Source organism: Euphorbia lathyris, chromosome 8 (genome assembly GCF_963576675.1).
Source record: "Euphorbia lathyris chromosome 8, ddEupLath1.1, whole genome shotgun sequence".
Taxonomy (NCBI): Eukaryota; Viridiplantae; Streptophyta; class Magnoliopsida; order Malpighiales; family Euphorbiaceae; genus Euphorbia; species Euphorbia lathyris.
In genome coordinates this window covers 73,516,351-73,588,161 of record NC_088917.1, presented here as the reverse complement: position 1 = coordinate 73,588,161, position 71,811 = coordinate 73,516,351, and the positions used below count along the sequence as shown (strand labels likewise).

At 35.6% G+C, this 71,811-nt stretch overlaps 4 protein-coding genes across 8 annotated transcripts; 3 read left to right on the top strand and 1 right to left on the bottom strand.

The window, feature by feature from the left end:
- The first annotated feature begins 23,439 nt into the window (after positions 1-23,439).
- On the top strand, positions 23,440-32,774 carry LOC136202676 (probable serine/threonine-protein kinase SIS8). Of its 2 annotated transcripts, none has more exons than XM_065993443.1 (13): positions 23,440-24,549; positions 25,653-26,090; positions 26,999-27,102; positions 27,449-28,704; positions 28,797-28,837; positions 29,603-29,671; positions 30,150-30,250; positions 30,353-30,431; positions 30,525-30,623; positions 30,867-30,935; positions 31,050-31,099; positions 31,198-31,374; positions 31,850-32,774. In XM_065993443.1, the coding sequence occupies exons 1-13, from the start codon at positions 24,046-24,048 to the stop codon at positions 31,995-31,997; spliced, it is 3,135 nt and encodes a 1,044-aa protein (XP_065849515.1). In that variant the 5' UTR covers positions 23,440-24,045; the 3' UTR covers positions 31,998-32,774. The 2 variants fall into 2 exon arrangements, with proteins under 2 accessions (XP_065849515.1, XP_065849516.1); XM_065993444.1 differs by having other exon boundaries at positions 24,413-24,549; positions 25,634-26,090.
- A 569-nt stretch (positions 32,775-33,343) lies between these two features.
- Positions 33,344-36,494, top strand: LOC136202677 (peptidyl-prolyl cis-trans isomerase FKBP17-2, chloroplastic). Of its 2 annotated transcripts, XM_065993447.1 has the most exons (4): positions 33,344-33,767; positions 33,858-33,902; positions 36,002-36,276; positions 36,352-36,494. In XM_065993447.1, exons 1-4 carry the CDS (start codon positions 33,385-33,387, stop codon positions 36,354-36,356), a joined length of 708 nt encoding a protein of 235 aa, XP_065849519.1. In that variant the 5' UTR covers positions 33,344-33,384; the 3' UTR covers positions 36,357-36,494. The 2 variants fall into 2 exon arrangements, with proteins under 2 accessions (XP_065849519.1, XP_065849517.1); XM_065993445.1 differs by having other exon boundaries at positions 33,347-33,767; positions 36,002-36,494.
- A 5,437-nt stretch (positions 36,495-41,931) lies between these two features.
- Positions 41,932-52,588, top strand: LOC136203103 (uncharacterized). Of its 3 annotated transcripts, none has more exons than XM_065994160.1 (10): positions 41,932-42,032; positions 42,129-42,198; positions 43,340-43,407; positions 43,791-43,852; positions 44,214-44,295; positions 44,506-44,739; positions 50,771-50,899; positions 51,002-51,063; positions 51,228-51,344; positions 52,341-52,588. In XM_065994160.1, coding segments are annotated over exons 1-10 (876 nt in total). In that variant the 5' UTR covers positions 41,932-41,981; the 3' UTR covers positions 52,342-52,588. The 3 variants fall into 3 exon arrangements, with proteins under 3 accessions (XP_065850232.1, XP_065850230.1, XP_065850231.1); XM_065994158.1 differs by having other exon boundaries at positions 52,335-52,588; XM_065994159.1 differs by having other exon boundaries at positions 52,315-52,588.
- A 1,709-nt stretch (positions 52,589-54,297) lies between these two features.
- On the bottom strand, positions 54,298-63,358 carry LOC136202666 (golgin candidate 2). The gene is made up of 10 exons (XM_065993425.1): positions 63,070-63,358; positions 61,808-62,944; positions 60,156-60,266; positions 59,952-60,011; positions 59,242-59,299; positions 58,107-58,159; positions 57,844-57,936; positions 56,304-56,429; positions 54,950-54,997; positions 54,298-54,851 (listed from the first exon to the last, which is right to left on the bottom strand). The coding sequence occupies exons 1-10, from the start codon at positions 63,121-63,123 to the stop codon at positions 54,510-54,512; spliced, it is 2,082 nt and encodes a 693-aa protein (XP_065849497.1). The 5' UTR covers positions 63,124-63,358; the 3' UTR covers positions 54,298-54,509.
- Between the last annotated feature and the right edge of the window lie 8,453 nt (positions 63,359-71,811).

The window sequence follows — 71,811 nt, the reverse complement described above, 5'->3', positions numbered from 1 at the left end:
AATGTTTTAAAAAAATCAGTAGATATCTGGATCGTTTTTTCATTTGTTCTATAATATAATTTATAACTCATGTTCGAAAAAACATAACACATGTTCTAAAAAAACATGACGTATGTTCTAAAAAATATATCGTACGTTCTAAACTTTATAGTTCGTGTTTGTTCTATAATATAATTTATAACTCATGTTCGAAAAAACATAACGTATATTTTCTTATATAACATAAATTACAAAAATATAGAGGAATTAAATAAAAAATTATAGCATGTTCTTGTATTTTTTTCTATTAATAATTCATTATTATGCATATTTCTTTTTTTCCTATTAATAATTCATTATTATGCATATTTATTTTTTTTTCTATTAATAATTCATTATTATGCATATTTAATCGATATTAATAAGTGCATGCGTCAAATATTAAACAATATTTAGAACATCGTCCTTAACATTTTAAAACATAAATTACAAAAATATGGAGGAATTAAATAAATAAGAAATTAGAGCGTGTTCTTGGATTTTTTTCTATTAATAATTAATTATTATGCACGTTTCTTTTTTTTTCTATTAATAATTCATTATAATGCACATTTAATCGATATTAATAAGTGCATGAGTCAAATATTAAACAATAGAAGCTAGAAGTGTAGTGGTATATTAATCAGCGCGCGACATAACACATAAGAAAAGTAATTAGCTCAGTGGTAAGTAATAAGGAGTGTAAACTACGTAGTTTTAGGTGGTTCTCACCTAAGCAAGTGTCCTCACCTAAGAAAGGGTTCTCACAAGAGCCCTCCTATATATATATATATATCACTACAACAAATATCTAATATTGTGACAAAATTTCGTCTGACAAAATAATTTTTGTCACAATTAATGTACTTATTGTGATAAAAAAAATAATTAGTAAAAAAATATGAAAATTGCAAATAAAATTATGACAAAATAATGTTTCGTCCAAATATTTATCACAATAAAGCACCAGTCAATCAATATTATGACAAAAAAAAAAATTGTTACACATTTTTGTCATAAATACATAAGGTTGTGACAAAAATTCATACGTAAAAATAATTTTTTTATCACAACTAATGTATTTATTGTGATCAAATAATAATTAGTAAGAAAATGTAAAATAACCAAAAGAAATCGTGAGAAAAAAATATTTTGTCGAAATATTTATCACAAGAAAGTAGAACTTAATACGTATTATGATAAAAACAAATTACCATGTCATTTTTATCATAAATATATAAAGATGTAACGAAACATTCATACGATAAAATAACTGTTTTCGCAATTAATGTACTTATTATGACAAAATTACAATTAGTAAAAAAATGAAAAAACAAAACCAAATTATGATAGTAATATTTATCAAATTAGACTAATCTATTTCGGAAATCAATTTACAAATTTTCATATTTATTTGGGGATTAGAATGTGTCAGATATTAATATAAGATATACGATTAAGCTTTAATCATCTTGAGCTTTTAGTTCAAACGGTTCCATGACATGGTATTAGAGTTGCTTGGACCAAACGGTCGAGGGTTCGAGTCCTGGCAACCTCATAAATTTGTAGAATTAAAAACACATGGCGGGTTGGGCCTGTGTTGTACACGCTGCAAGCCCAATAGGCATTTGCATGTGGAGGTGTGTCAGAGATTAATATAAGATATACGATTTAGCGGGTTGGGCCTGTGTTGTACAAGCTGTAATATGTATAAATTATGTAGTCACAATAAATCATATTTCACGGTTATTTAAATTTTGTCATAATAGCTAGATTAATGACAAATTATAGTTGTAACAATAATTAAAAACTAATTATGAGGTAATACAATTTTATCACTAAAAACTTATTAAGACGGGCTTATTGTGACTAGGATGGTGACAGAATACTTTGTAATAAGAAGTTTCTTATGGCAAAAATATAACTTATTTTGACAAATTAAATTGTCGCAACAAGCTTGAATTCTTGTAGTGTATATATATATTCCAATTTTCTCGAAAGATTGCATCTCTACTTTTAATAGATTTAATCTTCTATATGAGTCTCTCAGTTTATACCTAAACTTTTAATCCCATATCCTAACTAAATATAGATGATTGATTTATCATCAAGCTTTGATTGTTCTCTTTGGGTACGTTTGGTAAGACGTAATAGACTTCGTAATGGAATGTCCACCACATCAAAAGTCCACTACTATGTTTGGATGCAATTTTTAATTTTATTGGAATTTAATGAGAAAAACATAGGTTACATTTTGTTTAATAAAGCTTGTAATCCCCATTACATAGAAAAAGGAGTTGAATTCTCATTACATCCAAAGCATGTAATCTCAATTGCTACTCTCAAAGCTTCTTTAACCTCTCATTTATCAAATCCCACACCTCAATCTAACCTCTTATCATTTTTAAAAACGCAAAAAGTAGAAAAAATTGAAAATTAAAAAACGAGGAAAAAGTAATTTTTTATATATATATGCACTAATTAAATTGATTTCATTTTGTATTTGATTTTGATTCTTTTTTTTTTTTTGCATTTTTTACATTTTTCGTGTTTTTCGTTTTTCGCTTCATCTCATTTTTCACATTATTATGTTTTTCGTTAATTTTAATTGTGCAAATAAAATTTTATGATTATATTTATTTAGGCAAACATAAATATGGTAATGGTAATTACATTTCTTCATTTTCTTTTTATTTAATAATCAAACATGGTAATGGAATCACCATTCCATTCTATTACATTACGGACTCGTTTGGTTCGAGGAATAGAGGGGGAATAGAATAGCCTATTCCTAAAGAATAGCTATTCCCACCTTTGGTTGATTTTTTTTATGGAATAGCTATTCCATGGAATCCCTATTCATTGATTTCATGGAATAGCTATTCTTCAATTTAGGTTAGGAATAGCCTATTCCTAATATTATATTTTTATAATTTACAAAATTATCCTCCATTAAATCCCCAATCTTCTCTCTAATCACTTTCCCAAATCTTATAAATTTTGGTCAATCCATAATTTATATCATATAAAACGTGAAAAATGGAAAAATGACGAAAACGTTAAAAAATGTAAAAATACGAAAAATATGAAACACGAAAAATATGAAAATGTTACAAACACGAGAATATGCAAAAAATAAAATACGCGAAAAACATGAAAACGTGAAAAAATTCGAAAAACACGAAGACGCAAAAAAAAAGCAAACACACGAAAAACACAAAATAGGAATAGCGCGAAAAAGTGACAAAACACGAAATATTAAAAAACGTGAAAAATAAAAACACGAAAATACGAAAAATGCTAAAACACAAAAACGTGACAATATGTGAAAAACATGAAAATGCGAAAAACGCAAACAAAACACGAAAACGTTAAAAACAAAAAAATATGAAAAAATACGAAAAACATGGAAAAACGTGAATAACACGAAAAAGTAACAAAATACGAAAAATACAAAAACGCGAATAAAAAACAAAAAGGGTAAAAATCGAAAAACTAAAATGTGAAAAATCGAAAAAATGCAAAATAAAACACAACAACATCACAAAACGTGAAAAATACGAAAACGTGAACAAACGGAAAAAACAAGAAAACTTGGGAAACACGGAAAAACATAAAAAAACGTTACAAACGCATTTTTCGTGTTTTTAACACTTTTTCATGTTTTCGTGTTTTTCGATTTTTTTCACGTTTTTCATTTTTTTTTTCACATTTTCGTGTTTTCCACTTTTTCATGTTTTTGTGTTTTTTACGGTTTGTACATTTTTTTGTGTTTTTTCATATTTTGCGTGTGTGTTTTTTTTTTTGTGTTAACACGTTTATATGTTTTCGCGTTTTCACCCTTTTCCACTTTTATCTCATTTTTTTCTTTTGTTTTTGTGTTTTTAATGTTTTTTTTTGCGCTTTTACATTTTGTTTTTTTACCTCTCTTTTTTCGTTTTTAATGTATTTTTCTTGTTTTTTTCGTCTTTCGTGTTTCCCATTTTTCTATTTTTTAAAATAATATATATTAAATATTTGAACATTTTATAGTAAAAAATTAAAATTTTAAAATAAATAAGAAATTACATTTGAGGATAATATTGTCTTTTTAATAAAAAATTTATCTATTCCATTCTACCTTATTCCACCAACCAAACATAGGAATAGTAATTCCTAAGAATTTCTATTCCATTTTTTGCTATTCTATTCCTTTGGAATAACCATTCTATTCCATTCTATTCTATTCCGCGAACCAAACGGCACCTACAAGTTTGATTACATTACAGGTTTGATTACATTACATTACGGCAAAACAGACCCTTTAGGTATATAAATATTTTTTTGTACCCAATCACCTTGAAATTGGAATATTGAATATCTTTGCCAATTCATACTTTTTCTAGAATATCAAAATTCCAAAGTAGTAGATGGAGTGCGCATTGGACATTGGTTTCACAGACCTAAAAATAGCTTTTCCAGCTAAAACAACGTTTGTTAAATGCAAAATTACTTTCCTTAAAACTGGGAAACAGTGAAAGTTTGGGTAGGAGGGTTCGCTGTTAATTTAGGTATTTGCAGTGTTGTGCTTGCGGAAGTGTCAAAGATTGTTAAGACAGGATTGGGAAGATGTTAGGTTGATTCATGTTCTCCGTGAAGGTAACCGTGTCGCGGACTGGATGGCGAATTACGCAGGAAGTTTACCCCTGGGTCTTCATGAGTGTGAGGTGCCCCCTGCAGGCATCCTGGATATCTTATTTTCTGATATTTGTGGTACTTGTCTTCCTAGGATGACTAGTATCACTTAACTTGTTTTTTGTTGTGCTCCGAGGTTTCGTCCCCTCCATTAAGATAAAAAAAAATATTAATTTTTTTTTAGACAAAAATAGCCCTAACTTTTAACTTAATTTCAAAATAACCTAATATATATTGATTATTTTTCTCTTCGACCATCTTTTTATGTCAAAACTTTTATTATGTATTTATCAAATACTTATCAACTTTTTTCCACAACATTTTTCCCAACAACATGTTATGTTGACCATAGCAATGTTAAACTGGCTAGGAAACTTGTAATGTTCAATCCTTAAAATTCAGTATTTATTTTTTCAGCACTCAATTTTCAGTTTTTCCAAACAACATCTTAGTTGATGATTTCAAATGTATAACTCATTATATGATTCGAGGATTGTTTAAATTACAAGCCCTTTTAACTGAGCGTGTAAAACATTAGTAAGGGGCTCAAACTTGAGTCGGGTGAGTTATAATTAGGTTTTTACCCAATCCATATAAGGATACTACTTGGTAGATAAGATGAGTTATGGTGGGTTATGTGGATTGCAATAATTTTCTATAAACAGATTGGGTGGGTTGGATTATATGGATTGGATGGGTTATAGTTGGTTGAAACTTATTTTGTTTACTTTACTATTTTTTTAATCTCAAATAGCATAGGTTAAATATTAAAAAAGTTGAATTGATATTATGTGGTTTAAGATATATTTTTGCTCCATTTACAAAAAAGTGTAGATTTGATTCTAATATGCGAAATAATACAAATTTATTTCTAATGATTCTAAGCAATATCAATTTTAATTTTACATTACTGAAAATTTGAAAATAGTGGTTTGACTGTTATTTAAATGTTACATCAAACCTTATAAACTTTAATTATGTGTAAGATATATAGTGTCAACATAGTTACAAAAAAACTCGTTAAAGTAATAACTAAGTTTGTTACATATAACCAATTAAGACTAATTTGAGTAGTTAAGGTCTCAAGTCGCTTAAACAACGAGATCTTGAGTTTGAGTCCTAGCATATAAGTTTGTTACATATCATATAAGTTAATCATAAAATTGATTTGTATTATTTCATTTTCTCAAATTTTCAATTTTTCTGTTTTAAAGTGATAACTTGCTGAATCCGATTTGATGATCTCCGCCGGAGTTACCTGCAAAACAGAACCGGAGACGGGATCTCCGGGAAAACTCTCCGACGATCTAGTCAGTTCTTTGTATGAAGGTTGGTAATAATAGCATTACGGGGAAAAATGTGAACGTACCTCTCCCCTTTGGCCTTATGGCTTTTTATAAGTGTTCTTAAGTAACCGCCGAGGGCGGTTACTCCTTCCAGGCCACGTTCCGATGGCGGTTACTCCTTTTTAGGCCATGTCCCTTTCGTGGCTTTCGTGGCAACAAACGTGGTATCGTTTGTTCTGAGTGGGAGTTTTGATGCTCCATTTAGGAATTCGGGGCAGTTACTTACTTCACCCGTTTCCTCTATTCGGGCTCTATTCGGGTCCCATCCGATCCTAGACCATGGGTCTAAGTATGGGTGGGCCCGTGTAATGAATTCGGCCCGGTTTGGCTTCGCGGGTCATCACATGCCTCCCCCTTAGTTTGGCAAGAGCCCTTTAGGGTCTTTTTATAGGGGACTCTTCGTTTTTGTCTGGATATTCAAAATTCAAAAATTGTGAATTTCCTTGTCCATCGTTTCTTTTCCGGCATCGTCGTTTCTTTTCCGGCATCAACCTCTTCGCGTTCATTCTTCTCTGTGTAGTCTTTCATATGTAAGTTTTCCTTTCCACAACTTGTACCTCGCTCGACTCTTTACTTCTGTTCATTTTTCTTCATCAATATGTCGAACCCTGACCTCGACTTCGCACCGTTCGACGAAAATTACGTCCGCGAGGTATCTCATGAGGTCGATGAGATGGTTGATGAAGCTTCAACCAGCTCTCCTGGGTCTGATTCTCATCCCGCCGACTTCCTCCACCTAGCGAATACATCCGATGAGGGTTTAGGTTTTGACCCTAAAAAGTTGATTCCGCCACCTGTCCCAACCCCTCGTTTGCTACCGAAGAAGGACAGATCGGGAAGCCTAGTTTGTCAGGAGACAATTGATGACTTGCGGGAGCAGTATTCTTGGCTTCAAGGTCTCGAAGCCCTCATTCTCGGGGAGGATAGAGGACCGGGCGACTACCCAAAGGGGTATTTCACCATTTTCGTCGCCCAGATTATCTGCGGTTTCACGTATCCGCTGGCGGATGAGATTGCCTCCGTCCTTGGCGGTTACGGAATCGCACCTGGTCAATTGCATCCCAACGGATGGGCCGACTTAACTCTGGACAAATTTCTGGCGGATTGTCTGGAGGTTCCCTTCTCGCTCAAAATTTTCTCCAAGCTTCATCATTTCAAAAGTTCGGCGGGGTATTTCACTTTCATCCGTCAGAGCAGTTACTATGGTTTCGACGAGAAGCTGAACAAGATCCGCGAGTGGGACCGATCTTACTTCTTTATCAAGTTTAATGAAGGGAATCCAAACTTCCTTCGCTGCTGGGGCCGGCCCAATGTAAAGAGTTTGAACTTCGGTTACCCCAGTGAGGAAGAATCCGCTGTTATAAAGTTCTTGAAGAGTACGCCTCCTTTCGTATGGACATATGATCAGGCCTTCCATATGCTAAGGAGCCGAGTAGCGATTGCCTACCGCGAGGGAGATCGCGTTGTCTATATCCCTTATCGCGTTTTTGTTCAAGGTATTTTTTTATTTCCAAGTTGATGATTTCTTTTAACCCTTTGCAGGGGTGATCCTTTATCTCAACTCGCTGCAGATCGGGAGGCGAAAGCCCTAGCGAGAAGGAAGAGGCGGATGGCGGGGACCACTTCCGTTGCAGGGGTGAATTCTCCTGGAGGGGCGATTACTTCTATTGAGGCGGCTTCTCCCGTAAGGGCCTCCGTTTCACAAGGTCCAGCTTCTGCTTCCAAGGACCTTCCCTTAACTAGGAAGCGGAAGCATAATGCGGATATAGAGTCTTCTCGTCCCAGAAAGAAAAACACCTCTGTGTCCCTCACTTTTGGCGGCACACCCGTATCCGCCCCGTCCAAAGGAAAGAGCAGTACTCCAATTCACGAGGTATCTCAATCCATTCCCCCCTTTTTTTATGTTGTTAACTTTTCCTAATGAGTTACCTGCTGTTCTCCTGATCTTTCTCCTTATGCATTCGCAGCCGATTCCCGACATCAGCGGGTGGTGGACTAGGACCTTTGGTATGGCCGTGAGCTTTTCTTGTAAGGACATTGTCTCTTCCATATGCAATGTCCTTGGGCGGCTCCCCTCTGCTTCCCGTGTGCGAGAACAAGTACCGCTTCCTACTGCAATGGAGGGGATTGAGAAGCGTGCCATAGAGGTATATTGTTGTTTTGGGGGTAGAGGCTTGTCATTCCCTTTCAAGGATCTTGTGTCCATAGTAATCGCATGTTTCTATTCGCCCTTTTTATTCACGAGCCGTCTTATATGCAGATTATCAATTTCGCGGAGGGCGCTCTCCAAAGGGATGCTGAACGAGCCAAAGAGTTGGAGAACCTTGGTACTGAATTGGCGACTCAGAAGTCGCTTTATGATGATGTCCAAGGGAAGGTAAAGGCTCTTGAAGGCGCTTGTCAGAAGGTTATGAGCGAGAAGGAGAAAGCTCTCAGATCCCTCCAGGCTAAGTCCGACGAGCTGCAAAAGGTCCTTGATGATCTAAATTCATCCAAGGAGGCTCTGGAGATGCAAAAGAAGAAAGCTGAGGAGATTCTAGCCGAAGATGGTGCTCGCATCTATTGGTATGGGGAGCGAATTCATGCCGCTTATGAGCATGGGCATCCAGATCGAGTACTTAGCTGCCCCAAGGTTCCCATCCCCGAAAAGGATCTAACTGAGAAGTGGGACAAGCTGGAAGCCGAGGATGCTGATATGGATGAGGTACTCTTCTTAGATTGGCAGAGTTTTCAGAACTCTCCAATTACCTGCGAGATCCCTACTCAGAACGCGGAAAAAGAGGCACCACAAGACCTTTCTCAGCCTGAGCAAGAGGTACCGCCCTCTGAAGCGGTTACTGATTCGAGGGTTGAGGATTCGCTTGAAGCAGATCCGCCCACTGGAGGAGATGAGGGAGCCGCTGAAGGCGAGGAGGGCCATAGGGGTGAAGGAGAGGAAGCTGTAGCATAGTTTGATTTATATCTGGACTGTTGTATGTAACAAACTGCCCGTATATATATATTTTCTTTTGCTTGCCGCTTTACCTATACGTGCGATTGTTGTTTTATTCCTTATTGCCCTTTGTTTTCATACGTGACCCTTGCCTTTTGCCGACTCCATATTTGTATTTCCTCGTAGTTTAGTTTCGTTTCCGCTAGGGTGGCCAGACCCTTTTTGCAATTTTTTGAGTACTCGTTAATTCGCTTAATTTTATGCCTTATCTTATAATTTTTCTTTCGAAAATAATATAATCATAAGGTTAATCATAAGGTTTTGCGAGTGATGCGTAATCATGCATCCGCCTTTCTTTAAAAGGCAACACATTTATGTGTTTTTAAGTTTAACCATAAGGTTTTTGCGGGTGATGCGTAATCATGCATCCGCCTTTCTTAATAGGCAACACATTTATGTGTTTTTAAGTTTAACCATAAGGTTTTTGCGCGATTTACCCGCCTTTTGTTTGTAGATAACACACTGAAGTGGTTGTCCTAAAAAGGATCCGTACTCAGACGCTGTATGCAACAATTGAATATCTTTATTGATAAAAGAAAAGACTTTTTGTTACATTGGTATATGAAATGTGTGGGATCAAAGTCTCATTAAAACCTTTTATCAGAAAACCCAGTGGGAAAAAACTCATAAAAGGAAAAAGAGTACTCGTCATTTCCCTGAACTACCCGGCCCGTTTATATAGGCGCAGATTTTCTAAATTCCAGGTGCGCGGGAGCTTTTTTCCGCTCATTTCTTCTATTTCAAAAGTTGATGGTCCCAGCTTCTTGGATACTCTGTATGGTCCGATCCAGTTGACGCCTAATTTGCCTTTGCCATCTTTGGATTGTATTTTATCCGCTTTTTTCAAGACCAAGTCATTCTCGTTGATTATCACTTTTCGCACCATTCTGTTATGATATTTCTTGACCCTATTGCGGTATACTGCCATTTGCATGTAAGCTTTTTCTCTTCGTTCTTCAACAGAATCCAATGCATCTCTAATGTTGATAGGATTTTGTGTGTCGCAATAATAAATTATTCGATCTGTAGGCGACTTGATTTCAACAGGTAGGACTGCTTCGACTCCATAAACCAGCGAGAAAGGTGTTTCGCCAGTTGCTGCTTTTACAAAAGTTCTGTATGCCCATAACATATGGGGTATCTCATCCGCCCAACCTATTTTTTTATCGCCTAGCCGCTTCTTGATCCCTTGAATCATGGCCCTGTTGGTAACCTCTGTCATACCATTCGATTGGGGATGGTTTACGGAAGAAAAATGATTCTTGATCCCCATGCTTTCGCAGTATGCTTTGAACTTGACACAGTTGAACTGGGTGCCGTTGTCAGTTATAAGCTTTTGCGGGATTCCAAATCGCATGATAATGTTCTCTCGTAAGAACTCGATCATTCGTTCAGGTGTTTGAGCGGTTACTGCCTCCGCTTCTACCCATTTGCTGAAGTGGTCAACTGCGACTACCAAGTACTTCCTTTTCTTTGTCGTTTCTGGGAATGGACCCACTATATCGATTCCCCATGTTGTGAATGGCCATGCCGTCATTATAGAGATTTGTTCGGCTCCGGGAACGTGCTTTTCATTCGCATGGATTTGACAGATGTGACATTCCGCTACCATCTTCTGGGAATCCTCCATCACCTTTGGCCAATAGTATCCCATTAGCTTGACTTTTCTTACCAACGCCGTGGATGCTTCATGTGCGCCGCACATTCCTTCATGGAGTTCTCGCAGTACGTAGTCTCCTTCATTGCGGCTAACACATTTCAACCATGGACATGTATATGATTTTCGATACAAAGTTCCATCTCGAATTGAGTATCTCGCTGATTGTCCAATTAGCTTTCTGGCTAGGCTTTTGTCATCCGGCAAATCTCCCTGCTCCAGATATTGGCGGATGGGTATCCGCCAATCTTCATCATCTTCCAGCTCTTCAATGACCATAATCTGATCGACTTCAAATGTCGGTGCGGATCTTATCTCCAAATTGCATGCTTTTTGATTCCATGGTTCTCTACTCGCCGCTGCTTTTGCCAGTTCATCAGCCTTTGTGTTTTGGCCTCTTGGAACATGCACCATTTCCCAGATGACTCCCTTGTGTGTTAACTCCTGCGTCAATCTGCCTACTACCTGATGGTATTTGACCAGATCTTCTTGTTTCACCAGATAGTTTTTTGTGATCTGATTTATCATGAGTTTAGAATCGCTGTAGATCACCACTCTTTCTGGCGTAAGTTCATTAAGCAGCTTCAATCCGCATATCATTGCTTCATACTCTGCGGCATTATTGGTAGTTTCGAATGTTAACTTTGCCGCATAGTACAGGCGAATAACCTCCGGACCTTTGATGACGACTCCTAGTCCAGCTCCATCCGTGGACAATGCCCCATCTGTGAACATGCTCCACTCTTCTTTTTGTGCCTTTGGACGTTCATCTTCATCCCACGTGAATTCATTCACGAAATCGGCAAGTACTTGACCCTTTAGTGCTGGTCTCCCTTCGTAGCGAATATCGAATTCCCCCAGGCGAATTGACCATTCCATTAATCGGCCGGATGCGTCAGGTTTCTGCAGTACCTTCCGCATTGGAATTCCGGTTCTCACAATGATAGTATGCGCCTGAAAGTATGGTTTAGCCTAGCCGTCGTGGTTATCACCGCGAGAGCCATTTTGTCCAACTTCGAATACCGAAGTTCTGCATCCTTCAAGACTTTGCTCACATAGTACACTGGATATTGTTGGCCCTCTTCTTCTCGCACCATCACAGTGCATATCGCCATACTGGTGACGAATACGTAAAGAAATAAATCTTCTCCATCCTCCGGCCTGCTCATTAAGGGCGGATAGCATATCAGTCGCTTTATCCCTTCGAATGCTTCTTGGCAATCCGTCGTCCATTCGAAGGACTTAGACTTTTTGATGGCGTTGTAAAAAGGTAGACATCTCCTAGCTGAGCATGATATGAATCGCCCTAATGCCACCAGCCGCCCGTTCAGTCTCTGTACTTCCCTTATGTTCCTCGGTGTCTTCATCTCCATTACCGCTTTAACTTTCTCGGGATTTGCCTCGACTCCTTTGCCACTAACAATGAAACCCAGGAATTTTCCCGCTCTTGCCCCAAATGTGCATTTCTCTGGATTCAATTTGAGGCCATATTTGATTAGCACTTCCAGGATTTCCTTAATGTCCTTCGGGTGGTTCTGCATCTTCTTGCTTTTAATGATCATGTCATCCACATAGATCGAGAAGTTCTCGCCCGATTTGTCTGAAAATATTTTGTTCATCATTCGTTGATATGTTGCTCCCGCATTTTTCAATCCAAAGGGCATCACCTTGAAGCAATAAGTTGCCTGATGAGTTATGAATGATGTCTTGATTTCATCCGCCTTCTCCATGGGTATCTGGTGGTAGCTGGATTTCACATCGGTGAACGATAAAGCCTCAAATCCTGCAGTTCCATCTACTAATATATCAATGTTAGGCAGCGGATACATATCCTTCGGACATGCTTTATTCAGATCTTTGAAGTCGACGCACATTCTGTACGTTCCATTTGGCTTTTTGACTAGCACCACATTGGCTAGCCACTCCAGATACGTGACTTCTCGAATCGCATCCGATTTTAGCAAATCTGCCACTGCTTTTTCAATCGCCTTCTGCCGCTCTGGAGCGTGTCCTCTCTTTTTCTGTCGCACTAGGGTTGCACCTTTGTCCACATTCAACCGATGGGTTGCTATATCTGGACTTATTCCTTTCAGCACTTCATTCGGAGCGGCGAATGCCGACTCGCATTGGATCAACACCTCCGTAATGGCTTTCTTCGTTTCCTCGGGGAGTCCTGCCGCTATTCGTACATTCTTGTCATTTGAGATGGCGAATAGTTCTGTTTCTCCTAATGCTTTTGCCGGCAACTTCTCATCAACTTTATCATCTTCATCTGGCTTTGGTTCAAGTGACAATGTATAGGCTTGTTGAGACACAAGTTGATCTCCTTCAACTATGACTCGCCCTTGGTGTGTTGGCAAATGCAATGTCAAATGCTTCATTGAGATGAGCGACTCCGTTTCCGATAGGAACGGACGCCCTAGAATTATGTTGCAGGCCAACGGGAGATCAACAATTGCGAATTCTAGATCACCTCGCCATTTTAGATTCTTATCGCCCATTTCTGCTTCCAACACCACCTGTCCACTTGTTTGAGATGATTGACCCCCAAAACCAGTTACATCCATGAATGTATGTTCCACTCGCTCGTCATTAATTCCCAACTTGTTGAATGCAGTCCGAGTAATAACATTACAAGAACTGCCGGTATCAATAAGGACCCGCTTAACGTCCCATCCTTCTACGGCCATCGTAATCACCAAGGCATCCGCATGCGGCTCCGTGATTCGCGCAAATGAGTAATTGAGGGCATCCCCCCTATGCGTGTTGCTTTTTCGCTGTTCACGGCGAGCCCTTTTTGTTGGCGGCTCATAGATCCCGCCAGCTATCACGTTTATCACCCATTTCTTCTGTTTCTTTTCGGGCCTTGCTTCTCCCTCATGCAGAAGCGTTGTTTTCTCATCAATCGTTTCTTTTCTTACGAATTGGCTTAGCTTGCCCCTCTCAATCAGCTTTTCTATTTTCTTTTTCAGTTCATAGCAATCGTTCGTGTCATGGCCGTTCAATCTGTGGAACCTGCAATATTTGTTAGGATATCGCCCCAAACTAGTTCGGCCTTTCGCCTCGGGGAACCGCACATCCTTCTTTAGGGGGTTCTTTTCGATCCAAAGTAACACCTCCTGGCGAGTCGTATTCAATGGTGTTTGATATCCTCCCCCTTGAAAGGAGCGATCGCTTCTGCGAACAAAATTACCCTTGGACTGGGTCTGGCGCCGATTGTCCGAAGTGGATCTAGCAGCATCTCTCTCTCTCCGGGTTTGAGCTCTATGTTCTATGTTGACATCGTCCACTTCCATGAATTCCTTTGCTATCTTCATGAGTTCGGCCACTGTGCGCGACTTGTTGCGGATGATTTCCTCCCGCATGCTCCAATCCGTGGTTCCATCCGCCATGATGTTGCGAATGCTCACGATATCCGGGTTCTGCAACCGCACCAGAATATCGTTGAATGTGACAACAAATTCCTTTAGGGAATTATAGTTCCTCTGTTTGATCTCCTTCAGCTGCCTATCCGTCACATCCGCTGCTTTACAGCCCACGAACTTTGCACAGAACCAATAGATTCAGCAGGTAAAGACCAAAACCAATCAGATGCCGCTCCGCCCAAAGTGGTCGAGAATAATCTGCAAATTATGCTTTCACTCGCTCCGGCAACATCCATTAATTCTCTGTAGTTCCTGACATGAGCCTCAGGATCAGAATTTGGATCCCCATAGTATTTAGGTATCGCCGGCGCCTTTATCCTGTGATCTGGTATAAATTCCCGCAACGACGGAGCAAAAGGCGAATCACTCTGCACCTCTGCTCTCGCCCTAGGCGTGTACCCCATTCGCTCCATCATGTTCCATAGTTGATCTTCCAACTCAGGATGGGGTATTCGTCGAATCTCCTCCATCCGCTGCTGGTGAACTCTGGGTGACATCCACCCGCCAATTGATGTTGAGATTTGTTCTCACCGTGGTTCTAGCCGCCGTCCGGTTATAGGATCAAAGTTCCAAGTGTGCCCCTGCCCAGACGTATTCGCCCCAGACGTCATTAACTCTGAATCCCGCAAACCAAAGGCTCCGTGTGTTGTAGTGGAAGGATTCCTGGTATTCCCGACGTCGGTTGGGATGTTTGCCAGGTCGGATGGATCGTCATACTAGGATCGTGATACGAGTAGTTGCCTGGGTGGCTGTGTGGGTTCATGCGACTACTCTGACCTATCTGATTTGGCTCTCGAGATGGCTGCGGAAGCGCAGATATGGTGGCAGTAGTCGATGGTTGTGTGGAGATGACAACAGGTTGTTGAGGAGCAGCCGCCACGGTGTTATTGTGATCAGCGATTGCGGTTAGTAAACCAATCATCTGATCCCCCGCCGCTTGGCTCATATTTGAAGCCAAGACTTGTCCTGCCATTTGGACGAAATCGCTATTGGACATCTCCATCTCAGTTTGCACTTGGGCTTCCAATAATGGACTCAATTGTCCCGAAGGGTTCGTCGAGCTAGGCACCACAGGTTGTGTACTCGCAGGCTGTGAATTCGCAGTCCGTGGACCCCTTGAGTTCATACTAGTTGATCTGGTTGTAACGCCGGTCGTTCGTGATGGTTCTGACATGTTCTTTGTGTACCTTTAACCAAATGTTGGTAAAAAAGGTCCACGCTCACCGCACCAATGATAACTTGCTGAATCCGATTTGATGATCTCCGCCGGAGTTACCTGCAAAACAGAACCGGAGACGGGATCTCCGGGAAAACTCTCCGACGATCTAGTCAGTTCTTTGTATGAAGGTTGGTAATAATAGCATTACGGGGGAAAATGTGAACGTACCTCTCCCCTTTGGCCTTATGGCTTTTTATAAGTGTTCTTAAGTAACCGCCGAGGGCGGTTACTCCTTCCAGGCCACGTTCCGAGGGCGGTTACTCCTTTTTAGGCCATGTCCCTTTCGTGGCTTTCGTGGCAACAAACGTGGTATCGTTTGTTCTGAGTGGGAGTTTTGATGCTCCATTTAGGAATTCGGGGCAGTTACTTACTTCACCCGCTTCCTCTATTCGGGCTCTATTCGGGTCCCATCCGATCATAGACCATGGGTCTAAGTATGGGCTGGGCCCGTGTAATGAATTCGGCCCGGTTTGGCTTCGCGGGTCATCATAAAGTGTTCTCTTTTTTTTGTTTTCTCAATTCTCCGGTTGTACGATTTCTATTTTTTCAATTTAACAAATATCAAATTATGAATAAACATATTTTTAAAAAATTTAAATGAGATAAATAAAAAAACAAAATGAGAATATAGAGAATTATATGGATTGAGTGAGTTAGATGGTTACTAGACGAGTTATGATAAATCATCAAATATAAGATTTATAACTCATTCAGAGGGTGTTTGGTTACCTACTTTTCACCTCTTGTTTGTCTTTTCACTCTAAAAGGTAGAGTTTGAGGTGTTTAGTTAGACACCTCCTGTTTATCTTTTACAGTTGAAAAATAGTTTTTTACAAAAGCATGAAATCCATGCTTTTTGAAAAATGAGTCTTTTCCAAAGGCAAACAGCAACCAAGAGCAGGAATCAGCAAACAGCAAACAGAAACAGCAAGTAATCAAATGGCCCCTCAATCATTCTAACTCATTATAACCTACTAATACTACTTTTCACCGGTTAAACGGGTCAAAATTTGGTAGGCTATAATAACCCAATCTTTTTTTTTTGAATCAACCCAATCAATTTTAAATATCCCTAACTAATTAATAGAGTAGTTTATTAATCATCAAACTTTAGAAAAAGAAAAAAAAAATTAAGGTGCAAAATATTAAATAGTATATTAAAATTATAGTATAAGGTTTTTGTAGCCGGTTCCTTCAAAAAAAATCTTCTATTATCAAAACACAAAGTATCATAAAAATTTATATAATGAAGAAAAAAAAAGAACTTGTTTGACCAAAAACAAAATCTTATAAGTTTCCTTGTTGAATATAATCAAAATCTTAGGGCATGATTTTGTATTTCTATTTTGGGTATCATTTTTCAAGATTTCAACTTATATATTTATATTTCTATGATCAAATTGGCAAGTTGGAGAAGTAAACTACACAAACATAAATGAAAATATAATAATAAAGTTAGTATTAGGTAAAAATAATGATTACAAAATCAAGAGAGTCAATGCTTGAACTCTGTCCAATAAGATTTCAATAAAAAAAAGTACATGGACCAAATGTTTAAAAATATATGAGATAAAATCAATAACTTTTATCAAGATCAAGGGTCAAAAAGTATTTTGTGTCTTTATGTTTTTTTTTTCCCTTTGAGTAACAAACTACTCAACTTTATACATTTTAATATTACGGCCACTCGACTTCAATTCTTAACGGTATTACCATTGAACTTTACACTTTTTAATATCGGTGACCACTCAACACCTCAAAACGACTGTTGACGGTCTTAAAATAAAAAATTTGAAAAGTTAATGATATTCTAAGGAACTTTAATTCTTGAAATATTTCGTTCTAAGGTCATCTGGCTTTAATGAAAAATTCTAAATCTATCTAAGAATTTCGACAAAGTTGTATCCTATGTCACTTTACTTTGACTTTAGAAAAAAATTTCGAAAGAAAGTCAAATAAACTACCCATAAAATGAAGAACTGCTTCTATGCTTCTATGTATATATTTTGAGTTAGGTGTTGTTTGGTTAGGAGATAGTGATTTTTTAGAGAAAGAAAGCACCAAAAAATGTGATTTTGGAAAATAAAAAATATGGTTTCATGGTAAATATCGTTCTGAACAACTTTAATTCTTGAATATTTTTATTCCGAGGTCGTTAACGGTCATTTTAAGGAACTAATTAAAGTTGAGTGGCCACCGATATTAAAATGTAAAGTTCAATAGCTATAATATTAAAATGGGTAAAGTTCAATGACCATGGGTGTAATTGACCCACAAGTGAACTATTAAAGGTTGTAACTAGGAGTGTAAACGGTCGGATTTAAGGGGTGCCCGTCCATGTCCCGCTAAATCTGAAACTAGGTAGGTGTGGTATTTGCTCGTAATATCTCGAATTGAGTCCTCTCGAGTAGGGCTGTAATCGAGCCGAGCCGAGCCGAGCTTTGGCCTGTTCAAGCTCGGCTCGTTATAAAATTAACGAGCTCGAGCCCGAGCCGAGCTTGCTGTAAAATTAACGAACCGAGCCCGAGCCGAGCTTTGGCTTGCTCAACGAGCTTGAGCCGAGCTTCGAGCTTCTTTCGAACCCAAAATCCTCTTTTGGATTTGGTTCATTAAGAAAATTATCAAACCATGAATTGTTTGTAAGTAAATTGTTAATTATATTTGCGAAGTTTGCTCGCAAATAACTCTTTAATTGTGTACATAAACAAGCTCACAAGCAAAGTTCGTGAATAAATAAACAAGATGCTTACAAATAGTTCGTTTATTACTCATTTATTATATTTGTGAACGAACTCATCTAATAGCAAATGAAATAATATTAAGTTTAGATATTTGTGAACTAACACAAAACTATATAGTTTTCTACAAAACTAAAATTTGTTCATAAATGTTCTAATCGAGCCTGCTCGCGAGCATTCGAGCCGAGCTTTGGCCTGCTCAAGCTTGGCTCGTTTACGAACCGAGCCAGTAAATCGTGTTCACGAGCGGCTCGTTTACAAATCGAGCTGAGTCTAACCGAGCTTTTATTGAGCCGATCACCGAACCGCTCATGAGCGGCTCTGTTCATTTACAGCCCTACTCTCGAGTCGAGTTTTAACCGAGCCAATCTTTCATTAAAAATAGATGGCAAAAAGCATAATTAAGCCTCTCAACTTTACCTGTTTTAAGGGTCAAGTCCATGATCAATTATTTTTTTCACATTGAGCCCTTAATCATTAATTCTATTACGAATTTGACCCTTATTGAATTTTTTTCGTTGAGTTTGGACGACACATATTGTTTGGGAGATTTGGCATGATGTGGATAAACAAAGATAAGAGTTTATTAACTAGGATATATAGAAGAGTAAAAAGTAAAAGGAAGTTACAGAAATCAATTTCCAGCAGGTTCTTCCAAATTCGATCTCTCTTCTTTCATTTTGTGATTTTCAGCATTAGAATTGTCAAATCGGTCTTCTCTTTTTTCAAACTCGATGAAAAAGTTAAATAAAGATAAAATCCATAACAAAATCAATAATAAATATCAATAATAAATAGCTCAATATGAAAAAATAATCGATCAGAGACTTAATCCTTAAAACATATAAAATTCAAAGTTAACTCGTAACGGATTTAGCCGAAATTTCCTCATTAATGATGGACTTTCATTTGTTTTCAACAAATGAAGCGACAAAAGTTCCAAATCCCCAAATACAAAATCCAACTCATTGTTACTAGAAGTTTCCATTTAAAAACAAGGGTAATTAATTTATTAATCTTTATATTTTAACAAAATATACTATTTAGTCTCTGTATTGTTAAAAATACGTGGTAATGTCTCTAACTTTTTTTCTCAGTAAACTGTTTAGTCATTCTGACTGTTTGTTAGATTTTTTACCGTTTATAAATTCGAAAATGACTAAATTACCCTTCACTATTTATCATTTAAAAGCAATTGACACATTTATATCTTTCTCTCACAATTCGTGTTCATAAAAAAATGGAGAAAAGATTGAATTTCTAACCCATAATAGAATTACTCATGCTCACCCTCCCTGTTTGAATTGAAGGTAGAAATCGAGTCAAATCTTTCTCGCTTACTCTTCCTGTTAGAATTGAAGGTGTAAATCCTCTTACTCTCAATGATGGGTTTAATTTCATCTATATTCTCAATTCATGTTTACTGCCAACTGCTTCAGTGATGACGAAAGATGTTTCTGCTAATCCAAATTGACTAACATAATCTTCATGAGAGTCTAACGACAGAACTAAACAGTTCACCGAGAAAAACATTACGGACTAAACGGTTCATCGAGAAAAAGATTAAGAATTTTATCGTGTGTTTTTGAAAATACAGAGACTAAATAGTATGTTTTGTCAGAATATAGGAACTAATAAATTAATTGCCCTAAAAACAAAGCCACCACATGAATATGATTGTAAAAATGTGAAGTTAATGTTTAATTAATGAGGATACCAATCAATTTGTACAAGTTGCAAAGCCTAATTGTTTCCCACTTTCGGTTATGATGAAAACTTTCTACGTGAACTATAAAAAGCACCACCATCTTAAATACCACTAAACGACAAAATTTTAAAGTAAAAAATTAAAAGGAAAAAGTAATCAAATTTATTACTACTTGCACCTTCATTATATTCCATTCCTCAAATGTTTCCAACTACTTTGAGACTCTCCCCTATCTAGTCAAAAGATTGATAGGAAAACATGAAGAAATTAAAAGGGTCAATTATATTTATAGTCTATAAATCTAATTTTTACTTTCTTGAGATCTAAACTTGGATATAAAACTTCTTGATTGTCCTTTTAGATCATACATTGATGATAACAGTTTCGACCCAGTCTGACATTTTAATGAGCTTTAAGTGAAATAAGAGATAAGATGTCTTTAATAAAAAAAAAAATTGTATTTAAACGGTTAAAATAAAATTTTGGACCCGTTTTAGGTCTAAAATATCATATTATTTAGTTCCCTTTTAGGTTTGATTTACGTGTCCAAACCGTGATGATGGTCTGGCGTTGTAGTGATCCTATAAAATAGTATGCAGGTTAGACGGGACCAGAGTCCGACAAACCTACTCTGATGTCTGAGTCAGTTTATGATTAGGGTCGAATAGAAGGGTATGAACTAGTTTGAGATAATAGTTAACATACCGAACCTTGTGTCTGTACCTGTCTATTTATAGTAGTCGATTAGGTTTAAGGTTATCACCTCCTTAGGAATCATTATGGAGCGTTAAAGTAGTGTCGTGGTTTATCCCTTTGCTCCTGAGGCTCGCTAGTGCTTCAGTCTCCCCTTTCTTTCTTCATGGGGGGGGGGGGGGGGGTTATCATCGTCGTAGGCTTGATCCCTCTGAAGTAAGGGGTTCCGCTTATGCTCGTCCCAATGGGTGTAATCTCGGGCTCTCTTCATTAGCTCCTGAACGTCTTTCGGACGAGCGGTAATGATGTTTTACTGAAAGGCACAATTTCGATAATTACTGGCCATGGCATCTATAGCTCCTCCCACGTTAAATTCCTTGACCTGAATCGCCAAGGCTTGAAACTTCTCAATGAACTGGGTCAGTGTATGTCCCTCGGTCTGACCGCTTGATTAAGATCTAACATGGTATTTTTCTCTGGAACCGTAAGTCCTGCACCTTGCATGTCCAACATATGGATAGAATTCTAAAGAGATACCACGCCTTATACGTCCAACATTTGGCTAGATTTCTAGAGAGTTGTTGCGCCTTGCATGTCCAACATATGGATAGATTTCTAGTGTGTCGATGCATGTGTTTCATTTTTATTAGGACATTAGTTACTAAATAAGAAGTGAAGTCTTACACTAATCAAGACTATGAATGAACTATAAAAGATAGGATTTAGAAAGTTTTTACATACTTTGCTAATTCTTTTTGCTTTATCTGTTTTTTAAGAAAAATAATGACTTAAGTAGTCATCAGAGAGTTTCTCATCGGGCATTGTAGTCTCTCTTGTTTTGCAAAAAGTAATCAGACATCAAAAGGAAGAATTCGTGATCTTGCCACCAAAAATTTATCCTATTTATCAAAAGTAAATATTTTCAAAATGATAGTTGACGAACTTAAAATGGAAATTTTTTAAGAACTAAAGTTGTTTAAATCCACATTTTCCATGAAATCACTCTTTTCAAATTTTCATATTACAATTTTTGAACTTCTTTCTTTAAACAATGACTTTCTCCCTCTTAACAAAAGATTACTTAAATGACTTCTAAACTAAAATGTTTAAGATTTTTAAAAAAAATATCATTTCCATTAGCACTACAATAGAGTGTTATTTGCTATTAAAGTGGTTAAAAGTTAAGAAAATTTTATACTAATAAATGGTAAAATTTAGAAACTTTTATACCCAATCGTGAAGATAAGTGACTTAAAATAAAATAACTCAAAGTCGTTCTCTTGCATGTCCAATATATGGATAGATTTTTAGTGAGTCGATTCATGTGTTTGATGCCTTGCATGTACAACACATGGCTAGATTTCTAGAGAGTTATGCCTTGCATGTCCAACATATGGATAGATTTCTAGTGGATCGATGCATATGTTTCGTTTTTATTAGGACATTGGTTCCTAAATAAGAAGTGAAGTCTTACGCTAATTAAGTCTATAAATGAACTATAAAAGGTAGGATTCAAAAAGTTTTTACATACTTTGCTTATTCTTTTTGCTTTATCGGTTTTTAACAAAGATACCGATTTAGGCATCAAAAAGATTATCATCGGCCACCGCCATCTCTCCTGTTTTTCAAAAAATAATCGGAGGTAAAAAGGAAGAATTTGTGATCTAGCCATCAGAAATCTACCTTATTTATCAAAAGTAAACGATTTCAAAATGACAGTTGACGATTTTAAAATAAAAATTCAAGAACTAAAGCTGTTTAAAACCACATTTTCCATGAAACTAATGTTTTTAATTTTTCATATCACAGTTTTTAGAGTTTTCTCTTTCTAAACAACGACTTTATATCTTCAAACCAAAAAACACCTAAACGACCTCGAAATAAACAACTTTCCTTTAAGATTGCTAAAAAAATTTAATATAAAAAATTGATTTACTTGATTACCATTGATGTATATTTTTTACAATATTTATAATTAAAATAAATTATATATAAAGTAATAATTTATGAGATCATTGTGGTAACTTTTAAAGTTGCTTACTACGACAGTATTTTTTTAACAAAAGTTGCCGAAAGTGATTTGGATGATTGAAGAAATAAAATACTATCATATTTTAGTACGATGCTTAAATTTTAGCACTTTTTAAAGCAACATCTATTAGACTTGGACATGCTCTTAGAGCAGCACTCTTTAAAGTTATCAAAACTTAACATATCATCACAAAATATATTATTTTATCTCTCTTTCATCCACATCGCATTTGACAACTTCTTTAAAAAAAAACTCTAATACTAACCAATTCTAAAAGTTACTAATATGATCCCACAAATCATTATTTTATATATAATTTATTTTAATTATATATATTGTTTTATATTTTTATATTAAAAAAAAGGGTAGGGTGTCAAAAATTAACAATATTGTAATAATCATTTAAGCAATCATTGTTATCTCAACCTGAGAAACTCTTTCAAACACCCTCTATCTTATCAAGCATCATTCCGAACACTTTACATTGGAGACGCTCTTAGGACCCGTTTGGTTGCTCCTTTTCATGCTCCTGTTTGCCTTTTCATTTTAAAAATGAGAGTTTTAGGTGTTTGGTTAGTGAACTCCTATTTGCCTTTTAAATCTGAAAAGCAGCATTAGGTGTTTGGTTAGTGATCTAGTGATCACCTGAAGCATTTTACAAAAGCAGAGAATATCTGCTTTTTGGAAAAGCAGCTTTTTCCAACAGCAAACCTCAAACCGTAACAGCAGACAGCAAATAGCAACAGCAAACGGAAACAGCAAACAGCAAACAGTAACAGCAAACAGTAGGTAGAACAAACAGGCCCTTAGTAACTAATCTAAAAAAAATTTCCCATTTTAGAAAGAGAAAGATGCATTCTTTGGACTTAGTACCATTTCAAGTGAGAGAAAGAGAGCCAGTTTGAGTTGAGTTTGTTGATGTTGCCACCCAATTAAACCTCTCATGGGACCTTGAAATCCTGGTGTCTCAAAAACTTCAAGTGGGTCAACAATTCTTTGGGTTTTTGAGGTCCTACTCTCCCACTTGTTGGTCTTTGCTGTCTCTCTGCTTCTGCATCTCTTACCTTTTCTCGATACTAACCCTTTCTCCTCTCTCTTTTCCATGTGCTATCTTCTTCCCTTACTCCAAAGAAAGATCCATCTTTTAATTCTCTCTGTATTGGTTTATTCCCTATCAATGTAAATAAAGATCATATCTTTTTTTCATGCTCCTACAACCTTATTCTCCAGTTCATGCATGTTAAAGTTCGTTTCTTTTCTTTATGGTATCTTCTAGACTAAGTTGTGTCAAAAGGAGGCTGTAATTTTTCAATTCAACCATCTGGGTTTGGGAAAACTCAAGCAGGTCTGATTGTTCTTGCTTATTGGATTTGATTGTTGATTTGGGGATCAGTTAATTTGGTTAAGAGTCAAAAGGGCTTTTTTTAAACATTGGATTGAGCTTCCTTTTCTGGAACTAGTGATAATTTCATGCTTGGTCCAAGACAATGGAGAGGTTTATGGCCAGATTTTTTCTTCTTTAGCATTGAACAATTGGAATAAGATGAAGAACATTCTCAAGAAGCTTCACATGATGCCTAATCAAGATGGAGGAGGAGGAGAAGGATCTAATTCATCAAAGGGCAATAAGTCCTTTAATGCATCATCTTCTCCTGATAATCTTTTACCTTCTTCTAGGTCTCATGAGCATAATAAACCCTTTTCAGGTATTTCTAATTGGTTGAATTCAGTTGCTAATAAAAAAAGTCCTAGTCCTCCATCTTCTTCAAATGTGACAAAAGGGGATAGGGCTGAAACAGCTGATTCGAATTCGATTAGTAGTGGTGTTCTTGAGGCTGTTTCTGATTCAGTGAGGCGTGATTCAGAGTCAACTACATCGAATTCAAGGGATCCTGATATTGAGGAGGAGTATCAGATTCAATTGGCTTTGGAATTGAGTGCAAGAGAGGATCCTGAAGCTGTTCAGATTGAAGCTGTTAAGCAAATTAGCCTTGGTTCTTGTGCTGTTGAGAATACTCCAGCTGAAGTTGTTGCTTATCGATATTGGGTAAGTTTTTGTTTCCATTTTCATTTTTCCCCAATTTTGGTCCTTCAGAATCTGAACACTTTGAATGATTTGTAATTGAAAACGATATGATTTGCAACTTTTAATTAGGTCAACTTCTTTATGCTTAATGGTAAAATCAAAGTCCTGTTTGATCATTTGCTCATGATTATATGGTTGGAGCATCTTTATTCTATGAATTAAGCTCAAGTTGGAAAATGATCAGTAGCAGATCCTTACAAGTGGTCTATGATGCCAGCAAGTTGGGTGATCCTTGTTTTTCTACTTTTCTGTATGTTTGGCAAGACAAGAATCAAATTTTCGAATTGTATCCGTCCGTTTTTTCTTCGAAAAATACTGTTGAATTGAATGTTGTTACCACTACTGCTGGTTTGGAACTAAGGACTGTGGCATAAATAATCAGCTTGACCATGTACAGAATTTGGATTCAGTCACATTTAAGAGAAGGATACGAAAAGGGGCGGGGTTGGGATTTCTTAATCTTTTGAGAAGATAGCGAAAGTGAAGAGAATTAAAAAAACATTGTAAAACCTAGCATTGAGAATAGTAAGGAGACATGGCAGGTTCTGTTTTCTATCCCTTGAATATACGTGTGAAACTACGGCCGTGAAGTAGGGACTGTTTTTTATGCTTCATTGTTTAGTTTTACGATTTCTCATGATTCCTTGACATTTATGAGTTGTCGAAAATGGTAGTTATTTGCTGAAATTTGAATGAGAATTGTCAAAAATATGCTCGTCAATCCGATGAAAATATTCTTTATCGATTTATTTGATTGATCTTTGATTCCATGTTCTGAAATTCTAGAATTTTCATAAGAAAATGAATGTCCCTAGATGTACTTTTTTTATTAGATTGTACATAATCGAGAAGATATTTGACTCCGTTGTCGTGTAAATTGGAGAGCAATGAACATGGCTATGAATGGAGCGGTGATGGAGGAAAAGGATTTGTGTATTGATGAGAGTGTATTGTTAGTTTTCAAGACTAATAATGTCGTTGACAATATTTTCTTGAACTCAGTTTATCTCGTGTTTATTCCTTTCTAACCAATCTCATATCGTAGATTTATCCATGCTTCACAGAATTACAATGCTCTTAGCTACGATGACAAGGTCATGGATGGTTTTTATGATGTGTATGGAATTGTGAACGACTCAACATCGGATAGGATGCCTTCTCTAGTTGATTTGCAAGGAACACCGATTTCAGATGGTGTTAGCTGGGAAGCAGTGCTAGTAAATAGAGCTGGTGATGCTAACTTGTTGAAACTTGAACAGAAGGCAATACAAATGGCGGTGAAGTCAAGGTCGGAATCACTACTTTCCCTAGACAGAGATTTTGTGCAAAAGCTTGCTGTTTTAGTTTCTGATTACATGGGTGGATCAGTTGGGGATCCTGATAACATGTCGAGAGCATGGCGAAATCTCAGCTACAGTTTGAAAGCAACTCTTGGCAGCATGGTTTTACCGATTGGTTCTCTTACAATTGGATTGGCTCGTCATCGTGCTTTAATGTTCAAGGTACATGCTCATCTTCACTTTAGGATTCACATTTTTACTTCTCAGATAAATCTTGTGAACGAGGGCGAGCCATGGCACAACGGTAAACGTTGTTGTCTTGTGACTGAGAGGTCACGGGTTCGAGTCTTAGGAGCGGCCTCTTGCCAAAAAATTGGCAAGGAAAGGCTTGCCCCCAGTAAAAGTCAGCTTGTCCATTAGGTTCATGGATGACGACTAAATTTAGGACTCGTTTTGACATCCCTAACTAAATTCATGAATATGTTTGAGAGCTTATATGATGTGGATTACGAAATAGTACCCTTTCATGGGCATATCAAATTTGCACTTTTCTTAGGTTTTTATCTAGTTTTATGAACCTAGACTAGATTGAAAATTTAACTAATTGAACAAAAGAATGCATTATTCAATTCAAATTTTAGAGCTTAGAAGCGTCTCCAATTAAATGCAAATTTGACAAATCATCGGTTGACTGGAACTGCGCAAACTTTCTGTACTTAAGACAATGTTAATACATTATTTTAGAGCTTTTTTCTGCATAGGATGTTCTTGTACTTGTTTAAATGTGGTTTCTGGTGAATAGAATGCCCAAGAATATATGCCAGGTCAGCTATATGATTTGAGTTCGGGATCATGTTCTAAAAGTAAAGGTAGCATCACAGCTGGTAACACCTTGAATATCTACCGAAAAAGAAAAAAATCTTATCAACAGAAAAACAAGAACAAATATATATGCACCTTAAACCCTGAAAACTAGGCCTAGCAATTAATGTCCAAATCAAGTTGCAAAGTGTCATATTTAGCGGAACGGTCAAACTAACTCTTGCTTTATGAGTTTGACCTTACTCATTGGAATTGTTTGCTTCTCGCTATTGCTTCTCATGTAGTTGTTGCACTATATCATTATGTAGGTCTTGGCTGATAGTGTAGGCATACCCTGTCGACTAGTAAAAGGTCATCAGTACACCGGTTCTGATGATGTTGCCATGAATTTTGTAAAGCTTGATGATGGAAGGTAATTTCAAATTTAAGTTTATAGTCTTTTTATTTATTTCTTAGTGTGAATCTTCTCTATGTCCTGTTATTTTCCTTTGTGATCGGCTAGAATTATGTTCAGCATTTCCGCTTATCAAAACATGATTTACCGTGCAAAAGCGAGATGCTTTATCAAAGGCTTCTATTGAACATTAATGTTGCAGATAGTATATGCATTAGCATTGGTTATGAGATTATTGCGTGTATTTAAATTGTCAAATGTTAGTCGTGATGATCTCGGAGCAGGAAATTGCGTCTGAGAAAATGAAATTTAATGTTTAACTTTGAACTACTTATTGAAGGTCACATGGATGATATGGTTTCAGGGAATACATTGTTGATCTAATGGCAGATCCCGGTACACTTATTCCTTCTGATGTTGCCGGATCACATATAGAATATGAGTCGATCTTTTCCGCGAGTCCTTTGTCACGTGACATTGACTCATCTCATATAGCTTCTTCTAGCAGTGGAATAGCAAGTTCATTAGAAGAACATTTAGATGTTGGCACATCGGCAAAGGGATCAAACTTCAGGAGCGAAACTTCAGCAGGAAACCAATCTGATAGCAAGTGTGAAGATAGTGATAGTATGAGTTTAACCCCAACGATTAAAAGTGAAGAAGAACCCAAAATTTCCTCGGATGAACTTAAGGGTTCTTCGAATGTAGAGAAGGTCCCGGTGAGGGAAAGTCTTGGAAGGTCAAACCATCCGTTTTCTCATGCTAGATCACCTTCATGGACTGAAGGTGTTACCTCTCCTGCTGCACGTAGAATGAAAGTGAAAGATGTTTCGCAGTACATGATCGATGCTGCCAAAGAAAATCCACAGTTAGCGCAGAAACTGCATGATGTATTGCTAGAAAGTGGTGTTGTTGCGCCCCCGAGCTTGTTTACTGAAGTTTATTCTGAGCTTTTAGATGTATCAACGACCGAGTCTAAGTCCCCCGTTGAAGATAAGGATGATTTCAAACTGAAGGGTGAAACCCAGCGTGTGAAGAATCAAAATGACCTCGTCCCCGTTCGATGTTTGCCTCCTTTGCCTTATCACAGAGTTCAGTCTAGAGCAAGTCCTGCTTTTAACATACTTGAGAATCCGTTTGATACAAGGGAGGTTTCTGGACAAACTGTATCATCGCAGTCCGAAGTTACTCTAGTGAATTATTCAAAAAATGTCCCAGTCGCTGCCGCAGCTGCAGCAGCAGCAGCTGTTGTTGCATCTTCTATGGTTGTTGCTGTAACAAAGTCGAGCACAGACTCAAACCGCGAACTGCCTGTAGCAGCTGCTGCAACTGCCACTGCTGCAGCTGTGGTTGCAACTACTGCAGCTGTCAGCAAGCAGTATGAGCAATGTGCACGGAGCGATGGAGATGCAGATAGTTCTGGCTATGAGCCACGTGGCAGTGGGGACCGTGGTAGTGGGGGCCAAGAACGTGATAATTCCGGGGGAACTTCAGAAGCTGAGCGAATATCTGATAGATCAGCTGGTAATGATAGCTCGAAATCTGATATAACACTGGATGATGTGGCAGAATGTGAGATTCCGTGGGAGGAAATCACCTTGGGTGAACGCATCGGACTTGGTAATGATCTTTCAATATGCCATGTCAACCGGGATCATATTTCTGTATTCAGATTATCATTTTATTGCTTTCTTGCATCCATCATTTTGCAGGATCATACGGAGAGGTTTATCGTGGAGATTGGCATGGAACTGTGGGTATTCTCATGTCAATTAAACTTGTTCACCATTTTTTCCCTGCGTATGTTTGCTAGAATGTTAAACAATGGTTCATATACCTTTTCCGGATTCCGGGTTGACAAAAGAACGTGGAGAGTGCTTGAAATTTTTAGACTATGTTCCGTCAACAATTTAGTCCCTCCCGTTAAAAATCATCAAAAAACCTATTAGTCAAAACTATGACTAACAGATTCTTGGATGATCTTTAATAGGAGGGACTAAACTGTTGATAGAAACAATACTTAGAGACCTTATAATGTATTTGCTAAAATGACGACCGACTAGTGTATCGGTAAAAAGTTAAGGACTAATAAATTATTTACCCTAAATACTTATTGGAATTAGCCTGTCTTAATTCTTGGGAGTTTCCTTTTTGCTCTAATAATGGGATTGTGAGGGAGGACGAGCCTTGGCGCAACGGTAAACGTTGTTGTCGTGTGACCAAGAGGTCACGGGTTCGAGTCTTAGGAGCGGCCTCTTGCCAAATAAATTGGCAGGGGAAGGCTTGCCCCCAGTACACCCTTGTGGTGGGACCCCTCCCCGGACCCTCGCTCAGCGGGGACGCGTAGTGCGACCGGGCCGCCCTTTAATGGGATTGTGAGGAAGCCGACTAAGCGAAAAGGTTATGTGATAGCTTACAAGCAATGCATGTTTATAATCAATAATTAAAATAATAATTCTAATTATTTCTACTATAACTTTTGGGTGAATATATTGATCTGTGCCATTTGTTTTAATAGGAAGTTGCGGTGAAGAGGTTCTTAGATCAAGGTATTTCTGTTGAATCACTTGAAGAATTCAGAAGCGAGGTGAGCTCCCTCCTTTCTTTTACCTAATGGATATTTCGGTATTTTCCGTTGATGTATCGCCTTAACTAGGGCTGTAATCGAGCCGGGTTTTGGCATGCTCATGCTTGGCTCCTCAGAAAATTGATAAGATCGAGCTCAACATTCTGTTTGTTGGCTGCTCACGAGCTTTATAGATATACTATGATTCAAAAAATAATCAAGCTTGCTCATGAGTTTGTTCATGAACCTATAATCGAGCCTGCGAGATTAGCAAGATTTCTAGCCGAGCTTTGCCGTGCTCAAGCTCGGCTCGTTTATAAATCGAGCTAGCCGCTCATGAGCGGCTCAGCTCATTTACAGCCCTAACCTCAACCTTGTCATAATTCCTATGTTATGCTCACAATAAATTGACTCTTAATGCTCATTTTATAGCCGTTGTGTTGAAAGCTATGATGGTTTTACTGAACTCAGTCAATTTGCTTATGATTTGAATTCAAAGGTTCGGATCATGAAAAGACTGAGACATCCCAACGTTGTTCTCTTCATGGGAGCAGTAACCCGTTCCCCAAATCTTTCCATTGTTACAGAATTTCTTCCTAGGTATGTTGTCTCACTTGTTTTCAGCTCGAACAATATAGTCTCGAACAATGGATGTAGATACACGTAATTTATGATTATTATTATTATTATTATCTTCTGCAGAGGTAGTTTGTACAGACTAATTCACAGGCCTAACAATCAATTAGATGAGAGGAGGCGTTTAAGGATGGCTCTCGATGCGGTATGTTTTATATTGAAATACCGACTAGCATAAATGTTCTCTAATCTTGTGAAAAATAGAGTTTTTATTTGTTATATGATTAAACTTTTTCAGGCCCGGGGAATGAATTATTTACACAACTGTACGCCGGTTATAGTACATCGTGATTTGAAGTCCCCGAATCTTCTAGTAGATAAAAATTGGGTGGTGAAGGTATGCTTCATCTTTTTCGGGATACTATGAATTAGAGGTGGCGCAATTTCATGTTTCGTGTCAAAATCATGTTATCTCATATATATATATATGTTCCATATGATTATATATGACATACATCTTAGAAAAACGATTTTTGTGTCAATCGTGTCGTGTTAGTCGGGTTGTCTCGGTACCCCTACTTTGAATATAGTTGCTAATGATCCTCCAAGTCTAACTGAGGATTATATGAAACTCTTTCAGGTATGTGACTTCGGGCTATCACGTATGAAGCATAGCACATTTCTCTCATCCAGGTCAACTGCAGGGACGGTAAGCTTGTCGAGTAGTGTTAATAGAGAGATTGTGCATTCATCAAGAATTCTATTATTATAGTTTTACCAATTTTTTATGCGTCTAATAAGCAATTACTATATAATCCGACAGGCTGAGTGGATGGCCCCAGAAGTGCTAAGAAACGAACCTTCTGACGAAAAGTATGCAACTTTCTATCCTATTTGATGTTAATGTTAATATTTCTATTTCGGGTCCTTGCTAAATTTAAATAATAACATAAGCTTGGATCGGTTTGCAGGTGTGATGTTTATAGTTACGGGGTTATACTATGGGAACTCTGCACAATGCAGCAACCATGGGGTGGAATGAACCCAATGCAAGTTGTAGGTGCTGTTGGTTTTCAACAACGACGTCTCGACATTCCCGATGGGATGGATCCTGCCGTTTCGGATATTATTAGGCAGTGTTGGCAGACGTGAGTATCTTTCTTTCTCTTGTTTTTTTTTTTTCTCCGGATAGACTTTACGCGAGCCTTGGCGCAACGGTAAACGTTGTTGTCGTGTGACTGAGAGGTCACGGGTTCGAGTCTTAGGAGCGGCCACTTGTCAAAAAAATTGGCAGGGGAAGATTTGCTCATAGTACACCCTTGTAGTGGGACCTCTCCCCGGACCCTCGCTTAGCGGGGACGCGTAATGCACCGGGCCGCCCTTATAGACTTTACAACAAAAAATGCATCGAAAGTTCATCAAACCTGCAAAACAACTGATTGATTGGCATACGCGGATCGGATAGTCCCATGGTTATTTACATGTCATAGCTAGTAAATGTAACGTAAACTGATGCTTTAACTGGTTTAATAGTCCGTATACTCGGGTTCAAAGAACAGTACTTTTCATATGCATTGTTCAGGCTGATGTAGCATTGACTTGTAGTCTCTTTCTAAATTGTAGAGATCCGAGATTGAGGCCGACATTTGCAGAAATAATGGCAGCTTTGAAGCCATTGCAGAAACCGATAACCAGCGCAACAGTGTCTAGACCGAGAGGTGTGCAAGAGAGAATTCAGCTGTTGCAGGAAGCAGAAGATCAAGCAGGCTAGCATACGCACACTCGACAGCAAACCCGGAAGCTCTTGGCTCGTTGGATTGCAGAAAATTGAAGCTTGATTTTACACTAATCCGGAACAAGGACACATGAGAATGCGGAAATATAGAGGAAACAACATATGGAATGCTTGGAAGAAGAATATGAGAGAGATTGATCGAAGATCATGACCAACGAACAAACCCACAAACGATATATAACTCCAAATTTGAGATGATTGTGATTCTTTTTTCGTTTCCTTCATCTCTACTTGTCGTGTTATTGTATTCTTGTGCAGCTAATCTTGGAGGTGTATTTTGTTTGTAAAGAAAAAAGAAGAAGAACACATCCATTTGATATATTGTTGTAATCAAAGTTTTTTTTTTTTTTTTTTTTTTTTTTTGTGGTCAGAACTCATTAACAAGGAATTGGAGAAGTTTTTGCTGCTGCAAATAACAAATCAATGGAGATATGCTGTGGTGAAGGACTTGTCATTAAAGCTTCTGTGTAAATGTTCTTAAAACCATGCCATAGTTGCAGCTTTTGAGTTCTTTTTTCTTCTTCTTTTGGGTCAAAATATAGTTTTGTACAATTTGGTCATTTAAATTGATGTTTTTATTAACCAATTTAATATGTAAAGTTTGGAGTAGAAGTTAAAGTATCAAACTTTATTACTTTTTGGGATAAGTGTAAAACATGATCTTGCAATTATTGGGGGAGATCAAATATGGGTTTGTCCTCGGATCATCACGAGTGTGATGTCTTTTTGGAGGCATTTATGATTTTATTGTTACAGACATGTACGATTTCTGTTTTTCTTAGATGACTCGAATATGATCCTAATATGAAAAATAATAAGAGTAAATTGCCGGCACAATCATTTAAGGTAGATCTTGTAATAGAAACTCCTAAGCTTTGTCTTTTATTAACATATAAGTACTTTATAAAAATAAACGATTCAAAATTAACAATTGACACCCTCAAAATAAAAAAGATGAATAACCAAAGTTGTTTAAAATCACATTTCCTTTGAAACCCGTGTTTTTAATTTTCCAAATCACAATTTTCGGAACGCACTATTTCTAAATAATTATTTTCTCTCCCTAACCAAACAACGCTCAAATGATCTCAAAATCAAATTACCTTCTATTAGAGCATTCAAAGTACTATAACATGAAGCCTCTAAACTTTATCCTACACAGACTTATATATCCGGTTTTGAAGTTCCGAAATCCAAGTAAATAAGGTTAAAATTGAAGGGCCACAAGTGTAATTTACCCAAAAATATGAAGCAACAACCAACCATTCAACCATTTAAAAAAATCACATGGATAAGGCAGAGGGACCAATTTCAAAGATAATAAATTGATCGTCTTTATCTCATCAAATCTGAACATCTAAAGATGGCAACTTTCTTTGGCTCTCCTCCATTTCTTTCTCACCCAATACCAAAAACCAACAATAATCACTTCTCTTCATCACCAAATCCTCCCCCTTCAACCCCATCTTCTTCATCACAGCCACAAGGTTCAACACCACTTTCACAGCAAAGTTATACAAGCTCATCCAAGCAACCAGAAGTAGTCAAAGTGCAGAAACAGAAGCCAAGTAGTGCTTCTAGTTCTAGCCCTGGCAAAGTTGATAGCACTGACTGGATAGCTTCAACATTGACAAGGCGGTTCGGGCTCGGAGCCGGTCTTGCTTGGGCTTCTTTTCTTGCATTTGGTGTTGTTTCTGAGCAACTCAAGACTCGTTTTGAAGTCTCTCAAGAACGAGCTAATACAAGGTCTGCTTAATTGATTAATTAATTAATTAATTGCCTAATGATTTTGTTTTATGAGTTTAGTTAATCTTAATTTAATTACTTGATGTGCAGAGATATTGAGAAGGAAGAAGAGGTAGTGTTGCCTAATGCCATAAGGTACATTCATTTCTATTTATCCATATTATAGAAGTTTAGTTAATTTAGTAGAAATTGAAAGATAAAAGTAACATTTTTATTAGGCAAAAAGCATCATGAGGCCCCTGATCTTTCATTGTTTGGTGCATTAAGCCCTCGATCTTTTATTTAGACACATTGAGCCCCTGATCTTTCATCATTTGGTGCATTAAGCCCTCGATCTTTCATTTAGACACATTGAGCCATTGATCTTTCATATCTGGGTGTATTAGGCCCTTCCATAAATCAATTAATATATAGGTTTATTAAGGGCATGTTTGGTGTGACAACAAATGATGTTCTAAAAATAACAAATTCTAAAATAAAAAATATATTATACAAATTAATAAAAATAATTTAAATAAAAAATAAAAAATTTATTGAACACAACAAAACCTTGTTTTTCGATAATTATGTTCTAAAAATAAAAATAATGTTAAAATTGAAGCACATTTTGTGGAAATAAGAAAGGTAATTTTATTAATAACAAGTAACTACAAACAACTGTTCATGAAAAAAGCTTTTCGTGAAAAGCTTCAAAATGCTGCAGTGTCCAGAGAAAATACAAAACGCTGCAGTTATATAAACCTAACCAAACATGCCCTTAATAAACCTATATATTAATTAATTTATGGAAGGGCCTAATACACTCATATATGATAGATCAATGGCTCAATGTGTCTAAATGAAAGATCGAGGGCTTAATGCACCAAATGATGAAAGATCAGGAGCTCAATGTGTCTAAGTAAAAGATCGAGGGCTTTATGCACCAAACAATGAAAGATCAGAGGCCTCAGGATGCTTTTTGCCTTTTTATTATAGAAATTTCATGAGTAAAATGCACGGTCAATCATCGAAGGTTGTGGGTTTTTTCACAAAAAAAAAAAAAAAAAAAAAAAAATCACTAAATTTCGTTTTCTTTCAATAAGATTAACCTTTCATTTAATTTCAATAAAGCAATTGAGTACTATATGTCAACTAGTCTAAGCGCTGTATTGGACATGTCTGACTTTTATACCTGCCATGATAACATAATGTATGCCATATGATTCATCATAAGCAATGTTATAAAATTTGGATCGAACCAGTTGATTGAACCGGAAACCGACCAAGTCTCCAGTCTGAAACAAACTGATTTTTAGGATGTTCAAAAAACCAAACGGTATCAGGGTTGAATTGGAACCGGCAGTCCGATCGGGAACTCAGTTTTATAATTTTTTAATGGTATTGTAAGGGTAAAAGGCAATGGATAGAAGCAAAAGTAGTCCAGTCCAAGGGCCCCCATTTCGGTGTATGATTCACGTCGTGCATGTGCGCTTCTAATTAATCCGGTATTACAATGAGTATGTTAAATCACCTTGAATTGATTTATTTTTTTTGTTTACAAATTTTTTTTATATATATAATTTATACAAATAATTTCAAATTAATTATATATAATATATATATTCTTTATTTATTACGTCATCCGGCCTGATAAAGTAACTCTTGCTAACTATAATCTAGTTTGATGTCCAATCCAGTTTTGATAACATTGATCATAAGTCACAAAGAATTTTAAAAATCACATTTATGTCCCATATCATGCTTAGCTGACATATAATAACTTGTTTTATATGTCATGTCAAAACTACAATGAGTTTTTATATATAAATGGACTGAAATAATTTTATTGAAATCAAATGTGAAATTTAATCATTTAACCGAAAGAAAATTTAGTTACATTTATTAAACATGCCTCAAATTTCAGCAATCCCGGGTATAATTTAATCAAAATTTGATAAAAAAAATTTGATAATCAACTCAAACTGAATCAAATAGTTCTGAATTAGGTTTAATTTTGACTCAAACCATAATCTACTCTAGTTCATTTTTTATTTTATTTTTTGAAAAAACTCTAGTTCAGTTTTATTTTTTAAAGTTCTTATAAAAATTAATTTGATTTTGAATCGATGCTTACTTCTTATTTTGATATCAAACAATTAACCTTGTTTATATAATACACAATCATGTAGAATATATAGAACATGTATAATAGATTATGGCACGATAACTCGTTTTGACATCCCTGTCTATAACAGGTACATTGACTTAAGAGTTGGGGGAGGGGCAACTCCAAGAAAAGGAGATTTGGTGGTGATTGATTTGAAAGGAAAAGTAGAAGGAAGTGAGAAAGCATTTGTTGATACATTTGGTGGAGAAAATAAATCATTAGCATTAGTAATGGGATCAAGACCATATAGTAAAGGAATGTGTGAAGGAATAGAATATGTTTTGAGATCAATGAAAGCAGGAGGGAAAAGAAAAGTCATTATTCCTTCTAATCTTGGCTTTGGAGAGAATGGTGCTGAGTTTGGTAATGATCTTCAAATTCCTCCATTTTCTAATCTTGTGTACATTCTTGAGGTTGATAAAGTTTCCATTGCTCCAGCTTGAGACAAGTTTTACAGTGGACTGGGTGTAATGGAGCGGATCGATTGTTCATATAAATTACTATAAAATTATCGTTTAAAGAATGTGATTTGTTTTTGTTTGTAAACACATTTTTATTGATAGTGATTGTAAATTTATTTATGCATCTCTAGCTATTTATATATATTTGAGAGTAAAACCGTGTGTTTTTCCTTTTTTTTCATCATTCAGTTAAATTTGGAATGGTTTAAAAGGACTGATGAAAAAAGAAAAAACGCACGGTTTTACTCTCAAATATGTATAAACAGTGGTAAATGTTTGATAACAATTTTTTTCCATTCATAAATAAGGCTTAAACTTGACCTTATATAAAGAGGAATTGTTCCAAATAGATGGTAATTATCATGCTAGTGATAATGTCAAATTGAGCTAGTATAAAAAAAAGTCAACCCTAACTTAACCATAAAAAGCCATCGTGTCAATCCAATCAGATTAGTGTCGATTTCGTGCCATGTTTGTGAATCAGATGTAATTTTACTATTTATATTAGTTGTGATATTAAAAAAATATAGGAGGATACAATGATATTTTTAAATATTTTATGTTTTTTTAACACGTTAACTCTAACCACCCAAAAAGTTTGACCTAAAATCTATTTAATAAACTCTTAACCCATTAATATTCTATTGGGTCTACTCTATTGCTTCCTATTCGTTCGGCTGCTGTAAATGGCTAAAAAGGGCTTCCTCACTGCGCGGACTTCTACCATCGATATAAGAAGATATAATAATTGATTTAGTGGGTTAACCCTAAAATACGACTACAAGGACTTAAAGAATAGTAAGGAGTTGTAATGTGTGATTTACGTCATTCACGATCACATTTCTTAAACACTAAATAGTGTTACATGAGGAGAAGTATATGAGTTCAATTTAATAATGAATTATTAGAAATGATGGAGCATTACGAACCGGAAGAAAGATGAGTAGAGGGAGAAATTCACCTAATAAGAAGAAAAACTTAGAAGATATGTTAGAGATTGTCGACTAATATCAAAGTATCCTACTTATGATTATATTCTCCTTATTGATGAGAGAAACCATAATTTTCATGAAATTCTAACTAGATTTTTAAGGAAAAAAAATGAATTCATCGTAGAAGAATCTTGTCTAGTAGTAAAAGGTTTTCAACGATAAAAGGAAACTGATTTTGATGAAATCTTTTCTCAAAATGGTTAAATGGCCTTCATTCGAGTAGTTGTAAGCTTGGCAGTTAGTTTGGATAATGAGCCTGAACAACTAGATGTAAAAACAACATTCCTTCATAGTAACTTGAAGGAAAAACATACATAAAAGCAACTAGAATGTTTAAAGGGGAGGAAACATAATACATGATTTTCAAGTTTCAAAAGAGTCTCCATGTGTTAAAACAAACACCTAGACAGTCGTATAAAAAATTTGATTCTTTCACAAGTAGTCATGGCTACAAGAAGACCCATACATATCCTTACGTTTATTTTAAAAGATTTTCATATGACAACTTCATTATTTTTTTTACTAAATTTTTTATGATACGCTGATTGTGGGGCAATATGTTTTATTAATTCGTAAATTGAAAGAGAAATTATCCGAGTCTTTTGAGATGAAGGACTTTGTGTTGGGGTTTAGTGTCTTATAGACAATTGTTCTAGGATACGAACTTAATGTAAATGAAGTGTTCTTTATATCGTTTGTTTTAATGAGATATGTTTTCATAACTATATAAAGACAATTCCTTTTAAGAACTAAAAAAAGTCTAATAAAAGGAAATCCGTAAGTTTGTTTAAAGTGATTATAAAGTGTTCATACAAGCATGAAGTGAGACGAAACTTTATAATAAACTAATAAACTTAAAACCACCCCAAGTCAAATAATATGTTCAGGATTGACATATCACTGTTGAGACTTGCATGTAACAATGTATTCTGTCCCGACAGAAAGCTGATCTCACAAGCTTCATATATACAGATATCTGGACAGTTACATGGATCCAATGAAAAGAAGTTCATTAGGATTGGGGACTGACTTGAGATAACAGGATGGGTAGATTCATCCTTGTCACCTGTTCATCTCATTGGTATTAATAGGTATAAGTAATCCTCAGACTCAAAGGAATGTTAATTGGTAATTCTGGATTACGGAATGTGACGCTTTGATCCTGTTGTAACACGATCCTTAACAGAGATGACTCTGGGGTGTGAACAGCAGACGTTGGGTATCACAGGAAGTAATTGCAGGATAGTTATACATTGGATTGAGCATTTATCACTCCCGATAAATGGGAGATATGTCCATGGATCGCTTGTGGAAGACTTGACTCTAAATCCTTACAAGGTGATAGCTTAAGATTGAAATGCAGATTTCTCTTAACCTATCTAATTGGAGTTGACTCGGCCTGTACAAGTAAAACGAACGTCTCGCTATATGTGACTTGACATTATCCATAGTCATAAGATTTAGTTCAAGGATGTAGTTGATAAAGGATTGAATTATACTATAACTAATACGGAAAGGTCAACGACAGAATCAACCTGTCTTTTTATAGCTTTGGGGGAATGATTACGGACTTGCCAATCACATTTTGCGTACATCATTCCGTTATGCAAAGATTAAATATAATTCTTTGAAAATTAATTTAATAGTTGCATACGGCTAGAAGCAATAAGAACCTAATGGGTCACACATAAGACTTGGAACCCAAAAGAGAAACAGATGTTAATTAATTGATGGAAGCCCAACTGAGCCCAATAGGGCCCAGTAACTAAAGAGGGGGCGAAATTTATGTATTAATACATAAATAATTAATTTGATTTCATCAATCCTAATTAGATTAGGATTATGAATTAAATTAATAAAAGGATAATTAAATTAGGAGTTTTAATGAGATTAAAATTACTCATATTATTATCCAATAAGGTTATTATTATTATCTTTATATTTAGATATATTAATAGATAATAATTAAGAATTCTATTCCGAATTAAATTCTTATTCAGTAACCTAATTCTATCTAACTAGGGATTAGATACAAGAGATTATAAATACCCCCTACATAGTGATTTTCGAAAGACACTAAGAGCAACCGGGAGAGAGAATTTCGACCCACACCATAAGGACGAAATTATCCACCGCTTCCTTCCGTTCAATTGATTTTCATCTCTTTTTCTTTATCATTGACCTTGTGTTGATTAATTAGAGACAATCTACTTTGGTTGTTATAAACGGTTGATTCTAACTTGATCTTCCATTGTTTTGTTTTGTGCTCGGAAACTCGAAGTAAGAGTTGTGGGCACTTCGTTTGCAACGGTAGATAGAATTTCTGAAAGGTATTTCTTTTATCCCTCTTTATATGAAATAACGATTAACGGATCTTTGGGTTAATGGAAATAGGTTAAAAATTTTATATTTCCGTTGCTATACGTTAGCCTATTTTCCTTCACTTTGGACTAGTAGAACACATTTAGGCATGCAAATTATTAGTAAAAAAAACCCACTCCATGCCCTATTACATTAGTTGGACATAGACCTCTATGTAGTCCTCACAACCTTCATCAATGCGATGACCAAGATCAGGCAAATGCACTTCCGTCCTTTGAAGCTCAGGAAACTCATTAGTCAATTCCAATAGTTGTGATGTAGATAAAGACGAGCCTTCCTTCTATGCCTTGAGATTTTGTTTTTTGTCAGTAGAAGCCGACCCCTGAGGATTCTGGATCTATCGGGGATGAACCACCTTCTTTCTTTTCCCTTTGGAGCTCTGTATAAGACCTTGATTGATGGTCACAAGATTTTGTGGATTTGAGGAATTCTTTCTTCTCAATACTTACATACAACAAAAAAGAAAGAGAAAGGAAAAGATGAACTTACTAAAAAATGAAGTCTTGAAGAAAATCGAAAATCACAGAGTTTAGGAAGACATAAATCTTAAAAAGAGAAAAAATGGATCACTCTGTCCCTTTTTCTTATAGAATTTGGATGCCAAGATGATGAAACCACACATTCAATGAGATTCGCCAGAAACGGTGCATTAAATGGGGTTAACTAGAAATGATGCTCCTTGAGAACCCATTAGTCTTCCATCTATCTACTCGTAGGCAAAGGTCGTTAAACACCTGACATCATTGCATTAGAAATTAGAAGTGGTGGGAAGACATGTCTGTAAAAGGGACTCCACACTCTGTGAAACGACGTCGACTTTCAGGAAGTGTGCTTGGATGTCTCACCTACTAAGAATGAAGAGTTAGATACAATATGAATGCATGATATAACATCTAGTCATTAATAAGACATAGTTTCTACTTCGGTTATTGTCGAGCCTCCATCAACTTTCGATTCTTTAGCTTCATAGGCAGACGAAGCTCTATAGAACTTCGAGAACCAAATGAGAGGGGGAACATGTGATATCATAAAAATATAAGGAATTATGCATGTGTCCTCATCAAAGGAAGTGAGGATGCATGTCACAATGAAAGCCTCTAGATCAAACTAAGTTAAAATGTGCATCATGACACGTGGACCAATAGGAGAAGAGTTTTGGAAACACTCCAAAATCGGTCACCAATTCCACGCTTAAAATCAAAAGAAGAAAATTTTGGTAAATAAAATTTCCTTTATTACAACAGGCATTCACTATTCAAAGGTTGACACGTGTTCATAGACGAAGTTAGGACGTAACTCTGATCGACTACCAAATTTACCCTTAGTACTCTATAAATAGAACAAGATATCGTATAACTAAGATACACATAAACATTTTCTGCAACTTAGACTTAATTACTTAGTGCTCATATTTCTTATACTTGCTAACTTTAGAATCGGAGTAATGTCGTCGGTTCCCATCCTTGATCTTTTTTTCTGTCTTATCTTAGACATCAAGAGAATCCCAACTGACATCTGTTTACTCGCGTCGAGAGTTTATTTTTTTTATTTTTTTATTTCATAAAAAAGTTAAATTTTTATGATTTTAATTAATCCATTGTTGAATATGTTAAATTGAAAAATTAAAGTCACTCTCAATGTATAAACATTGAAAAGTCAATGACCCAGTTTGGGAGTTAGCTGTTAGCTGATTACATCAGCTGTTAGCTGTTAGCTGATTACATTAGCTGATTTGACTAGCTGTTTGTGTAGACTTGTTTGGTAAAAATTAGCTGATTGATAATATCGGTTTGTGCAAAAAGACGAATAAGGGCATTAATTTTGGCGCAGGAGAAGAGTGAGTCTATCTATTAGGTTAAATAAGTCCATTAATTTTAATATTCCAAAACGCTAATGGAAAAAGCTCCTTTTAAAAGCTTTTTCTAAATTAGCGTTTTCATCCCAAACCTCTCTCCCAAATCTCTCTTCACCAAACACTTCAATCAGCGGTTTCAATGGTTAAACCTCTAAAATTGGTCAAACCCGTTTTTTTATCCCAAAACGATGTTTACCAAACAGGCCAACGTCTCCAATTATACCAAATTCAATAACGAAACGAAGTCGTTAACACAGCCACAAAAAGAACAAATACTTTCTTTTTTATTATTCCTTTATTTTCTAAAGATTATAAAAAGTCATAAACAATAATAATAAAAAATGGGGATAACAAAAGGTCATCTCATCCAATTCAGAAATGGGAACAGTTATCGACTCCCATTTTTTAGCAATCACTGCCATCGTCACTGTGAGTTTACTTTTTCATCCTCTCTCTCGTTCTTCACTTCTCTAATTTTCAAAGTTTCTGTTCCTGTTGCTTAATTTCTTTTGGTTTTTTTGGTAGGTGGGTTACCAATTGCTATTTTTTGTAATCACTGCTCTTCTCAAGTTTGATAAAGTCACTGATTTTGCTGGTATTCTTCTTTCCATATCTGTACTTCAAAATTCTCAACTGTTTTGGGGAATTCTGCAGATAGGGTTGTCAATGGGACTGGTTAGGTTTAATATACTAATTCATAAATTAAATTGTTAGGTAAATTGTAAGTTTGCGAGCAAAATTAATTTTAACAATTTGAATGGACTGGTTTGAACGTTTTTTACAAACAAAGCTGCAAACAACATGGCAAAATACTAACAACTCATTCTGATACATATAAGTTAAACACCAAAAAAACTTACTGGGGGTCTAAAAAGTTTAGAAATAACGGTGAAAATGTACAAAACTGCTACAGTTTATTGATAAATTTGTTTAGAAAATTTGATGTTGTAGTCAAATAAAGGTCAAACTAGTCGGTTCAAATTTTGTGTTGCTTGGAAATGCTGGGGAGCTCCGGAAATTTAAATGGAAACGGACACCAGGGGGAACGTTATTTTAAAGAAAATTTAGCTACGAATTGGTAATGGAAAAGGCAAATAAAGGTCAAACTAGTTGGTTCAAATTTTGTGTTGCTTAGAAATGCTGGGAGCTCGGTTGCACTGAAACGGAAATTGAAATGGAAACGGAAAAGAAATGGAAACGGACTCAAAACGCGGAAGCGCTAGTGAAGAAGAGTTTCCGTGCAAGATAGGTTGGGAGTTAATTTTTCATTTTCGTATATTAAGGGATAATTCTACACTTCTCCAAAAATGATAGAGGGAAATGTGGACCTTATCCCCAAAATATATTGTATTGTAATTTAATGTATAAATGTATAGTACTTTATTAATATTGTATATTATTGGGTATGCTCATGGGCGTTCCCTTGGGTATCCCTAACGGTAATGGGTAGGGGATCACCTTTGGAGCAGGATAGCTATTACTAACTTTCCTTTCCTTCCCATTCACAATCCTAAAGAAATGAATTTTTGAGATCTCCTGATCCTAAGAGGGTGGAACCCAATAAGTACGAGTATTACTCACTCCATTGACAAACCTATGTGCAGATGGATTGAGGGAAAATTGCAGGATTTTGATGAATGAAGTGTTATTATTATTTTTACATCAATGTTATGTTAATCATGTAATTTGCTAAGGTTTAATCTGTTTCATTTTTGTTTGAAAAAAAAAAATATCAGGAAGCACGAATTTTGTTATACTTGCTGTTTTAACAGTGATTTTGAAAGGGACATGGTATTTCAGACAGGTTAGTGTATGCTTCTGTTTTTTACTTGTCCCTTTTGTAGATTGAAATGCCTGTTCTTGTAAGCAGATTATGAACTTTATATTTGATAGTTCAACCTTCAAAGAGCTTCATATCTATAAAATTTTGATGTCTTATCTTTCTTAATTTCAATTTGGTTGAAAATAAAGTTTCTAGTTTTGACATCATTCCACTGCTTGCTGTTAGTGTTAGTTTTGCTGTTGCTGCTAGTCGTTAGAATTTAGCTGATGTTGCTTCCGAAATAGCTATAAGCATCCGTTTATCAATACCAAGCACTTCTACTCTACAAAGAACCAAACAGACATTACCTTTGCTTTTGTTCAATTTGCTTTACTTGTTCATTATTCTGCTGGTCTTTTCTGCAGGTTGTTGTGAGTTCACTTGTGGTATTATGGGGCATTCGCCTCGGATTATTTCTATTAATGAGGTATTAATAATGTGCCTCTTTTTAAGATTGTTTCCTTCTTGGTTTGATTCTACTTTAATCGATTTCAGTTATTAGAACTTCTGATTGCTGCACAATCAAGTGTGACTCTCAAGATATGCAGTTTTTCTTTGACAATTCTTATACTTTTTAGAAGATTCGAGTATCCGTTTTTAAGAAGATTCGACCTTTGAATATCTCGAGCTTGTTCATTATATTCTTATGTTTGATTTTATGGGAGCATAATAATTAGTGTTCATGATGTAAAACTACATAAGAATGCGTAGATTATATATTTGTACATCATGTCAAATACTGCATATAAGTTCTACTGTGGATTTAATTAATCCAATGTTTCAATCAGGATTATGCAGTGGGGTGAAGATCGACGATTCGATGAAATGCGGGCAAATTTGGGGAAGTTGGCTGTGTTCTGGACGTTTCAGGTTTTCAAGCATTTTTCACTTGCTATTTAGATTAACTATAACTGTGTCTTGATGTTCAAAGTATACTTTTGACATTGGATTTAATCTATGTTGCACGGAAACTCATCTTTAGTAGTGTTTCTGCGTTTCAGTTTCAGTTTCGTTTCCGTCTCCATTTACGTGTCCAGGCTATATATGATTTAATTCATCCGTTATTTTGATTATTTGCAGGCTGTCTGGGTTTGGATTGTCAGTTTACCTGTAACAGTGGTTAATGCAAGTGACAGAAATCCGTCTATTCGGGCTGCGGATATAATTGGATGGATTATTTGGTCTGTCGGATTATCAATTGAAGCTTCAGCTGATCAACAAAAGTTAACTTTCAAAAACTCACCAGACAATAGAGGGAAATGGTGCAATATTGGATTGTGGAAGTACTCTCGTCACCCGAATTATTTTGGCGAGGTTCGGCCTGAACTTTATTTCAATGCTGCTATTTTGAAAGTTCTGCTTCATTCATATCCTAATATGTAATGCTTGTTCCGAATTTTGAACTACTGAACCTGAATTGAATGTTTAATATCATATGAAACTTGATGAAAACTTTGTGTCAATGTTAGAGAATAGTTTCACATGAGTTTCGCTTTTACTCATATAAGACTAGGCTGTTATTGTTGTTACTCAAATATGATTAACCATTTGATGTTAATAAGATTTAAGAATAAAGACTACATCCAAATATATTTCTAATGAATACTGCAAAGATTGAAACATGATACTTTTAGAGTGTTGTTTTCTTGTGGTCAAATTATATGCGGGAAGATGGGGTTGAAGAAGATGAGGGGTTTGTGAGGGTATTTTTGGAAAAATGTATTGAAACCTAATAGAATCGAAACTCGATTTCAATAGGAAGAATTGTAATACACTAATTAGAACCAAAATGGTTTGCATTTTATAATTTTGGTTCGCATTTTATGAAATGCGAAGCTATATTTGCTTCAAATTTTATGATTTTGGTTCGTATTTTATGAAATACGAACCTGTATTTGCTTCTCATTTTATGATTTTGGCTCGCATTTTATGATTTGCGAAGCTATATCTGTCACGATTATAGATAGGGATTATTTAAGTATTATTAGGTGGTTAATTGTTTTTACATTAAGTGGTATTTAGCTTTAATAGATGTTATTTAGGAATGTTTACAGCTATGGGAAATTATAATTGCTGCCACATCGGCAGTTATTAGGCCTATTTAAAGTGAATTGCTATATTTCCTATTCTTATTCAAGGTAGGTTATATTTCTTATTCTTATTTAAGGTAGGTTAGAATAAATAGGGTGATTTAAGGTAAATTAGAATTATTAGGGCCATGCATTTCTTATACTTTCCTTTTCCTTTTTTCTCCTATTTAAGAGAATGAGCCTGTACTAATTCATTATGGAATTGATTAATGAAATCTTTATTTCTTTTTCTAAATTCTCTCTATTCTCTTTTTTTTTTTTGTTTATCTAGATCTCTCTCTAACCTTCTCTCTTCTTTCTCTATTCTTTTCTTCTCCTAAAATCTTTCCTGCCCTAATCTTATTGTCAGAAATCCTAATCCTGACATTGGTATCAGAGCTTTCCTTCCTCTGACCATGGAAGAATTTAACCAGCGAATGGAACGGTTATGCAAGCAGGAACAATACTTCGATGAGCGATGGGAACTGCTTCGCAAGAAGCAAGAAGACTCTTTTGAAAAATCCTTCTCAAATTTGGCTCAATTGATTCTAGAAACTCAAGGAGTTTCAAATCCCTCTTGCAAACCACCCTCCAACTGTTTGATGAAATGCCACAAAAGAAAATAGAATTGGAAGGTCTCTATTTGCAAGGAAAAACTGAACAGAGCAGCCTTCGCTAAGGAAGCAGACCACTGCTGTAATTGTTAATCAAGGACAGTTTGAAGCCTTTAAGCCTCAAAAGAAGAAGGTAAATCCCAGCCTTACTGATTCTTATGTGATTAATAGTTTGAAACCTGAAAATAAATCTGAACCAAATTCATATCAACCCATAGAAATTTATAATCATCCTAAGTTTCAGGACATCCATCTCAAGGATGTGATTGAAGCTCCTAAGCAAAATCCTACATTTAGATCTCCCCTAGCTCCAAAGCAATGGCACCAAACTAACCATTCCTATCCCATAACCTCTGCTAAAATAAATCCAACACCTATAACAACTCAGAAACCTAACCCTACATTCACACCTCCATTAACTACTTCACCTTACACCCAAAACACCCCAATCAAACTGCAACTTCTGCCTGAAACCAATCTGATACCAGTGGCCAACCCGAAAACTCCAGACACTATACTATTTGGAGCAAATGTGAGCCCATCGGCTGGCCAAAAAATTGGGCTTCCTTACTCTCATAGTTATGCTCTTATTGGTTCTTCCTTGCCAAAGAGGGCGACTCCTCATGCTCAAATTGATGCTAAGGCTCTGAGCCCTTGCATTACTCCCATTAGACAAAGGAGACATTATGCTTCAGAAAAAGGAGGTTGTAATGACTCAAAATTAATCACGGGTGTTTCCTATTGGCATGAACGAGTCTATAGATCTATCAGCTGTTTTAATTGGCATGAATTTGTCAATAAAGGGCGGCCCGGTCGCATTACGCGTCCCCGCTGAGCGAGGGTCCGGGGAGGGGTCCCACCACAAGGGTGTATTGGGGGCAAGCCTTCCCTTGCCAATTTAATTGGCAAGAGGCCGTTCCTAAGACTCGAACCCGTGACCTCATGTCACACGGCAACAACGTTTTACCGTTGCGCCAAGGCTCGCCCTCTTGGCATGAATTTGTCAATAAATGGTATTATTGATGAGAATTTTCTTCTACGGACATTTGGAAGAATTTTCCTTCCTATCTCCGAACGTTCAAATCTCGCCGACTTTCAACTATCTGACGCCTCCATTTCCTTGATTGATCTCCAACACCTTCACGGTCCTAATCGTCATCTAATTGTTGATAACATTGACAAAGCTTGCCAATGTTAGGAAGAACAAAACAATGTGGAAAATGATGTGGGATTATAGTAAAAAGAAAGGGGGAGAAGAAGCAGAGGTAAATAATGTAGAGAATGTGGACTGCTTCTCATATTCCTCTTCTATAAATTGGAGAGAAAAAATTGCCCACATTCTCATCTCTGTGAGGATCTATATTCCTATTATTCAAATTGTAGTAATTTTTAGTGAAATTTGAATTTTTTTATTATGTCATCCATCATGCCAGAATGATTATAGATTTTGATGAAAAACATCATTGTAAGGTTTGGTGTTTCGCACACAACAGAGACAAGTAGTTTGACTTTGTGAAGTTCATGGAGTTCTGCAAAGGGATGCACATAACAAATTGATTCAAGTCGGTAGCTCACCCTCAGTCCAATGGCATGGTCGAGGTCACCAATCGAACGGTTGTGGTAGGAATAAAGAAAAGATTGGAAGAATGAAAAAAAGGATGGGGTGATGAGATCCTAGTGTCCTTTGGGCCTACCGAATCACTCCACGTATGACCATTGTGAGACCCCTTTCTCCCAAGTGTGTGGGGGTAGAGGCTTTGATACTAGTAAGGCTGGGACTATCAAGCGACTGAGTGGTCCTGTATAGTGAGGGTCAAAATGAGAACCTATGACACTTTTTGAATTAGGTAGGGCTTTGTAGGGATAAAGCTTACATCATATGATGGTGGTATATAAGTGGAGGATATTCGCCTACCACGACAAAAAGGTTCGACAGATGGAGCTAAACAAGGGGGACTTGGTCCTCAGGATATTCGCCTACCACGACAAAAAGGTTCGACGGATGGAGCTAAACAAGGGGGACTTGGTCCTCAGGAAAAACTAAAACATCCTAATTTAGAGAGGGGAAAGGAAAGTTGGGCGCCAAGTGGGATGGGCCGTACAAAGTGGCAAGAAAGATAGGTCTGTTAACCTTCAAATTGGATGATGGACATGGAAGGATACTGCCCAAGACCTGGAACACATGTCAACCTCCATACTTCTTCATTCCCTTCCTTTTTACTATAGTCCCACATCATTTTCTGTATATTTTTTTGTTCTTCCTAACATTGGCAAGCTTTGCCGATGTTGTCAACAATTAGACGACGATTAGGACCGTGAAGGTGTTGGAGATCAATCAAGGAATGTAGGCGTCAGATAGTTGAACATCGGCGAGATTTGGATGGTCGGAGATAGGATGGATGTAGTTAGAAGGAAAACTAATTGCAAGGCAAATCTTTCTTTTAGTTAACCATTTATTGGATCACAAATTATCATTTAGGTTCACAAATCACCAAATGCGATAAATTACGTTCACATTTGGTGACTTGCGAACCTAAATGGTAATTTGCGATCCAATAAATGGTTAACTAAAAGAAAGATTTGTTTTACAATTAGTTTTCCTTCTAACTACATCCGTTCTATCTCCGACCGTCCAAATCTCGCCGACGTTCAACTATCTGATGCCTGCATTTCCTTTATTGATCTCCAACACCTTCACGGTTCTAATTGTTGACAACATCGGCAAAGCTTACTACTCTTAGGAAGAACAAAAGAATATTTGGAAAATTATGTGGGATTATAGTAAAAAGGATAGGGAAGAAGAAGCAGAGGTAAATCTAAGTATGGAGGTTTTCAAAAGTCTGCAAATAAGGATTTAGAGCAACATAATGCAGAGAATGTGGACGGCTTCTTTTATTCGTCTTCTGTAAAATGGAGAAAAATTACCCACATTCTCATCTCCGTGAGGATTCAGGTCTGTGAGGATCTATATTCCTACTATTCAAATTGTAGTAAATTTTAGGGAAATTTGAATTTTTTTATTATATCATCCATCATGCTAGAATGATGATAGATTTCATAATGAAAAACATCATTGTAAGGTTTAGTGTTTCGCACACAACAGTTTGACTGTGTGAAGTTAATGGAGTTCGGCAAAGGGATGCATATAACAAATCGATTCACATCGGTGGCTCACCCTCAATCTAATGGCATGGTCGAGATCACCAACCGAACGATTGTGGTAGGAATAAAGAAAAGATTGGAAGAATGAAAAAAAGGATGGGGTGATGAGATCCCTAGTGTCCTTTCAGCCTACCAAACCACTCCATGTACGGTCACTCTAAGACCCCTTTCTCATAGTGTGTGGGTAGAGGCAATGATACTAGTTAGGCTAGGACAAAATGAGGAGAACCTAAGACACTATTTGAATGAGGTAGGGCTTTGTAGGGATAAAGCTTACAACATATGATGTTATACCTAAGTGGAGGATATTCGCCTACCACGATAAAAGGGTTTGACGGATGGAGCTAAACAAGGGGGACTTGGTCCTTGTGCAAACTAAAACATCCCAGTCTAGAGAGGGGAAAGGAAAGTTGCGCACCAAGTGGGATGGGCCGTACAAAGTGGCAAGAAAGATAGGTCCGTTAACCTTCAAATTGGATGGACATGGAAGGATACTTCCCAAGACGTGGAACACATGTCAACCTCCATACTTCTTCATTCCCTTTCTTTTTACTATAATCCCACATCATTTTCCGTATATTTTTTTGTTCTTCCTAACATTGGCAAGCTTTGCCGATGTTGTCAACAATTAGACGGCGATTAGGACCGTGAAGGTGTTGGAGATCGATCATGGAAATGGAGGCGTCACATAGTTGAACGTCAGTGAGATTTGGATGGTCGAGATACGACAGATGTAATTAGAAGGAAAACTAATTGCAAGGCAAATCTTTCTTTTAGTTAACCATTTAATGGTTTGCAAATTATCATTTAGGTTTACAAATCACCAAATGCGAACATAATTTATGTGATATAGCTTCGCGAATCATAAACTGCCAACCAAAATCATAAAATGAGAAGCAAATACAGGTTTGCAAATGCGAACCAAAATCATAAAAAGAGAAGCAAATATAGCTTCGCATTTCATAAAATGTGATCCAAAATCATAAAATGCAAACCATGTTGGTTCTCATTTTATGATTTTGGTTCGCATTTTATAGAATGAGAAGCAAAAAAGCTTCTCATTTCATAAAATGCAAACCAAATATAGCTTCGCAAATCAGAAAATGCGAACAAAAATCATAAAATGCAAACCATTTTGGTTCTAATTAGTGTAATACGATTCTTCCCATTGTCTTCTTCGTTGAGATTATATGGAAATTGAGTTTCGATTCTATTAGTTGCTGTTTTCTTTGTTGTGCTTAGTTATTTTTGCATTGAAGAGATTTCTAATGAATATAATAAAAATTGAAACATGGTCCTTTTAGAGTGTTGTTTTCTCATGGTTAAATTATATGTGAGAAGATGGGGTTGAAGACAAAGATAGGGTTTATGAGGGTGTTTTTGGAAAAATGTATTGGAAGAGTCTAGTTTGGTAGCATATGTCTAAATGAGTCTAAAAATGTAAATGAACCTCTCCATTGGGCCAATTTTGTAAATTTCCATTATAAAATCTCTTCACAGATTTTCCTTTGGTGGGGAGTTTTTGTGGCTTCTACACCAGTGCTTGAAGGTGCAGAGTGGCTTGTAATCTTTGGTCCAATCTTTCTCACATTGTTACTTCTTTTCCTTAGTGGCATACCATTGCTTGAGGTTTGCATTTTCTTCTACTAATCTAACTATAACATTTGAAGCTTCACTTTTACCATTACCCTTTAAAATGCTTAATACGCGTATGACCTGGACGAGAAACAGGAATCTGCTGATAAGAAATTCGGCAATGTGGCTGCATATCGAGAGTATAAGTGGACGACAAGGTTAGATTGCTCTCTCTATGATTAAATTATACGTGCAGTTCATTTCAGACTTCGACTATATGACCGTGCTTACCATGTTGAATGACCAAATGATCTTTTTTCGTTAGTTTTTGAATGAGTTTTGGAGGAAGTAGCTGAACTGAAGTTATCATTTTCTGTTTCAGCCCTCTGATTCTGCTACCACCTGTAGTGTATGGGAACTTGCCGTCATGGTTCAAATCGTTTTTCCTCTTTGAGTTCCCTTTCTACAGTCGTAATCTTCCACGCGAGGGGACGACATGGTGAGTCTATTATTCTGTAGATATAATTGTATTGCTTTAGTATGCAAATTTACAGATTTTCATTTCTTGTGATGGTTTTATCTTCGTTCTCTTCAAAACTTGCTTTGCATCGCGATGACGGTCAAGGTCACTAAAGTTTATTTTGTCTCGATAAAAAAAACTCATCTTTGCATTTTGTAGCAACAAAGTCACCTGTACATGTTTATTTCTTACACCCAGTGTATTACACCATCTCTCTTTTGATTGGTCGGGTGTATTACACCCAGTGTATAGTAGAAATTCTCGTCAATAGATTAATTGAGATTAAATAAAGGTTAGGATGTAAGAGAGCGGGAGTGACACATGACAGTCAATGGATACACGTGGCACTTTTATGTCAAAAACTGACTTGACTAAGCGTACTAGTTAGTATTTCCGGCGAGAATTTGTTATGAAAATGTTCCAAAAAAAGACTTTATTGGTACAAAATGCAAAGGTGAGTTATTTTATTGAGAAAAAGTGAACTTTTGTAACCATAGTGGAACACCGTCCAAACTTAAGTGACTATCGGTGCAATTTACATGTTCTTAATGTTCATTTTGACTGTTTTAAGTATTTCCACTCAAGCTTTTTTTTTCCTTCAGTTTTTGGTTGGAGAATTTTAAAAAGTACATTATAATGTCCGTGATCAACTACTTAGTCCCCCTTATCCAAACTTATTTTAGTCAAAAGTTAAATTTTATATGAAATGGAAAATTTATTGAACATTATGAAACATCAAAATAAATTGTAATAGATGAGTAAATTTGTCATTTTGTATAAAATGTAACTTTTTACCAATAAAATTCGAGACGGAAGGACTAAGTAGATAATTTTTTAAAATAGAAAAGACCCATTAGTGTAATGTGCTGAAACTGGGGATAAATAAAATTATTTACCCATAAATTAAAGATAGTTTCTTATGTGGTTTGTAATTTGCTGTGTTTCTAAGGCATTGATCACTTGTGCAAGGTATAGAACAAACAGTGGAGATGGAGAGGTCAACAATGGGTTGAAGATGGATTAGAATCTCATTTCTCTGATTTCACAAACATTGCAATTATTTCCTAGATTCTACATTTTTCAGAATTAGTGAAATTGAATTGAATATTTTAGTTTCTCATATATAATGTGTAAATGCAATTAATTTGTTGGATAGAGGATCAATTTGATTATTTAATAGTTGTAAAAAGTGATTATTATTTAGCATATGTTTGGTTCAACTATTACTATTACTGTATGTTTATTGTTATTATTGGTTTTTACGAGCAACTAATAGATATTAGCTAATTTCAGTTAATGGGAGGAGGAAGAAGAAGACCTCGCTATAAGAATAAGATAGAATTGACTTTTAAAATCAGTTTAGACGGAGATTTTTAAAACGCCGTACGATTTCTTTAAGTTTGGTTATATAAATCGGTTTGTCTAGGGTTCAGATTGCTTCCTTTATTTAGGATCTATTATTCAAACGGATGGAGATGTTGCTCATAGAATTAAATCTGGTTGGTCGAAGTGGAAGAGTGTTACGAGTTTCCTTTACGATCCCGGCAAGTCTAATAGATTGAAGGGAAAATTCTATCGCACGGCAATTAAACCTGCATTGTTACATGTTACACGTTGGATAGCGAAACATTGTCACATTTACAAGATGTCGGTGGTGGAGATGTGTATGTTGAGATGGATGTGTGGTAATACGAGAAAGGACGGGTGAGTAATGAAATAATTAGGTCAAAAGTAGGGGTTACATCTATTGAGAATAAAATGAGAGAAAACCGACTAAGGTGGTTTGGACACGTAAAACGAAAAGTGCTTGATGCGTCGGTTAGGAAGACTGAAAAAGGGCAAAGGGGCATATTTTTGTATTAGTATTTTTTTATTAGCATACTTTTTAAGGACATCAATATAATTTTATTTTAATATATATGTTTTCTATTTTCAATATTTTATATTATTAATTTTACATAATATAATTCATATTTATTAAAAAATTAGAAAAATATAAAAATACAAATTCGAGTAATTCATATTTATTAAAAAATTAGAAAAATATAAAAATACAAATTTGAGTAATCCCTGATTAATCTTCGAGGTCCTATATATCTGACTAGTATCTAACGTTTTTTATAACTTTAGCTAAAAAAAAATTTATCTTACCAAAACACACACATCCTACTTATCTAAGCAAAACACTTATATCCTACTGTTTGGAATAAAAATAACAAAGAGTTAAATTACCAAAATAAGTTTAATTTTCTTTTGAAAGAGCTAATTTAGTATCTATATAACAAAACAATTTTAATCTCAATGATACAATTAAAGACCTTACTAACTGAAATTAACTCATCGTCTTGTTTGTTTGTTGAAAAATACTTTTCAAATTTTACGATGTTTGTTTAGTTAGAAAAATAAATTAACAAAAAAATTATGAAGAAATTAAGAAAATGTTTTATTATCAAAAACATTGGGTAACAAATAATTTTGGTATGTCAAATTTATCTATTCACCCAAAATAAGGACCAAAGAGTTATAAAAACAAAAATTTAAAAAGCTATACAATTATTTTTAAAAAGAGATAATTGTTCACCTTGTGATTTACAAAAATAATTTGACAGATAATAAGATTATTTCGTTTTTTATTTATATTATAAATAATCATATACATATTATATTATATAAAATATATAAATAACACAGTAAGAGTAATCGATTAACTTGAATTACCACCATATAACATGTTACAAATACAAATTTGCATTTGGACGGTTCAACCAACCTACTTCAATAGTAAAAGAAATTCCATTAGTTTATAACATATGAAATATATAGATAAAATAACACGATTTTAACATGATAAAATAACACGATTTTAACATGATAAAATAAATAACCATATGACATTTTACAAATTTGCGTTCAGACGATTCAACCAACCTGCTTCGATAGTAAAAAAATTCCATTACTTTATATGCTTTCTTTTCCTTCTTGTTTCTTGGTTACATGTAAATAATTACAACTCACTAATTAAGTATCTTATTTGCAATTAGAAGAAACAAAAAATGCACAAACTACAACCCTAAATGAAGCTCCTCTAAAATCTGAGGCAAAAACTAACTCCAGTAGGGTAAAAAATAAGACCATAAATACAAACTACACACCTGAAGAGTTATTAATGTTTGCCAAAGAAATTATTGCACCCGATTTCGCTTCATCGGAGACTTGTGAGTTTGACATGAAAATGTAAATGACCCAGAAATGCAGGCATACCAGGTATATAAGAGACCATAATTTTGCTGCTGGATTTCTCCTTACAAATACTGCACCAGCAATGAATATTGCATCCAACTGCCTTACCAATGATCCCAAGTGTTTCCTTCCTGAACGGAATTTTTCCTCGAATAGAGGCCTCAATTTTGAATCAGAGCTTTCCCATGCTCCTGATTCTGGATCCTCTGAATTTGCATTGTTTTCTTCGAGTGATCTTGAAACTGTCTGTAGATGTGCATTACGGTAAGAATGTCGTTATCATACATGCGAAATAATTTGTAGGATTTTGTTGAGTAAATGGTTATTATGGTGAGAAAATGTACCTCGATCCTGAGAAAAAGAGTAGCCTTCTCGGAGGAAAGAACTTCGACCTATAGTTCAATGAGCAAATAGAGATATTTAACACACAAGTTGACGCTTTAGCCATAAATAAGCATAGCATTCATTTCTAATCATTCTCCAGACAGGCATTATTGATCCTCTAAGTCAAACATTTAACATTTTCGGAACAGAACATGAACAATGATTAACTAACCGGGTGCAAAAATTGCACTCCATGCCATTTAACTTGCTCATCTCTCCCTATCCAATGAAAAGGACTAACCCATGAACAACTAGAAATAGAATGAAGTTGCCATAGCCATAGCTTAATAATCATCAACGATAAATCTCTTGCCGTATGACTCGTTTTTTTTTTTTTTTTCTGTTGTTCTTTTGACCTGAAATCAACAAACCCATTTGCAGGAGATGCCACGTGGGTCTCAAGTCACTACTTTTTTGACATGTGGATTAGGAATGAAAGAGAAATTATTTTTTCCTGTTCTTGTTTTTTTTAATTAATTTCCGACGTGGTTAATGGTCGACATAGACAGCACCAGCGTGGCTTCTCTGGCCATTGAATTTCTTGGTTTCACACCAAACAGACAAAAGTTGTGACAAATGTCAAATTGTGAGAGGTTTGTCATTACAAAACAAAGAGTTGTGGCAATTCCATTCCAAATTTTTTATAGTTGGAGGATCACGAACGCAATTTACCTGCTTGCAAAGAATACTGGACTTGGGACACTAGGCTAATGGCTTAAGAAAGTACATCATACCATGAACTTCATAAGGTTCCTACAGTCTCATATTAAGACTCACACCCTCGTGTCCTCATAATTTCAGCGAATCCATAGGGGCTAGATTAATTTTTCTTAACCATGATTTGTGGTGGATGTGGATGACCATCGTAACAATTTTACGGATAAAACAGAAGAGCAAAATATAAACTCTCTCTCGTCCAAGTCCATCACTAGAAATAAGTTATTTGAAAATTTTACATAAAAGGTTGAAACTGAAAGAACGTTTCAAAGAAATAAGAAAAAGCATTTTCTAAACTGAAACACTATGCACAAGTATTAAGATACGCCTACACTGATTGCACTCCTATTATCTTTTTTTCTTTAATTGGTTAATTCAAGAGAAAGGTTCGGGAAAGGGATCGGTTTGAATTTGCATGTACTCTATTATTCTTTGGCAATAATTTAACTTCCCATGCGTGAAACTGATGCAAAATATTGCATTCTATGTCAGTTTAGCACTCAGTTTTAATCTACATATGCATACATGAGACACCAAATCGAGCATTCCTCTCAATAGGGTTAACTTTAATGACAGAGTGATGTTGGAAACTCTAACCTGTGCCTGTTTTTGAATTAAATGGTCGGTCAGCTGTGCAAGCCTTCGCTTCAACTCGATCTCTACTTCTGTTGGATCCTCCATATCCTTCCTTGTCATCTCAATATATTCTTCCAGCTCCTTTGCCTGAATTAAAAAAAGTAAACCTTGTAAAAAGAAGTAACTCGGTAGTTAATATATTCACTGGATATGCCTACAGCTATGATGAAAATCATCCAAACAAATTGTCAGATAGATTACTTAATGGCCATCCATGAAGTTTTGACAGCATAGTTAATAACTAAATTTTCTAATGGTTAATAGTCACAATCATCTACAAATAAGATCAGGATAGAACTTGACTTCTACATATTTTCACTCTTTGGACACATAGGCCTAAAGAATGTTAAAAGTATCATGACTCAATATTTCCAAGTGATAGATATATCCCTTTTGACTAGTAGCTTTCCTCTAATATTAAGACAGACAGACAGACAGACGAGCTTTAGAATTTCATCGAAAGCCATAGCCATATTATCCTGTTACATCACTAAAGCATTTGAAGAAAGTTGAAGTATCAAAATCATAAGTCCAAGGAAGCCATTGGGTCTTTTATGACTCCAATTCCCTTACCTTTATGATAAAATATTCAAGAAAGCATTTGGATAAGCAGATTATAAGACATGTTTTCATTGATCAAAAAGCCTTTAGTGAGAATCACCCAAATAACAATATCCAATTCTTAGGCTTGTTTGTTTCGTGGAAAATAATTTCCCTTGAAAAAATAATTTCCATAGAAAATAATTTCTGAGCAAATTAAATACTTTTTCCTTGTTTGGCATGCAATGTGGAAATTCGTAAATGATATGATAATTGAAGAATCATGGTGGGTGGCAAAAAATAAGGCTTTGTGTTTTCTCTTTCTTATAAAAAAAAATAGGTTCCCCTCTATAAAATGTGAAGTTATTTTTCCTTATCTTTTAAGGATTTTCCTTTGAATAGGAAATTATTTTTGTACCGCTTATTTTCCTTTTAAGTCGCAAACACTAGAAAATAAGAGAAATATTTTGCCGAATAATTTTTTCCATAAGCCTTAATAACAACAGCTGGCTATGTCTAAACTGTAATTATTTAATGGTCAAAACTAGCCTATGAACTTCATCCCAAACTAGTAGTTGTCAGATTGACAAATTTATCTCAGAAGCCATAACCAAAGGACATAATTGTCATTCATCCCAACAATGGCAAGAGTGCATCAACATAAATCGTTCCATAAACAATTTTCTGTGCTTTTTTTCCTTGAAGAGGCTTTTCATTGTCTACTGATCTGGATAATTCTAATATCTACATTATCATCTTGCCTCTGCAGAAAGATGCCAACTTCAACAAACGTTCTCTGTCCAAACATTTAATCCTCAAACGAAAATCTAAATCAACAAATCAAACTTCTAGAGAACAAAAACGGGAAAACTTCAAGCATCTCACTAAGTTGTAAAATATATCAACCTCAGATATCTGTTAAATCAAATTTGACATAATGGAAACATTGCACACAACTTACCTTATCTTCCAACTTTCCAATTTTATCAGTCATGAAAGAGTACTCTGCTTCAAGTATCTCTCGTTCAAAATCAGCTCCTTTTCCAGCTACTGCCTACATAATTTCGGATGAATATAAAGATCATTAGCATGTGGCTGAGAAAGATATGTTGGGTGAGTAGAGTTTTAAGGTAGCAAGATGATAGCAAGATGAAGTATACAGTTCTATGGGAGCTGTAACAACCTCCATGCCCCCAGTTAATGCACCATAAAAACATGACTCACTTGCTTTATATATGTTCCTTCATGGTCGGTCTTGATGATCTTCCTCCTGAGCTCTACAAGAAAAAATTGTGCTTCAATGATTTATAGAAGCAGCTATATAGCAAACAGGAGATTTCATTGCAAGGTCAACTCAAACTTAAGTTTCATGAATATTCAAACTAATCTTCGAAAATTGTACATTTATGATATGATTAACAAGTGGTGGCTGATTGTACAGTCAATTTTAAACTAACAAATTTTATACCACTACATTACTTACCTCCTAAATACACAATTTAGAATCTTAGATATGTTTAGATACCTTAACAAACAAAAAAAGGAAAGAGAAAGTTGAACAACAATTTTTGGGGCATAAATGCATGGCAAATCTCTAATTCGGGAGATTTCAACAGAGAGGTATTAGTTTCAGAGGTAATCGACATTTTGAGAGACAGGTGAAGGAGATTTCAACAGCATCTGAATTATGTTTTCTGGATTGGGTTTGGAGCAAGGGAGGACAAGGCAGGCTGTTCATCAGTTAAGAGAGAAGCATACAAGCCTTGGTCATAGCAGGTTTAAAAGTCTGACAAAAACTGTCACTTGTAGTAATGTAGCTCTTTGTATTTTTCAACTTCAAATGTAGCAAACTACAGTTCAGCGGCACCAAAAGAAAAAAAAGTTGTGATTAAGGGAGCTTTTTATTTTGTGCAAGCAGTACAGTTTTTTATATTTCTGAATCTTTTCTTCACCATCAAGCTACTGATCATGTGTGCACTTGATCGTGTTTTGGCTACACATCCATAACACACAAGAGACCAATTATTCCATTGCTCTCCAAAAATTCTGAAATTTATTACTGGACACTGGCAACTAGTCAAACTTTAGCTGCAGCAAGACTCATCCACTGTAACAAACCAAGACATGTGGCGGGAATTGGAAATATGAACCTTACAATGTTACACAGCAAGTAATTTCTGCCTTTTCTTTTCTTTAATGTACCCAATCAGCATGTAATATTTATAGTTGCTGAATCTCAATTTTTGATACTTAGATCTTTTTTTTCCAAGATAATACTTAGATCTTTAATCGTACGAGAGAGAGGAAAAAAAAAACAAATTCAATCAAATAAGCAAGACTGAGATCAAGGATGGCACACCTTCATGAGCCACTTCTTTCAACTCAAATTGTTGCCGAAGTTCTGCAACTCTATTACTCTGGTTGACAAAAACTACCAATAAATAAACTTAGCTGTACATACACATGATGAATATTCGTAAAAAACAAGTACATGCATTGTTACAAAAATTAAAAGCACATGACATCATAGAGAGGACAGCATTGTATATGTCTCCTTCCACAAAAGAACACCTATGAGGCTTGGCAAATACTGATCATATGTTGACAGCAATTCCCATTGACTTCTATAGCTGTTCAAATCAATCACAGAGTTCCTAATTCCTATGCCATTTCCCAGTGATTATGCAACTCACACATGCAAAAATGACTGCTCAATAAATACTTCTAAGACCAATACAGATTCCCCTTTCCTAATTGTGCTTTTCCAATCCAGTACTTTAAGTGCTGTTATCGTATTAATGTGAGCACATCAAAGTGTGTGTATGGATACATAATATGTCAGAGGATATTGTTGCTTCTCGGAGTAGAATAACAACATGCAATAATACTCAGCTAGGCAAATTTTCTGACTAACCTGTCTGCTATAGTGGTATTATATACTAGCCTAGTAGCCTCTGCTGCCACTCCACCATATAAACCCACTCCACTATGTGGATAACATACTCCAATGAAATATCAGGAAGAGGACAACAGATAAATGGTCTAACCAGTTAGTCGGAAAAATCATACCTCCACTTCAAGATTCTTCTGTGCAGTAGCAAGGGATCTTGCAAGATCAGCATTTGCGATCTGCAATCAAATTGATATTTAGAAACATCTAATATAGCAAAAATATATGAATTTTCAAAAAACAAAAACACTATAAGGGGAGAACAAATCATATAAGTCCATACAAACTTATGAAGACCATAAGTAACTAAAAAGCCAATATACCTCCAGAGTAGCCATGCGAGTAAGCGCTTCCATCCTAGTATTCTTATGTTTCTGCTTTTCCATCTCAACAGCATCCATCGTTTCCATCATGGTTGTCTGCAGTTCTGAAGCCTAATAAATGAAGTTAAGATTAAACAGATACTTAGTGCATGTCAGGGAAAACAGCATGTTTATTTTATTAAAGAAATTTTGTTACATAATTAAAGCCAGAAAATGTAAGAATTGACTTGAGCTGTAAATCACCAATGCACAGCAGGAAATTTTCTTTCGAGGAAGCTAGCAAGCGGACTCATTCCCCTATCTATTGAGCTACCTTTTGTTCATTTTGAGACTTCTCAGTACATCAGTACTTTATAACTTTACATGACAAGTGAGACATAGGGTTGCTGCATAAACTGCATCTTAATTTTAATGCTGACTCAGGTAGTTAGCTGATTTTGCAGCACGAAAATAAATGACCAAGCTACTCGGAAGCAACTCCAAAATTACTCAAACTTAACTCAATAATTGAGTTCGAGCTCCAGCTCAAGTAGCTTGGCCAGATCAAACTTAACTCGATGTTGAGCAACTCATGAGCTTAACCAAAAGTTTCTATGTAAATAACAAAAAAAAATCCCTCTTATACATCATTATATTAACATACAAATGGAAAAATGAACTCATCGATCCTTAGCAAGCAGAGCATAATTGAGCTAACAACAAGCACCCAATAAAGCTCTAGGCAAATTTTTTAATGACCTGCTTGAGCATAGTCAAGCTCATATAATTCCATGAGTCAAACTTGAATTAGAAACAATCAAACTCAAAACAAGTTCAAGTTCAAGTTGAGTTTCATGCTTCGAGTTTTCGGGCCAAGTTGACCTCTTGACTGCATTAGTCCTTTCTAATCAACTTGAATTATGCTAGAGGTCAGTCCTCAATCAAGAGGTAGCTGGCATACCACGTCTTAAATCAACCTGGCCTTTAATTCAGTCCAAAACCTAATTTCAATACAAGTCTGACACATAGTCAGCTAAATTACTTGTCATCTAAATAGAATCGCGTAACACCAAAATAATGCTTACGCAGCCATGGAAAATTCATTGAAGAGCTATTTATAAACCCTTAACAATTTGGGAACTAAAGACTTTTGTTATGTACAACTTCTGGCGCAAAATGTAAAGCCTAAAGGGCATCGCACTTGCAAACAAATGTCTTAAAACCAAAACTTTTGTTATGTTCAACATATACAGCAGGCATGTAGAAAATTAGCCATTTTGCTTGGCAAAACAAGTAGAAAGGTATCATTTTTTTAGCATCCAAGGGTCTAGGTGCAGTTGCCTATCAATTAAAACCATATTACAATACAGTGTTTGTTTTCCGAATTAGAATCAGAAAATTCACACGGTTCATAGTGATTGCATCTAATCAAAGAAAACATACTCATAATGTTTGCTGTTGTCCATTAAAACAAAGATAAGTTTTGATGCAAGGAAAGGAAGTACAGATGAGCTCTCTTCTGACCGTAAGGCTAACTGAACTCAATTGGAGGAAGAGAAGAAAGATAGAAAAGAAAGTAAAACTACGCATGGTAATAAAATATGTAAAACAAGAACGAGAGAAACCAAAATTAAAAAGAATATTGCGGCTGAGAAAAGACTGTAAAATGTTACCTCTTGTGCTTGCTGTTTCGCTCGTTCTTCAAGTATTTTCTCCAAGCTTTGTTTTTCCCCTTCTAATCTGGCAACCATATTCTCCCGTTCCTTGATGGCCTCCACAGCTCTAGCCGCGGCTTTCTCAGCCAAAATTTGCTCTCTCCTCTCTCTATCTTGTTCATTTTCAGAATCAGATGTTGAGACAGAATCACTATCTGAATCAGATCCTTCATCGCTTGTTGAAAAACCTTTCTTAGTATCGTCGGAAACAGAGTTTCTCAATCCGTAAGCAGACTCACGTTTGCCTTTCACAGTACTTCTCAATCTATCATAAGCATCTCTCACTCCCTTCTTCCCATCAGATACCCTGTCAATTTTCTCCGAAACTGATGACATTTCCAAAGAATGACTGTTATTTCCCATTCCCCTGTGATCCTCCTCAGGGACATGCTTAGATTCAAAAAGTCCGCCATTACTTTCATTTTCATTGTTGCTCTGTTTTTCCATCTTACTGGAATCAACATCCTTATTGTTCACCTCTTCCCTACCTAAAACCTTACCATCCCCTTGCAATTCCACACTTGATGACGTTGCAGAGGAGCTAGACCCGTCCTCATCACTACGTTTCCCATTTAACTTGTTGTCTAATGGAATATCCAATGCCTTCTTAGACTTAACTCCTCCACTACTCATATTCTTCTTCCTTTCCTGCACTGACAAATTTGAGCGAGAAATTCCCAGCTTCCTACCATCCTTTCTCACTTCTCGAATAACAGATGATGCCCCATTACTGCGACTGGATGAAGGCGTGGCCTGAATTGGAGCACTAAGGAGCTCAGTCCAGTCATTCTCACTAAGTGTCGGCTTAGGTTTTGAAGAAGAGTTCGGGACATTTGTAACCCCCTTATCCCCTTCGCTCCCATTGATCCTAATATTCGTAGGGTTATTTAAACTGTTAATATTGGGATCAGTTTTCAGTTTCCCAATATATTCATGACCATTGGATTCAAGACTCGTTTTTTTCTTCAACTGATCCTTCAAAGGCAGTGTTCCTCCTCCTCCATTGCCACTCCCTTTCGTCGGGAGATTCAAATTTTGATCCTCAGATCCAAGCGCCCTCTCTTTCTTTAACGAATCAGCCGCTTGCTGATCGATCTGAGCTTTCGATTAACATCGGAAACCGAATTCCAATTATTCTCAAAATTAAATTCGAAAAATTAATTGACGAAAAAAGCACCGAAGCTCAATCAGAAAAAATAACAAGAGAAAGGAAAATTTACCTGTTCAAAGAAGGTCTCTGCAACTTTGAGTTTTGAAGATATCCAATTCGCCATTTTCCTCTGTTTCTAGGTTGAAATCCGAAATTGACAGTGTTAAATATTCATATGGTACATTTTAGCAAAAACGCGACATAGATCGAGTTGCAGAGAAGAAATTGGGAAGGAAGCAAGAGAGGGACGAAGTTAGATTTGTAAACGCTAAAGTGACAGCCGTGGAAGGCTTTGGGATAGCCATGAGAGAAGAGTGTTGTGTCGAGGTGGGAGATTTGAATTCGACTGTGACGGAAACAATCTCACAGACATGTCTTCCTTAATATATGGCTACTACGGCCCGGTAGCAAACGGCTCTCAGACAAGAGTGTTTGGCTGTAAACTAACTATTCGTCTCAAATATATCAAGTTTTGGACATAGCAAATACCGTACCTAAATTATTTATCACAGTCTCCTCTTGGTCATTTTTACCTTTTTCAATTCAAAGTCAAATTTTTTCGAAATTCAAAAACCCGAATAACATTCATGGCCCCAAAATATGGTAGAGGAAAATGACCAATAATTCCTCGGGTAAGTTTTTTTTTTTTTAAATCGAATCGAAAACACGAGTTTCATCTCTGAATTTGAAGACAGAACTCATTGAATATGTGCTAAAAGACCCATGTCGTCGATCCTAGGACCAAACGAATGAACTATCCGTTTGACACCTAGGAGAAACGGGTGAACCACCCTATTTGGCTCTAGGGCCGAACGGGTGGTTCACCCGTTTCTACCTAAGGAAAACAGGTGGATCACCCGTTTTTCCCTAGGCAGAAACGGATGAACCACCCATTCGGTCCTAGGGCCAAACAGGGTGGTTCACCCGTTTCTGCCTGGGCGAGGTGGTGTGAATCACCCGCCCAGGCCAATAGACGGACCCGGAATAGGAAAAAATTCTATACCGTAGACGGACCCGGAATAGGAAAAAATTTAAATGTCGGGATGCCCGTAGACGGACCCGGAATAGGAAAAAATTCTATACCGTAGTATTGAAGCGTGCAATTAATTTTTTATTGTTAATTTTTATTTATTTATCTATGAACGTAAATTTAATTTAGACAAATTACTGATTGGATAGGTTAGTTTTTGGAGACGAATTTCAATTAATACAAATGAGAACTGTAGTTATTCGATTTCCTTGTTATTTTTCAGACTTCAGAAATCCAATTTTTTTCTTAAGAGAGAGAGGATATTAAGTTTTTGAATGAAAAAATGAAAAGGGTGAAAATGTTCGAGATGGGCGATGATAAGTAATTTAGAGGCGGTAAATAGCAAAACCCAAAAAAATCAATGTTACCGGATCGATATTAAATTGGATGGTGTCTTCTATGGTTACTTTGTTTTTGACAAAGTATCATTACTTGGTGTGTTTTCACCATTGGATGGTGGAGTATAAAATTAATCCAATGGTGAAAACACACAAAGTAAGGTATACTTTGTCAAAAACAAAGTAAGCATAGCCTTTACTTAAATTGGATTTATAGATGGATCATAAGTCATTTGGTCGGATTGGATCGTTCGGATTAAATTTACTGGATGATGTAATATTTAAATATATATAATTAATTTAAAATTATTTTTATAAATTATATATATCCAAAACAAACAGGAATTTTCACATGCACCTCAATGAGCAAGTGAATTTGCTCATTCATCGTTAGATATAGGCTTATTAAATCTAAGTCTCAGGATGCTTTGAATCTCCACTTTAGGATTCTAATAAGCCTACATCTAACGGTGAATGAGCAAATTCTACATGCTCATTAAGGTGCATGTGATCAAGACTGACAAAACAAATTATAAACATTGTTGTTGTTTTTTATCAACTTTAAGCTTAAATACATAATGGATAAATGAAGTTTAGAATAACTTGAAATACGTCAACGTGCCATGAGATCTTTTGGTATATTATAAACTCAAAACTCAAAACCAACAAGTGATATGATTGAAAATAAAACTAAAGCCTTAATCTAATTTCATGCATGCATTTATACATATTTAGTTGTATTCTCGTTAACTTCTTTCTGGTTTCAATCAATCATTTTTGCTCCATTAAGCAGTGGTCGAACCTAAGCTCAGAAACTAAAAATCCATAAGTACTTAGAGGGGTTTTGGAGGTTCATGCACCGGTAAGATATGCTAATATGAACTTGCATACACGTAAGGTGATTGAAATACAAATTAAATAAAGAGACAAGTAATCATGATAATTAAACTAATCAAATGTAGAATGAATAATACTGAAATCAAAATATGGGATTGATATAAATGATGCACGAACACCCAATGGTTAAACACAAGTACATGCAAAGTTCAACCAAATGTTATAGGTCCTAAGAAAAAGAATAATCTTAGAGCACATACTAAACTGGACTAGTGCTCTACCAGTATGTTTTGTAGGAAGAACTTTTGCTTGTTAGAGGATGGACAACGAAATAATCTTCAATAAAGATGGTATGATGGAGGAATTGACAGCTAGCTCCAGTGCGATGCTTAGGGAGTACAAAATTTAAAAATCGGAATACTTAGAAATGAGTTTCTAAGTGGTTTAAATAGAAAAAACTAAGGGGTAAAAACTGTAGATAAATTATATTTGAATTAAAACTATTTAGGTTGACACAATGTGTCAAAATTCCTATCCTCAATGTTGAAGCTTCTAGACGTTGACATGGTGTCATGTGGCGCTAAGGGTTAGCTTACTAATTTGTATCTTGGGAGACGATTGTCAATAGCGATGAAATATGTTTTAAAAAGGCTGCTAATACATGCCTCAGATTTGTATAACTTTGTTCTTTAGTTTCCAGTTTTATTGTTTATACATTTTCTGTATTCGTTTTGTTTTTTGGTTTAATCACATCTAACATTCTTAAGACAGACTATTGTTTTGTGATTTCCAAAAATACACAGAAGAAAGAGTATGAAAAAAATGGTGGTTTATTTTCTGAATTGTCTTTTGACATGTGTTGGTACATGTGTTAATTGAAGATGGATCCGGTTTTAAGAACACAATCACTTTATATGCTTTAGGTCCACTTGTACCAGTGGCAATGCGTAAGCCACAACGAAAGTCTAGAAAAAATCATTGGTGTGAATTTTAAGACTTAGCCATAGAAGAAAATATGATTTCTTCAGAGATGATGATGATGATATGCAAAAAATTCCATATTCTGACATTCTCACGCGTAGGGTTTTTTAGAAAAAAGTTGTGCGCAATGCACTTACATTAAAGAAAGTAAGATTACATTAAAGAGCAAGAAAAAAAACCCCACAACTCATCCCACCCATGTGATTCGAACCCATGACCTCTATAGTCGTATGTAAGCTCTCAACCAACAGGCTAAGAGCTTCACCACTCACACGTAGTGGTTGATTTACATTAGAAATGTGAAATATCATAAATTGAAAAATCTGAGCAGGAATGTTATCTAGCGGAGCGAGATGCTGGTAGATGAACATTAGTTGGCTAGAAATTTAATTTGTGAAAGTCACCGAATATATATAAATCAAATCGCATTAAAACGAGTATGTCATAATGATGGAAGGTGAAGAAAAAATTATCATCTATTGGTGAGCATGCAGTATAAAAAGCTTTTGTATGATGATATGTAGGCAGAAAAGCTTATGTATGATAACATCGTTAGTCAATTGATCTTAACGAGTGTCATCCTTATTGATTTTGTAGAATCAAAGGTTAACACAGCGGATTCGCTAACCTAAAGGTTAAACCGAGATCAAATTAAAAATACATTGAAAGGAATGAGACTTAAGCTCATTAAATTTATGGCGTTATGTGAAGGAAACCCCTGTTGACTAGAAATCCCAAGATCTAGGTTCAAAAGGACAACCTAATTGTGTGAACCTTGTGTGGTCACTATGGGGATTAAACTCAAGTTCATTCCTAGATGTAAACAGTGACATAAAAACGGAAAAAGGTTCAGCTATATGATTTTAATTATACATTGTGCAGCAGTATTCTGACCAAATAAATCACCTATGTGGGGCTTAGTTCTCCAAAACTCTCGCAGAACCAGGCCATGTTCATGACCATAACCATGAGAACCAATACTGTGTTATGTTTGTATCTGTGTGGAGTATATCATCGCTTACACAAACGACAGAATAGTTCAAGGAAATCGTGTCTATTAGTTAGCCAGTAAATATACTTTGACAAGGAAAGGTTCAAGGCACATTGGCTACCTATTCTATGCAGATATCGACTGTAGAAAGTTATCACCACATCGTAATCGTCTCGTTTCCAATTTTATTCATGTGGGGAATTGTTGGACAAAAATGAATAAAATTATATAAATAGTTTAAAAACCAATAAACACCTCATTTCATGAATAGTCATTCTCGCTCGCTCGCTCGTAAGTAGTCGTGTCTTTCATGAATAGTTATGTTCGTTCGTGAATAATCATGTCTGTCCATTAATAGTCGTAACCTTTTGAGTTCTATACAGAATGAAACTATCAAAATTCAGAGTCTAGAAAAACTATTGAGAAAATTATTCTCTGAGAAATTTTTTGCTCTTTGTCTTTTCATAGTGTCCTTGTTTTCCTACTCTAGTGATAACGAATCTACACATGGTAAGAGTTCGTCTGCGTAATCTGTTGTATCTTGGAAGACGATCGTCAATAGCGACAAAATTGTCATAAAGAGACCACTAATACATGCCTCAAATTTATCTAACTCTGTTCTTTAATTTCCAGTTTTATTGTTTATACATTCTTCTATGTTCGTTTTATTTTTGGGTTTAATCACATCTAACACTAGAAACTAAACTAAGAACTTAAACACTTAACTAAAACTAATTTAAGAAGATGAAAGGTTTTTTTAGCTTAATACATATCTAGCCCTCTGTGCTTGTTTAAAAAGCCAATTGCCCTCATATACTTATCCCTGAACTTGTTAAAATTGACATATTAACCCCTTAGAATCCACGTGGAGGAGTAAGGAGAAATTCTGGAAAAGTTGAAATGTGTACATTTTAAGCAAGTTCAACTAGTTCAACCGGACAATAGATCACTTCAAGAAAGTTTAGGAGGCTAACATATACCTTTCAAAGAGTCAATTAGTCACTTTAAGCAAGTTTAGAAATAACAAATACATTGGACTAATTGAACTTTTTCAAAATACAGAGGGGCATTTGATTTTTTTTAGATAAGTATAGGGAATTAAAGATGTATTAAGCTTTTTCTTTCACTAAAACGGGTTCAACCTATAAAACAAATAATTAACTTTTATTTATAGAAGTAATTAGCATTAGAAAAAGTGAAGTTTGGGGTAAAAAATTATCCCAAATCCGTAACAAAGGTTACAAATCGGAATTAGATCATATTAAAATTAAAAATTCAATTTTTGATTTTCTGAAATCGAAGGGACCACATATACACAGTCATGTAGAGGATCGGGACCACACATATGCGGTCTTGATCGGGCTAAGTGCATGCATCCATAGGTCTGCATATACACGATCCTGATTGGTTCAAAGTGCACGTTCATGGAACTGCATATACACGGTCTTAACTCTTGAGGGTTGCAGAGTGGGTCCAAAATAGGGTTTCATACCTCGAGAACTTCCGTGAGGGACCAAATTAGGATCGTTTAGTCTTGTTGGACTCGTATCGAAATACTCTACGACTATGTAATGACATCCAAAGCGACTAAAAGCGATCAACCTCATTGTCAAAGTCCATGTTCGTCCATAACTTTTAAATAGTGTAACTTACTCATTACAGCTCCAAATCTAACCTAGTTGATTATGTTAGAATGCTTTTCACCGAGTTATTACATATGTACCATAGGGGTTCAACTAGGCTCTGATAACGCTTTTCACCGAGTTACTACATATGTATCATCGGGCTTCAATTAGACTCTGATAACGCTTTTCACCGAGTTACTACATATGTATTATCAGGCTTCAACACTCTTATCGAAATGTTGGCTATCAGATACATTTTATTTGATGAAAAGTTTTTTAGAGGATAACTTTCCCCTTATGTGTTAGCATTGCGCACATTAAGTTGCACACGAATGTTAGTGATAAATTTTACACATGTAATGAATATTTAAAGCGTGATTTGAAACTAAAAAAGAGTTCCAAGTTTGTATAGTTTCTCTATAACCATTTCATATATATAAACAAAATTAATTTCAAATCGTGAAAAATACGAATTTCGAACACAGATAAAATAAATAGTACCATGTTAACCGAGTTTTATGTTAAAACTTGACTTTTTCCTTATTAGTAATGTGACAAAAGCCAAAAAGACTAATGACTTTTTTTTGGATCGAAAAGAATAATGAGTTAGGGGGTGTTTGGTTGCTCATTTTCATGCTTATGTTTGTCTTTTCATTTCAAAATAGAGAGTTTTAGGTGTTTGGTTAGTAACCTCATGTTTGCCTTTTACACCTGAAAATTAGCTTTTTGGAAAAACAGTTTTTTCCAACAGTAAACAGTAACAACAAACAGTAGGTAAAACAAACGGACTCTTCATACGTTGAAATACACTAAAATTGGAATGATAAAAGGCAACAAAGTGTTTTTTATCAAAATAAAATAAAATTAAAATTCTAACTCATCCTTTGTTTAAGAGATTGAAAATAATCTTTTATTAAAATATTGGAGAACTTTGTTTAAATTCCTTTTTGTAAGTGCTATCAATTAAAGATAGAGTTGTCATGATATATAAGAACACTATTTCTTAAGAAATGCATGAAGTGTTGGGAGAAAATGTAGCCAATCAAGGGAAAGCTCCAAAAAAGCCTGAATTTTTGTTATAGTGGTAGGAATTATGGCGGTGATATAGCCATATCCGTGACTTACTCTATAAATCCCTTTTTACCTTTACTATTGTTTTCTTCTCTCTTTCTCCACATCTATCTACCCTTTTCTTTTTCTTTCACATTTTTTTTTACATGTTTTGAATATTCAACATATTTAAATAATGTTTCATTTTACACAAGAGAAAAAATAGATTTTAATGTATGCCAAAAATAGCTTTAAAAGGTATCAATATGTATATGAGTGCAACATTTATGGAAAAAAAATTGTAGTATTTGAATTCACATATTAGGTAAAAAAAATCTAGGGTAAATTTCAAATAAAACTATGTGGTTTTAATAATTTTAAGATAAAAGACTGTGGTTTACTTTTTGTCAAAACGAGGATTAAAGTTTTCAACTTATCTAAGATAAGGACTTTTTCGATTGATACTATTAAAATCACCTTTGACGACTTTAAAAATGACATATTTTAAGAACTACTAATATTCTAAGCAACTTTAATTCTTCAACTTTTTTTATTTTGAGATTATTTAGACGATGTTTGGTGAGGAGAGAGAGAGTTAATGTTTAGAGAGAGAGTTCCAAAAAAGATAATTTTTTAGTTCCATAGAAAATATGACATTGAACAACTTTAATTCTTGAAAATTTTCATTTTCAGGTCGTTAAAGATGGTTTTAATAGCATTAATCCAAGTGCGAAACCTCAATCCTCGTTTTGACAAAAAGTAAACCACAGTCCTTTATCTGAAAATTAGTGAGACCACATGGGTTTTATTTGAAATTTACTCAAAAATCTACATTGGGTTAGTATTGAGAAATAAATACTAATTTTTTATTAGCAATTACCTGCAATTTAAGTGGTTATAATACTGAAAGTCCAAAGATAATCAGAATGTGAAATTGTATATGTAAAAATATATTTTTTTCTAATAAAACTTGAAATTGCATTAGATAGGAAACGTTACATTTAAAATTATACGATGTTGTATATGGAATCTGCATCTGTCATCCTCCAATAATCATAAAATTAAATTTGTACATTATTCGCAATATATCAATTATTTCACATGAAGTGACATATATCCTTCTTTTAATATTAGTTATATGTATTATACAAGAAGTATTAACAAAGTTCTTTTCGTACTCATAGTAGTTGAACCAAGTGGATGTTGATTTAGTTTCGAATGACGGTATAAATAGCCTTAATTGATAGAAATTAATTTTTAATATTCTTAAAAATATTATAACACATTTAAATTTTAGCAGTAATAAATATTAGGGTTCCGATATTTACAACCCTTAGGGCTGTAAATAAAAACCTTAAAATTCTTGTTATTAGTGTTAATTTTGTTTTTCAATACATAAAATTTGTTGATACTTTAATGTTTCAATATTTAAATGCATTTGTCATAATATATTATTATATTTCCAATACAAATAAATCTCTTTTTTATGGAAAATATAAGAAAAATATATTGATAATTAATGCTTATATACAACCCTTAGGGTTGTATATATCATTTGCCATAAAGGTTATTGTAACACAAAACTACATAATTTTTATCTTACCCTCTATAAAAATATTATTATTAAAAAAAATCTAACCAAACTTATTCACAAATTTATTCATGAACATAATAATCCAAATTGTTTACGCACCTATAACCGAGCATGTTCGTGAAATTTCAAACCGAATTTCATCGTGCTCAAATTCTATTCATTTATACCTTAAACCAAATATCTAAATACCGCCTCTTTTTACTAATTACCGCCCCCATTTCGACTTTTTTGCCCTTCTCATAATTTTGATTAAAAACTAAAAATTCTCTCTCCAAAATCACAAACCCAAACAATAATAATTGAAATTATGAAAATAATTAATGTGTGACAACCTAAACCCTGAAAATGGACGATTATGAGTTGTAA

Coding starts and splice junctions, on each gene's coding strand:
- LOC136202666 (XM_065993425.1), bottom strand. CDS start 63,123: ATGGCGAATTGGATATCTTCAAAACTCAAAGTTGCAGAGACCTTCTTT. Junction 60,267..61,807: donor CGAAACAGCAAGCACAAGAG/GTAACATTTTAC, acceptor TTCATTTATTAG/GCTTCAGAACTGCAGACAAC. Junction 54,852..54,949: donor CTCTTTTTCTCAGGATCGAG/GTACATTTTCTC, acceptor GCACATCTACAG/ACAGTTTCAAGATCACTCGA.
- LOC136202676 (XM_065993443.1), top strand. CDS start 24,046: ATGAAGAACATTCTCAAGAAGCTTCACATGATGCCTAATCAAGATGGA. Junction 24,550..25,652: donor TTGTTGCTTATCGATATTGG/GTAAGTTTTTGT, acceptor CATGCTTCACAG/AATTACAATGCTCTTAGCTA. Junction 26,091..26,998: donor ATCGTGCTTTAATGTTCAAG/GTACATGCTCAT, acceptor ATCATTATGTAG/GTCTTGGCTGATAGTGTAGG.
- LOC136202677 (XM_065993445.1), top strand. CDS start 33,385: ATGGCAACTTTCTTTGGCTCTCCTCCATTTCTTTCTCACCCAATACCA. Junction 33,768..33,857: donor CAAGAACGAGCTAATACAAG/GTCTGCTTAATT, acceptor CTTGATGTGCAG/AGATATTGAGAAGGAAGAAG. Junction 33,903..36,001: donor GTGTTGCCTAATGCCATAAG/GTACATTCATTT, acceptor TGTCTATAACAG/GTACATTGACTTAAGAGTTG.
- LOC136203103 (XM_065994158.1), top strand. CDS start 41,982: ATGGGAACAGTTATCGACTCCCATTTTTTAGCAATCACTGCCATCGTC. Junction 42,033..42,128: donor CAATCACTGCCATCGTCACT/GTGAGTTTACTT, acceptor TTTTTTTGGTAG/GTGGGTTACCAATTGCTATT. Junction 44,740..50,770: donor ACCCGAATTATTTTGGCGAG/GTTCGGCCTGAA, acceptor ATCTCTTCACAG/ATTTTCCTTTGGTGGGGAGT.